Below are 72,089 nucleotides of genomic sequence, written 5' to 3' on the forward strand. Positions count from 1 at the left end.
ATTCTATTGCTATCCCTAATTTGAATTGCACCAAAAGATGATTTTATTTTTTAACATCTCTCACTATATCATTTTTAAGTATTTTTCATCAAAACTATATTATTTGATTCTTTTCCTCCAACAAGATTTTCCACCATTCTAGTTCTTTATTTTTTCTTGATGGAAAGGTGGTTTAGAGGGATGTTCAATGGGGCGAGTTATTCATTGGCTTTTTGATTCGTCTTGCAAATAAGTCAAGCTAGCATTTTTCTATGTGATTTGCTTGCCAACTCGTATGGGTTGGCGACGTCTTAAGCTAGCATTTTTTCGTATGAGTCGCTCACCAACTCGCATGTGTTGGCTCGTGAGATGAAATTATAAAATTTCATTTGAATTTTCAAAAATAAAAGTAATGTGATGGGACGAGCTGCTAGGGCAGTCAAGTTACAAAATTTTGAAAATGAGTTAACTCGTCCTCTGCTCACATCAAAGTGAGCACATGCCAATTCGTGCACGTCAGCCCAAATAGCACTCCTATGGTGTGGGTGTTAGTTTGATGCCCTTTGTTCGAGTAGTATTTTGTAAAACGATATCATGAATTGACGTGAGATTATTCGTGCGTTACAATTTGAAACAACTTTCTAAGGTTCCATGATCATATAAAATGTCACAAATAGTATACTCGATGATTCGGGTATAGTAAGACACAATTCGTGACATGATAAAAAATATGTCATTCACAATCAGTACATAAAGTTGGATGCTTTATGTTGATAAAATTTCATTGTTCTTATTAAGATTTGTCTAAATTTTGGAATAAGAATAATAAAGTGCTTTGATGCACGTTAAATGGCACCACGTAGATGACTTATTTGTGACCGCTTGAAATGATATTCTACTCGATTATCAAATAAATCACCTAAATCTTGAGCGAATAATGTACCTTTGATTGCTAGTTCAAGTTCTTTGAAGTACCAATGAGTAAAGTCTTAATTAAAAGATTGATCTCGATACTTTCGAAATCAGGTCGAAACAATTAAAGGTCATATACTTGCGATAGTAGAATCCATTAATCATTGAGATGAGACGATTGTCACTCTAAGGTATTTTCTATAGGCAAATTGAACCTGAGCTCAGCAGTATGATGATGAGATCGTTGGACTTTATATTGTGATTTGATCACTATGAATCCACCTTTTGAAAATAAAACTTAGAGGGTAATACATGTTGAAGGACAAAATGGTCATTTTGCCAATTTCAACATATTGACGGTTAAATGGGGGTTAACTTGTAGAATGATAATCGGATGATTTTGTTATTGGATTATAATTTTCTTCTATAACTATCACTCGACTCAAGAGTGCAATCTTGATTTTTTGGTAAAATGAGTCGGGATTAATAAATGCATCTCAATTGATCAAGAGTTGACCCAATTAGAAATATTTATTGGAGCTTGAGTTATGTGAGTCCAGTTAGGTCCTTCTCTTGGCTCCAATAAATGTGTGTGACTTAATTAGTCTACTACAAGTCTAAGGAAAGGTCCCTCTACTGGCTCCAATAAAGGTGTGTGACTTAATTGGTCTCCTACAAGTCTAAGGAAATTTGTATAATTTACAAACCCTAAATGAGTACTATAAATATGCCCTTTATGGATACATTTTCATATGCTTTTAGGGTTAATCACATTTCACTTCCCGAAAGAGAAAGGCACCTAAAAGAGAATAAGGAAGAAGATCTAGGGGAGAAAGAATTTGGCTAGGCCATTAAAAGCTCCTTCAAGGTTATTATCTTTCCTTTATGTGTGAGGATTAAAAAACATCCAATGATCTCAAGGTGATCAAACATCCTCATTCATATGGTTTTAATTTTCAAAGGAAAATTAATTTCCTATTGTAATGATTAAATTCAATAACTAACAAATGGTATCAAAGCCAATGTTATTGAGAGCCTTGAGTAAGATAGTTATTTAAATCCTAGTATAAAATGCATTTTTAGTATGGTTGGTGTTAGGTTATTTTATTTGACATGTTTATTGCTATATATGTTTAAAGTACTAGTTTATATATAAATATATAATCACTTTTGGCCCTAGAATTTTATTTTGCTTCCCAATGTAGTTCATTTGTCGTTGTTCTTTTCTCTAGAAAAATTGTAAGACATAAGGCACAAGAATTTTTTTTGTGTATATCTCTTTCATTTTTTATTTTATTATTATTATTTTTTTTTTATTATTTTTTTTGCACTTATGTATTAAGAAGAAGAGATGGATTCGTTGCTGGTTATTGTTGGAGAAAATGAAGGAAATGTAGATGAACAAGCTGCAAAAACCATACAGGGGGTGCTGGACGGCGGCGATGGACCGCGGCCAAATGCAACAGCTGGTGGACATGGTAGCCATGGCCACTGCAGTTGTAGCAGCTGTTGGTGGTGGTGCAACAACATTCACAACTACTGTGGTCGCCGTCCAACGATGACGATGATGGCAGCCTCTTTTGGGGACACCAGTGCCGGAGAAGGATGGTGAAGTTTGGCACGTGGTGGTTTTTGCTAGAGTTTGGAAATTAGGTTAATTTTGAGTTTTTGGGCTTTCATTTCAAACTTGGGCCAATCTTGTTGGAAGAGGACTTTTTTGTTTTAAGGATTAAGACTAAAAATTAAATTGACCCAATTTTAAACGTTACATGGGATGGACTGCAAGGAGATTGAAGAATTGGGGCTGAATGTGACTCAATATAATGCTTTTATCCATGTTGTAATTTGAGTTTATATTTGCATACTCATATATATACATCATACAAAGATTATTGTTCATTTTATTAATAGGCGAATAGTTAATTTTACAGAAAATATCACGTAATCCATTATCAGTGATACTTAACAAAAATCAACTTGTGGGAAAAACTATGTTGACTAGAAAATGAATCTTAACATTGTTCTTATCCATGAAAAACACAAAACTGTACTGACTGAAGATTATCCCGAAACCCCTAAAGATGATTTCACGGAATCTTAAAAAGCTGCATATGAAAAGTGGTGTCATTTTGATGACATGACCCGTTGCTACATTCTGGCATCCATGTCAAATGTATTGCAACAGAAACATCAGAACATAAACATAATGAAAAGTTTTCAAGAGATGTTTGGATATCAAAGTCGACAAGCTAGGCAAGCCACCATTAGGGCAATTATGAACACGCACATGAAATCGGGTACATCTGTGAGGGTCTATATGTTAGCCATGATCGATTACTTCAATGCTAAGGAGATTTTAGGAGCTGACATTGGTTTGGAGATGCAGATTGACATGGTTCTTGAGACTTTTCTTAAGATATTCTCAAAATTTTTGATTATAATCTACACAAGATAGACATGTCTCTGGAGAAATTAATGAAATAACTACAAAATGCCGAAACTATTCTAAAGGCAGAAGTGGAAGTGCTTTGATTGTAATAGCTAGATCATCTCATCCTAAGCCTTCTGGTAGCAAAGGAGGAAAAAAAAGGAAGAAGACAAACATAAAGTCAGATAGCAAGTCAAAAGAGAAGAAAGCCAATGCTGATGGAAAACCAAAGCGAATGTGTTTTTCTTGTGGAGAAAATGGTCATTGGAAGAAGAATTGTCCAGATCACCTAGCTAAGGGAAAGTAAGGTAAATGTAGTGTCTATTCATTTAATCATGCTTAGTGGTTGATTCTACTAATGTCTGAATCATAGATTCTGAACTCACTAATTATGTTTTCAACAGGGGTTCCAAGAAACTAAGCACCCCAATGAATTGGAATACACTCTTAGAGTTGGCACAAGAGCAATAGTGTCTGTCAAAGCTGTTGGCACTTTTACTTTATGTTTTGAAAAGCATAGACATTTGATCTTGAATGACTATTATTATGTTTCTGAACTTACACAAAACTTGGTTTTCATTGCATATAACGTGTTGGTTATTCGGTGCTTTTTACCCGTTCTACGATAGTTATTAAGTTGAATAATTTTGTTATATGCTCAGGTCATATGGTTATAAGTTTCCATGCCTTACGTCCTATGATTGGTTCTATAACACTACTATTGCTAGAAAAAGAAAGAGGTCGTCTAATACTAATGAAACTCTCTTATGGCATCTTAGATTATGTCATATTAATTTTAATTGGATTCAAAGATTGGTACAGGATTGTCTTTTAAATGAGTTAGAGGTGGAATCCATACCAACTTGTGAATCTTGTATAGAAGGAAAGATGACCAAGATGCCCTATAAGGCTAAGGGACTAAAAGTTAAAGAAGTTTTAGAATTATTATATTCCTATGTTTGTGGACCCATTAGTACTCGGGCCAGGGAAGGATATGAGTACTTCATCACCTTCACATATGATTACTCTAGATTTTGATAAATATACCTTATTTCTATAGGCAAATTGAACCTAAGCTCAGTAGTACAACGATGAGATCGTTGGACTTTATATTGTGATTTGATCACAACAAATTCGCCTTATAAAAATGAAACTTAGAAAGTAATACGTATTGAAGGGTAAAACGATTATTTTGCCAATTTCAACATATTGACGGTCAAATGAGGGTTAACTTGTGGAACGATAATCGGATGATTTTGTTATTGAATCATAATTTGCTTCTATAACTATCACTCAACTCGAGAGAGCAATCTCGATTTTTTGGTAGAATGAGCAGAGATTAATAGTTGTATCTCAATTTGTCAAGAGTTTACCTAATTAGAAACATCTATTGGAGATTGAGTCATGTGAATCCAGTTAGGTCCCTCGCTTGGCTCCAATAAAGATGTGTGACTTAATTGATCTACTACAATAAAGTCCAAGAAAATTTGTGCAATTTACAAACCCTAATCGAGTATTATAAATATATCCTTTAGGGGTACATTTTCATATGCTTTTAGGGTTAGCCACATTTGATTTCCCAAAAAATGGAGGCACCTAAAGGAGAACAAGTGAGAAGATCTAAGGGAGGAAGCATTTGGCTAAGCCATTAAAAGCTTCTTCAAGCTTATCATCTTCCCTTTATGTGTGAGGATTTAAAAACATCCAATGATGTCAAGGTGATCTAGCATCCTCATTCATATGGGCTTAATCTTCAAAGAAAAATTAATTTCCTATTATGATGATTAAATCCAATATCCAATAACTAACAGTGAAGACAAATGGACTAAGTCAGTTGGAAATCGTATGTTCTTTGTGTCAAAAGTGTTAATAATGTTTCGAAGAAAAGTATTCGAAACCTAAAAGTTCACATAAAAAAACTGTAAACTTATTAATTGATTAAGTTTCTTAGCATTGTTTTTGTATAAATTTCTCATTTTAGATCATGTCTAGAGAAATTTTTTGAAAATGTGGGATTTGCTAAATTATTTATAAATCGCTTGATTAACTTGTAATTAATTTATAAACTGTTAAACGTTAATTTAAAATAACATGTTTCAATGGATCTATAAGTACTATTTAATTATTTATTTCTACCTACTTATAAATTAAACCATTTATAAATTCTTCTCTCATTGGGATCTCGATAAAGTTTTACCACATGGATCCAAGTGAAAACCTCATTATATAAAGTGATAATTACTGTGAGATTTGCAAACTGCACTTTAAAAGATGGCAACTAAAATTAACTAAGAAATATTTTAAACAATAAAAATTTTATTTTGTCAAATATATTTCAATAATTTAACTTTTAAACATTAATTAATTAATTAAAAATTTTAATAATTATATTATTGTCTCACTTTAGTAAATGGGGATAATAATAATAATAATAATAATAATAATAATAATAATAATAACAACAACAACGGGTACTAAACAAGGCAAGAGCCCGCCCTGCCTCGCCCTACTTTAAACATCTAATGAAGCGAGTACAGCACGGGAAATTACCCGCGAGGCGGGAGTAAAGGATGATTACCTCGTCCCAAACCCGTCCCATTACCATCTCTAGTAGAGCCTCTCAATTTCAAGACATATTAACATATTGATGGTCTGAAAATATTCGTTATGAACCATGTTGCAAGTCAGCTTGTTTTTAGAAGTTGATCGTGCCACACCAAATGGTCAAGCTCTATAGGCTTTCTTTTATTTTTTTATTTTCGTACAAAATCAATAAGAAAGGCCGGAAAATAGGGAAAATGGAATAATTAGGTCTTACACTATAGTCTCAATCACAAAAATGAAAAATACTTGTATCGAAAACAACAACCATCTCTTTCGTTCAACGTCTCGAGTCCACCTAAACCAGAAAAACAACAAATTCAACATATTAAAAGTATTACTCCCCCGTTACTAATATTCGTCTCATTATTCATTTATCAGCTCGAAATGGTGATTACTCGGTCATTTTGTTGAAAGCCCATCACTTTGCAAAATTATGGCCATGTCACTAGGGTTTTGCAAGCGTTTGGATTGCAGATTTTGGATTTGATATGGATACTTAATCTAGTGGGCCCCTTCTTCACTAATCATTGGAACCTGCTACCTATACAGACCCTGATATCACAGGGCCTATACAAGACACCCACAATACATGGGGGTGGAGTAATTTTTATTTATTTTTTAAATAATCACCCTTCCACCCAGCATGTGGGGGGCTGTACAGCTAGCAAAATCCTTAATCATTTTAAGTTTGAGGCTCCTTAAAGTCTAGGAGTTTGTTGTATAATCACTTATGATCAGTGTTTTAGAAAGTGAAAAAGTGCAGCGTTGAGACAGGTCCAAACATGAGGATAAACCTTATATTTGGGGAAAACGCAAAAAAAAGAAAAAAAAAAGAAAAAAAAAAGTAATCTATTCAATTTTTTAAATATTTAATGGAGGCCTAAACATAAGGCACACATGCACCTTTTTTATCAAAAATAAAAAATAAAAATAAAAATAAAAAATCTTTTCTATACGTTAAATAAATTATTTAAATATAATAATCATCAATGGTTATTAAATAGTAAAAATAATGATATTATTAAAATGTATTAATGACGTTAGAATAATTAAAATAATTTAGAAATAAGAAAACAAGTCATTAGGCCAAGCTTGTAAAGCTTAATCTTATCATTTTGCCACGTCTTGCACCTTTTAGAACGATTTATACCATTGAATATCAAGGCTGCTACACTTAATCATATATCACTACGAAAACAATAAATAAAAAGTTTCCAGCTACCCAAAAAATTGGTAGCCTAAAGCTATTTTGCCGATCGTATTTACCGACCACAAAATCGTGGTCGCAGGTTGGTCGCTAATTCACCAGTAGTGAAGGATATTAGCGACCAACTCACTATTGTCGCTAACAGCGTCGACAATTAGCGACCATATATTTATCTTGGATTGGTCGCTATAAACATAACATTAAGATACCATATTTGGCCTTTAAAAGTTCATCTACCAAAATTGAAAAGACAGTTTGAGCAACCAATTTTAAATTGATCGCTAAAGCACAACCTTTATCGACCGACGTTTGGCCGGTAAAGGTATACCAATAAAAACCAAATTTTGGGCATTGAATGCATATATCTAGCTACCAATTCGTGGTTGCAAAAGGTGCACCTACAACGACCAGGTTGCTAAATGTATCCCTTCATGTTGATGTAGTCATCAGTGACTATGAAAGCAACCAAATATTGGTTGCAAAGAGATATTTACCGACCAAAATCTTGTTGCTGGATGTTGAATAATTCGATAAAGACTTTTAACAATCAATTTTTTGTTCCCTATTAATATTTTGTCCAACCTTAATGTTATACCAATTAAAGTTTATTGTATCCTAAACATCTATTTTACAGGTAATGATAATTATAGGAAATTTTTAATTATTCTAGGGAAAAGGACATAAGTTCAGAGATTAATTAAAATGTAGCAACTTGTTAAGTATGACTAAAAACGTTTACAATTACGAAGTTGATGATGATGCTAGAAAGCAAAAGTATCAATCGCGAATAAATTTGAAAATGATCACACCAAGTAATTTTTAATAGTGTTATCACTAAAATTTGTAATACATTAATAGTCACTCGATTTTAATCTCCACCATGGATCAAAGGGTATTATTTTCTATGATAAACGACAGTAGATCGAGTTTCTTTTAGCCCTTGTTTGAATCCCATTATTCTAAAAATTCATTTTTTTCAAAACTCATTTTCAACCATACATTCTTCAATAAAATAATATTACATGCAAATTCAAAATTTTTCCTTAATTTTTAACCATTCATTCTCTATCAATCTACTATTCAAAATGCATTCTTACCCCCTCAAAAGGAAACTCAAACAAGGCCTTAATTTAATCGGTTTTGACTCAATTATGACTTAGCGCAACAAAACTTGTTATAACATTTAGTCTTGGGAATTGCTGTTTGCTTAAATTGTTTTGTTGGGTTCGACAAAGACAACTTTAATTGAAAGAATGCGAACTATGTTGGGCAATTTCACTTATTGCAAGAATAAATTTATTAGTCCAAGAAATCAATTATGATAATTAAATATGCAAGTAATTGATCCAAGAAAAACAAGAGAACGCAACATCAAATTTTTATGTGAAAAAAATCCTCCAATGTAGAGAGAGAGAAATCACGGGGCAACTCCGACCAAATCCACTATAATAAATATAGATTATAATATTCAATTTTATTTCTCAAAACTTGAATTCTCAACAAATTGAGAATACCACAATAATAAATCTCCAAGACAACAAATACTCTCACCGCAAATCAACAATTTGATAAAACTTGTGAAACACTTATTTTGAATACTACACCTCTAAAGTACCCAAAATATACCTTAGAAATTCCAAATGTGTACTATGGAGAGAGAGGGGGGAGAGAGAGAGACGCCTTTTGTGAACCCACACCTAAAGATTGAAAAAAAAAAAAAAAAAACACTTCCCTTCCAATTATTTTTCTTTTTTTAGCAGCCTGGTTTTCTTCGTCTTTTATCTTTTTCCCAGTCAACATTTTTCCATATGAATATAGCAACCACAGTTTTTAATTGCTTCACAGCAGTCCTTATTTTTGTCTCTTTCTCGCACAACCAGCCACAATTTTTAATGTGCGTGTGGCCACTTTTGTTGACCTAAATTAAAATAAAGAAGATTGGGCTTTTTTTCATCATGGGCTAGACAAGCCCGTATAACAATCTCCTCCTCCAATCCATTGAAGAAGGATATTATCATCTAACAAATTAGTTAGAATCTATGCCGAACAGTGCGGCACAAAGTTCAAACTTTTCTCTAGTCACAACCTTTGTCATCATATCAACTGAATTTTTCTCAGTATGAATCTTCCCCAACAATATCAATTGTTTTGCCACTACTTGTCGTAGACAATAATATCTCACATTAATATGCTTCATTTGAGAATGATAAGTAGCATTCTTGATCAAGTCTAATGCACTTTGATTATTGCAATTAACTACATACACATCTTACTTCAAACCCAAATCTTGGATAAATTGTTTAATCCAAAGCATTTCTTTCGCCCCTTCAGTTGCTGTAATATGCTCGGCCTCAATTGTAGATAGGGTAACACACTATTGTAATTTTGACCGCCATAAGATAGCTCCCCCTGCAAAATTGATCAAATATCCTAAAGTTGATTTTCTACCATCGAGATCACTAGCTATATCTGTATCTGTAAAGCCCTCCAAAATTGGTTTTGAACCTTTATAGGTCAAGCACATCATTGAGATGCCTTTCAAGTATCTAAAGATCCATTTCACTGACTCCCAATGATCTTTACTGGGATTAACAAGAAACCTGTTGACTACCCCAATTACATGAGCAATGTCTAGCCATGTACGAACCATAACATACATCAAACTCTCAACCGTAGAGGAGTAAGGAATTTTTGCCATTCTTTCTTTATCTTCATTCTTAGAAGGCCAAGTTACCTTACTCAATTTGAAGTGACTAACAAGTGGTGTCCCTGCTGATTTAGCACTCTTCATGTTATACTTTTCTAGAACTCTTTCTACAAATTTCTCCTGTGATAACCATAATATTCTAGTCCAAGATCCTTCATGTCAAATGATGTGAACAAATCTACCTTCATACTTAGAATCAACTGCACATATGGACCCAATATCAACATGTCATTTACATATAACAAAAGGATAATAAAGTTACCACTTTGAAATTCTCTAACATAAATACAATGATTTGCATCTGTTGACAATAAATACAATAATTTGCATCTGTCGTGGTATAACCATGACTCACCATAAATGAATCAAACTTCTTATACCACTGTCTTGGAGCCTGTTTCAACCCATACAAACTCTTTTTCAACCTTCAAACCATATGTTCTTTTCCTCATACTTCAAATTCCTCTGGCTGAAGCATGTAGATTTCTTCCTCCAAATCCCCGTGCAGAAAAGCAATCTTCACATCCAATTGCTTAAGCTCAAGATGAAAACTAGCAACTAAACCCAAAATCGCTCGAATGGAAGTCATTTTGACAACAAGAGAGAATATTTCATTGAAGACAATCTTTCTTCTGATCGAAGTCCTTTACCACCAATCGAGCTTTTTACTTCACTAGCTTTTCACCATCTTTCTTCAGAAAAGTCCATGTATTTTTCAATGCTTTTTTACCTTTAGGAAGCTCTACTAACTCATAAGTGTCATTTTTCTGCAAAGAATTCATATCTTCTTCCATAGCTTTCACCCAATTATGTCTGTCCTTCTGAGATTGTACCTCCTAAAAGCATTCTGGCTCCCTTCATCAGTTACCAACACATGATGTGATAGAGGATACCTGGTTGATAGGTGATGCTATCTGGTTGATCTTCTAATTTGATGTTCTGGTGTAGTAGGTTGTTCCCCCGCTCAACATCCTCTAGATCTCCTCATCAACCCTTGATGGCTCATAAGCATGACTGTCAACGTGTGTCTCTACCCCCTGAATGGCACTATTTGGAGGCAAAGAAATAGGTGTAAGGTTATAATACTCTCATCAACACGTCTTTGAATCCCAGATTTCTCGAAATCTGCCAACTTTTGATTTTCATGAAATATCACATCTCTGCTTCTAATTATTTTCTTCTTTTCTAGATTCCGTAATCGATAACCAAATTTTGCATCTCCGTAGCCAACAGAACTGCAAGGACTAGCTTTATCATCTAGTTTTAACTGTTGTTCCTTAGACACTTGTGCAAATGCTTTGCACCCAAAAATCATCAAGTAAGATAGAAACGTCTTTTCCTGTCCACAATTTTTTCTAGAATCTTAAAATCCAAAGGAGCTGATGGTGATCGATTAATTAGGTAGCATGTTGCTGGAATTGCTTCATCCCAAAATGACTTAGGTCAGCCATCCTTAACATGCTTCTAACCTTTTCTACAATGGTACGATTCATTCTCTCTGTCACACTGTTATGCTGTAGAGTACTAGGAACTGTCTTCTCATGTCTAATACCGTCTTCTGAGCAATAATTTTCAAACACTTTAGACGTGTATTCTCCTTTGTTATCAGTTCGGAGACACTTCAAAACCTTTCCACTTTCCCGTTCCACCATGGCATGAAACTTCTTTAAGTATTAGCAAATCTGGTCTTTTGATCTCAAAAAAAACACTCACAACTTTCGTGAAGTATCATCAATAAAAGTAAGGAATTACTTATTACCACCTAAGAACTCCATCTCAATGGGACCACAAACATCAGAATAAATCAAATCCAAAATATTAGACTTTTTACTAGAGGATTTCTGAAATGAAACTCTATGCTGTTTACCAAGTGAACAATAATCAGATGAATTTAATGATGTACCTTTGGTAAAAGGAATGAGGGACTTCCTTGCCAAAATCTATAATCATTTCTCGCTCATGTGAGCCAACCATTTTGTGCCACAAGTCTTGTGAAGAAACACTTTCAGTTGTATTTATTGTTTCACTACACACCTTTTCTTATATCTTGTAAAGTGTGCAACAAACCCCTCCTCTAGCAAATATCAATGACCATTTCATTAGTTACATCTTCGTGAAGAATCACTTTCAGTTGTATTTATCACTTCACTGCACACTTTTTCTCGTATCTTGTAAAGTGTGCAACAAGCCCCTTCTCTACCAAATATCGTCGACCATTTCATTAGTTCCATCTTCCGCTGCCAAAATAATTGTCATACCCTGCTTCATCAAAGGCATGTATAGATAGCAAATTCAGGTGCATGTCAGGAACATGTCGCACATTTTTCAATGTCAAGCTGCATCCAATATTTGACTGAAGGCAGATATCATCAATTCCTACAATGCTGGTAAAACTATCATTACCCATCTTTACCATGCCAAGGTTACCTGTTTTGTATGAAGTGGAGAACTCCCAGCCTTGAGTAATGTAGTTAGAAACCGTTGAATCAATAACCCATTTAACAAATGAATCTACAACATGATAACACTGCTTATCTTCAATAGAAAAAACTGCTACCACTACTTCTTCATCTGAAGTGCTAGCTGACATATTTTGATCAATCTTCTTCTAATTTTTCTTCTCTTTCAATTTATTTTTTCAAGCCATGCAATAGTTCTTTATATATCTCACACACTCTCTTCATACACATTAACTGACTTAACTGTTGAAGTGTAAACGATTGCTCCCCCACTTCGAAGAATACCGCTTGCAACTCATTGTTAGTCCAAGTTTGCAGGACAAAAAGCTTAACTAGACATGAGAAAACCTAAAATTTGTTAGCCACATTAGCCCTCCGAAAAATGAGGTCTACTGTTAGGTCATAGACTGACCAACCAAGGAAAATATAAAATGCTCCAAGCCAACGCATCACTTTGGGAAGATAATGGTTCACTCACACCTACAATTCCATGCACTACATGAATGTCCATACATGAATTTTGAATCTAGTGTTACACCTACTATGAAAAAGGCCTCGTGTCATATGCCACGTGGCAATGAAAGAATAGTCACCACAAGCCCACGCTCTACGTCATTTCCAATCAGGGCGAACTCAAGTGATGTCTATCTGGACCGAGGTGATTAGCGCCTTGGTTGAGGCACCACATTGAAGTTGAGCTCCATAGCCGAAGTGAGTCAATTCGATTGTTGCAGCAAGTAACATCAAACTCACGCCTCCCTAGAGAATCTTCTATACAGATCTTGCAAAATGGCTCCTTGATGTGACAATTCGCTGCAACTCTTTTAGGATCAATTTGTTAGTCTATACATAAAGAGTCAAGCCAAAGTTATAGGATAGAAGCTTTTCAGAAATCATTAAATGCCCATAAATGTTCTATGATGGAACAAGTGATAGTCCAGCGTCATGATGAGGCCACGTGCCCCATAATCCAAGGGTTAGTATTGCTTCACCTATTTTCCTATGGAAACTCACAGCCACTCATAGGTAATAATACAATTTTATAGTTTCAAACTACGAGTATTGCTCTCTACATTAGCTCCCAGGTCCGACCCTTTGTTACTAAGTGGCTTACATTTCTAGCACGTCCCACTCCCCCTCTTCTTACGCATTGACTAACTTGACCATCAGAGTCTGCGTGACCGCTTACATTTCTAGCACGTCCCACTTCCCCTCTTCATACGCATTGACTAGCTTGACCATCAGAGTCTGCGTGACCACCTTCCCCCACTTCGAAGAAGGCCACGAGCAACTTGCGGTTTGTTCAAGTGTGCAAAACAAGAAGCTTATATGGATGTGAGAGGATCTGGAATATGTTTATCACGTTATCCCTACGAAAAACGAGGTCAACAATTATCTTAAGTAATGAAATATTGCACGATTATATAATAGTAATTACTACGTGACATGTTGTGTAAAGTCATCACCCACCTAAATTATTATGATTACATTGTTAATAAAAATGTTCACACCAAAACCTTTTTTCAAAAAAATAATTGTATTCAGTTGTCAAATCAAAATTATTATGGTTAAAACTAGGGCTGGGCAAATTTCCAAACCGAACCGATCGACCCGAACTCGACAATTCTTGTCAAATTAAATACCCGAACGGGTATCTGAATTGATAACCGATGGGTACAGTTCGGTTCTCGATTCTAGACCAAAAATCGAATAAGAATCGAATCTTTCTAATTCTTTTTTATATTGAGTAAATCAAATTATTTTAATTTTAATTTTTTATAAAAAAATTAACAAATTAACAATTTCTAACTCCAATTTTTTGGCCCAATAATTTGTTTCATTTCTAATCTTTTTAATTTTTGGCCCCATTACCCATTTTATTATTTCATTTCTTAGCCCAACAAGATCCAATCCACTAAATAACTCTAAATACCTACACTAAAGTGCATTACGTTGTTTTGACTCTTGCACTCACTCTCACAACCTCGCTGACATTCCAAAACCTATACAATCGTCGGTCGATACTGTGACCTCCGATCGAAGCTCTAACCTTCGTCGATCGAAGCTTTGACCGTAGCGATCATTGGAACAAGGTAGTCTACTAGTCTATGGCATTCCAAAACCATTGAATGTATCATTAGTTGTATTTATATAATGTTGTTATAAATGTTAAAATATTTAATTATAGTACAGAACCGAACGGAACTGAACCCGTACGGTTCCATAATTATATTTGGACCCAACAGTTCTATTTACTAGATACCCGAAAATTTTGGTTCGATTCGATTCTCTTTAGAACCGAACCGACCCGCGCCCACCCCTAATTAAAACAAGGCCATTCTCATATCATCACATGCAATAGTCCTCGTAATTAACCCCCTTTTTGACTCCCTTTAAATTAACATAATTTATTTCTCATACTTGTCTTTAATCAAACATTCACAAAATAAAATATTTTGAATGTAAATAAAAAAAGAATTCATACTTTTTATCACACATTCTCTAAAAAATCAAAATTTAAAACATCTTTTTAAAACCATAATGACCATCAAACAAGGGTTAAATAGTAAATTTCGTCGACCACAATTTGTGGACGATGAACCTGATTATCTTTAATCACGTATGTACTTTGATCTAGTTGATTGATTTTTTAAGCCAAGAAATGAAGATGTAATTTTTTTATCTAGTTGACTAATTTTTTTGAGTTAAAAAATTGACTAATTAGAAGGATGGCATGTGACACGAATGATTAGTTTGCTAATGCTTTGACAATACCTTAATACGTCTACAAAACAATTAGTATGTCAAATAATAATAGATGTGATGCCCCTAGGACACATTCCAACTGGCAAAGATAAGGGCGTTTCAAGGCTGGCAGATCAGAGATCGTAAGTTCGATTCCTGGAAGGCTCTTGGAAGGCAAATATTCTCCTGAAAGGCAGGATTTATCTTGGAAAGCAGGAGCTCTACTGAAAGGCAAGGTGCAAAGATGGGAAAACGACTTGCTTGGCACTTTGGCAGATCAGTTGGGGGGACTCTTGAGCACTGGTCAATTTAGGGCACAACCTGCGGTTTAACCTATCTGCAGTTTGAGGGGTCAAGATGTAGACTCCAAGATTTAATCACTGTAAGGTGGATACCTGAATATAAAAATAAAAATAATAATAATAATAATAATAATAATAATAATAGATGTGACAATTATTTTTCGATTTAATTGAGATTAATCTTCCTTCATGATTTTTCCTTCTGTCTATTGAATTCCTTGTGTCATTTTTTTGACTGACTAATACACGTGTAAACATAATTTTGTTGTGCAGTTTAGTTTTCTATATAATTATTGGAAGTCAAATATAGGATCCAATTAAACTTAATTATATGGTCCTGTTAAATCCCATTCTTCCCTTGAGAAAAATAAGTTAAGCCCCCGTTTGATTCCCATTAAATTAAATTACATTACATTCTATTTTTCTCTCTCCTATTTTCAACCACACAATCTTTCATAAAATAATATTACACATAAATCAAAAAAATTTCTTTCTTTTTCAACCATTCATTTTTCAAAAAAATAAGGGGGTGTTCTCTTTGTGTTTCAATTTTGTGCTTTGAGTTTTGAATTCATTTTGAGTTTTGTGTTTTGAGTGTTTGTTTTGAAATTGTTGAAAATGCGTTCTTTTTGTTAGTTTCTCAAAACAAAAAACAAAAAATTTTTTTTTTTTAAATTTTGAGAATCACCACCTCAAAACACCCAAAAAAAAAAAAAAAAAAAAAAAAAATTTTTTTTTTTTAAATTTTGAAAATCCCCCCACTATCCCCTCAAAAAAAAAAATTTTAATTTTTAATTTTTTTTTTTTAATTTTATTTTTTAATTTTTTTTAAAATTTTGAAAACCCCCCCCCCCCCCCCCCAAAAAAAAAAAAAAAGAAAAAAGAAAAAAAAGTGTTTCCCGCGTTTTCAATTTTTTCAAGTTTTACACTGAAAACGCCCAAAACGACAAAAAAGTCGTTTTGTGTTTTCTTCACAAATTTTTTTTCATTTTCGAAAATTCGTTTTCGAAAACGGAAAAGAGAACGCGTTTTCACCGTTTTGAAAAATCGAAAACAGAAAACGACCCGAAAATAGTAAAGAGAACAGGGCCTAATATTTCCCCCATTTTTATTTTCAGGTAATGGGGTCAAACGGGTTGTATTTGTTGTGTAGCATGCTGTGCCAAACACTGACAAATTGCCTGATTGTATGGCGCCGCATGAATTAACGTAACTTGTAATTTAAGCAACAAATAATTCTTTCTACCGCCGGTTAGAAACATGGGAAAATGGAATAATTAAGCCTTACACTCAAGTTCTATCACAAAAAATGAAAAATATAAAAGTTTCATGCATTATTGAAAACAGCATTATCCTTCCTTCAACGTCTCGAGTCCACTTAAACCTCTAAAACAACAGATTCCAACATATTCAAAAATTTCCAGTCCCGTGCTAATATTCCCAATGGTTATTACTCGGCCATCCCGTTGAAAGCCAGTACTTCGCAAAATTATGGTCATGGCGCTAGGGTTTTACAAGGGTTTGGATTACATATTTGGAGTTTGTATGTGGATCGAATTGTTATTTTATGGAGCGAATAAAGGTAAAAGAATTGGTGTTGATTGGATTTTGGGATTATTGTGGTTTTTGAGGCTGATACTGTAGGCAACGTTGTGGTGGTGATGTTGGAGAGATGGTTGCGATAGTGGCGGACTTCATTATCAATGTGTAATTTTTAGAATGGCGGTTTGTAGTAGTTCTTGATTTGGATTTTCTTTGAAAGTTGGTGCGTGAATTTCGTGCATGAGGGTCATGGTGATAGTGGTCGTGATCCATATATGTCTCCTAAGTCCACTTTACTGTTTAAATAGCATGAATGTAATATGTCAATTACATTGGATGCATAGCATACACAAAGACATCAATAAAATTCCATTGAAATTTAACAATTTATCATAAATTACAACTAATGATTTCTAATGTAATGTTACAAATTCTGTTATATAAGACCATGTCGAAAGTTACAATGAATGTGTTCCACATAATCTCATCATAACAAGGAATGTTAATTAAAAAAAAAAAAAAAACTCACCTTAGGAGAGAGATGTGGAATATTATGTTAAATAATGAAATATTGCATGATTATATAATACTAACTACTCTGTGACATGTTGCGTAAAGTCATCACTTACCTAAATTATTATGATTCCATTGTTAATAAAAATGCTCATGCCAGAAAGCTTTTTGAAAATAATAATTGTGATTAATTGTCAAATCGAAATTATTATTGGGAAAACAAGATTATTCTTATATCATCCCATATAATAGTGGACGTAATTAAATAATAAATTTCGTCAACCACATAGTTTGTGGAGGATGAACCTGATTTTCATTAATCACCTCGCATGTGCACTTTGAGTCTAGTTGATTAATTTTTTAATCCAAGAAATGAAAATGTACTTTATTTTATGTAGTTGACTAATATTTTTTAGTTAAAAAATTGACTAATAAAAGGATCGCATGTGACATGAGTGATTAGTTTATTAGATACTTTGACAGCACCTTAACTCGTCTATGACACGATTAATAAGTTGAATCGAATAAGAATAGACGTGACAAGTGTTTTTTCGATTTGATTGAAATTTTTCTTCCTTCATAATTTTTTTCTTCTTTAGTTTGAATTGCTTTTATCATTTTCTTATAATGATATTTTTTTATACTAGTACACATTTGTGAATGTAGTTTAGTTGAACAGTTATCTATATAATGGAAGTCAAGTATGTGATCCAATTAAACTAAATTATATGGTCCTGTTAAATCCCATTGTTCCATCAACTAATTCGAGAAAAATAAGTAAAAATGATGGTATTTAGCCCCCGTTTGAACTCCATTTCCCGCAAAACTTATTTTTTACTCACACATTCTCCCATCAAATAATTTCATACATAAATTCAAAAAAAATTCCTATTTTTTAACCACACATTCTTCAAAAAAGCACTATACAAAATCACATTTTTCCCAAAAAAGATGAGACTCAAATGGGGGCTTATTGTGTAATGTGTTGTGCCAAACATCAACAAATATCCTGATTGTATGGAGCAAGCATGAATTAATGTATCTTGTAACATAATTTAGCAAGATTTATGCAATTTACCTTTTTATTTTTTTTAGACACCAAGGTGAGATTAATTGTGAAAAGGACTGAACAATTTGCACCACTGTCAAACTATACAATATTATAGAGTAATGATATTTATAGTCACTCACTGTGATAATCACCCTACGTGACATCATACATGACGATTTATGATTTAATATATTAATATGGTAGTTTTTTCTTGCCTCAAATATCAAATCACTAACCGTCACATGTATGTCACATACGGCGTGACTGTAAATAGCATTATTAAATATTATAACGCTAGCCAACTGAATTTATAATTTAATCATTATTTTCTATGTAGATAATTATTTAATATTTGCATTATTTGTTCTACATTTAACGCTTTACTCATTCTCAAGCTTAAATCATTTTCAGAAAATTTGAAAAAATTGAAGTAAATGTTAAACTTGGAAAATACTAATCAATTAAATTGTCCTTGTAATACATAATGATGTTGGTGATTACAGTCGTATGATGGGATAAGATCCGTGCATAGACCAGTTTATGGAGGCAAATTTTGACTTTGCTTACTTAAAAGTTAAAATTAACTTAACTTAATTACTTCCTAAAGTATGCTTCTTTTTGTGATAAAGAAACTGCTAGTGTGGTTGGCATATGCCTCTTTTATATTATGAATTATCGTCAAGAAAGATAGAAGTATTGGCATAAAACGCCTTTCTTTGCCCAATAAGACTTTCATCACAAAATATTTAAAGTCGCAATCATAATTCTTTTCTTGAGATTGAGAATAATAAATGCAGATGACTTCATTTAAAGGAAAAGTCACGATCAATATACAAACCACATGTACATATAAACATAACATTTGACAAATTCTGAACGTGCATGGAAGTATTGGTATATTTAAAGTAGTATAAAATGATTCATCTTAAAAATAATATTAATAAGGCATTTTATTGACGATATTAGTAGTTTTTAAGATGAATAGTTTTATTTTTACTATATATATATATATATCAAATGACCTAAAAGAAGTATGATCTTTTGATATAATAAAGTGATAGAATTTTTCTCTATACAAATTTTCTTGAATTTCTTATGCACATTATACAGTTGCAAATTATTATTTATGAACAGAATTACGAGTATTGCTTATTGAAAATAAGAGTGTCAATTACTTGATTTTATTCCCTTGTTAGCGAAAATTATTGAGGAGTCTATTAATATTTAACTCATTAATTATGTTAGCAATATATTCAGTTAGTGGAGGATGAACCTGTTTTCTTTAATGAACTAGAATTTAGACTATGATCTGGTTGATAACTTTTTAATTAAGGAATGATTAAGAAAACAGATCACATTGACACAAGGAATTATTACTGTATAAAAGTTCTTATATTCTTTTACCTACTTTTGGATAAGGTAAATTATACAATACTCATCACAATTCTCAAAAAAAGGTTGGGGGTGGGGGGGGGGGGGGTTTAAGGGTTTAAAAAGCTTATTACATTCTGATTTGTCTAGTTGTACTTTGTTGTAGATATTTTTTTTCCTCCCGAACATCTCTGGGTAATGAACAGAGTAGGAACCCACTCGTAGGCCTGGGCGTGATTTGGTTTAGGTCAATTTCGACTCTAACCCCAAATCAAAACCAAAAGAGTCGGTTTGGGCAAATTTCAAATCAAACCAACTTATTCTAACTCTTATACCGAATCGAACCAAACCAAATCGGTTTGGTTTGGTTTGGTTCGGTTCGGTTTGGTTAATCGGTTTGGACTTTTAGTCCAAATTAAATTTTTTTAAAAGAAATTGTTTGAATTTTAGTCACACTTAAATTACAAGAACTAAAATAACCAAATAATTTTATATTATAAGAACTATTGATTAACAAATAAAATTAAGTTAACAGAAATGGATCAGTAGAAAACTTAAAAATTTTATTGCTTTTTTATGTATTATGTAATCTAATCACCTAAATATGGAAAGAAAATATTAAGTATAAAATAATAAGCTCGTGAAAGAAAATTGTAAGTGCTATTACTTATCGGCAACATCATAAATTTGAGGGAATCAAGATATAGTTTTGATATTAGAATTTATCTTTTGATTTTTATTTTTCTTAAATTAAAAAAAATTAAATATATAAGTGGATTGAGTTGGTTCGATTAACCAATGGTTTGAGACTTCAAACCATGATGGAACCGACCCACCATAGTTTTGTTTAAAGAAAGTCAAATCAAACCAATTACCTACGTCGAACCAACCCAAACCGATCCGAGTCGGTTCGATTTTATTGATTTGGTCGATTTTTCGATTTTTTTGCCCAGATCTACCCACTCGAGTGAAATGTTGATGATTGTTTTTTACGATCAAATAAACATGTCCACATATAAGCTCTATTTTTCTTTTTCTAACACTCATGGGTCAACACAGATTCTATTACTGAAATTTAATAATACTTAAATTCCTAAAAGACCGTTTGGTTTGTGTTTCGATTTTTTTGTTTTGAATTTATTTTCAATTTTTGTTTTAATGTGCTTTAAAATTGTTAAAAATACGTTTGATTTGGCATTTTGAAAACTGTTTCTTATAACAAAAAAACTAGAAATTACGTTTTGTTTAAAATTCAAAAAATTGTTTTATCATATTTTATTCCAATAAAATAGAACAATTTTATGTTAATATATTATCAAGTAATATATACATTTTATAGTTGATAAATCTTACAATTTTTTAACGCTACAAAAGTAAAATAAAAATAAATAATAAATTGAGCTGACAAACATAGAAAATAAAAATTAACGTGGACCGAGAATATTTTTTTTTGTGTTAACTTAAATATACTTTTTTTAATTTTTATGTAAATAACCGTTAAAAGCTCCAACTATTTTTATTTTTTATTTTTTTTAGAATTTTTTATAAATTTTTTATTTTTAAACTTTTAATTTTTCAGAATTTAATTTAGATATTACTTTTTTAGTTTTTTTCATTTTTTTATTTTTAAAAATTATCACTTTTTTATTTTTTATTTTTAATTAAAAATTCTTACATTCTGACTTGAATAATTATGTGTTAAGCAAAGGGGTAGGCATTTTTTTTCTCGAAATCGGTTAAATTGGATGGAAACCAGATAGAATAGACTATTTCAGCTCCAGTTCGTTTACTAAATTGATTGATTTTGGAACCATAAATAGAGAATTGATCAACCCAATCCAATTCTCGATATTATCTTGAGAATCAACAGTAAACTCGATTATTCTGAATTTCACTTTTTGCTTGTGTATTGTACCAAAATGAATTGGATCTTTAAACACTAGATTCTAAAATTATCTCATATCAAAATTTCATTTTTCATACATTTCTTCTCCATTCCTTTGCAACAAAACCTAATGAGTGATCAAAATCCATATCTACATGATATATAAATATTTTACATACAATCGTGCTACGTATACATAATATATTTATATAATGATTTACAACCACGTGATATAGTGAAATATAGTTGGGTCAGAATTTTTTCAACCAAAAAATAAAAATAAAAAACTTTGCCACTCTCTTTTTGACACATCATCTGTATGTAAATCATTATATAATTGTTTATGTACAAGTAACATTATTCTTTTATAAATGGTGATGCTACATAATGATTTACATAATGATTTACACACACATGATGTGGTAAGGTATAATTGAGTAGGCATTTTTTCAACCAAAACAATAATAAAAAAAAAAAAAACTTTCTCACTCTTTTTGACACATCATCTGTATGTAAATCATTATATAATTATTTGTATACAAGTAGCATTATTCTTTACAAACGATCGTGCTACGTGTACATGATAGATTTACATAATAATTTACATAATTCATGATTTTAGTTCAATATTTTATAAGATTTCAAATTTCTAGTAGTTTTCAAAATAGTCGTCCGTCTAAATTTAAGAACCTCTAGGATTACTAAAAATAATCATGTTATAAATTCTACGTGAATTTTTAAATATGTATTGTTGTATGAATTTTTTAAGAATTAATTTTCGATCCAAATTTACCGTTCATTCTGTGTTAATAGTTTAACATTTTTTCGCCTTTATTAGTCGATCTTGAGCTTTTAAGTGATCTTTGTTTGTTCCTTGTTTAATTAATTTTTTATATTGTTAAATCATAAAAATTGATAAGTAATTTCATACTTCATTTTTCACATTGTTAAATTATAAAAATGATCAGTGATTTCAGGTAAATTCATACATTACTTCTATAGTTTTCAATATAATTAAAGAAACTGATCTCATCGAATCAAAATCAATTAATTTGATTCTGGTTCGGATCTATTGATGGATACGAAACCGATTGTTCCATTTCTAAAATTCCCACCAATGCTCAATTTTGTTCAGTTCCTTTTAGAATCGAACCGAATTATACCATACCACACCATACCACACACACTCCTAATTTAAGAGCTAAATTGGCTAAAAGGTATGGGTCATAAGACTCAATTTTCAATAGCCCCATGAAGACATTCATTGTGAAAGGTTCTCGAGATTTTCATTTGCTATGTTAGACTTATTTTGAGGAATACTATTTATTTGACTTTATCTTCTCTATTTTTGTTCATTTTTTTAGCCAAATTAAAGTGATGTGCTTATATTACTATTGCCAGATTTCAATGTCATAATACTTCTTAGGATTTTTAATTTTTAGAATTTTATTAAATAAAATTTTACGTAAATGCTCGTTTTTCATATATTTTGAGTGTTTTCAAAATTATCATTGAAAACACATAATACGTCAAAAATGTGTTCTGAGTTTTATGTTATGAGCTTAACTTTTTTTTTTTTTTTTGAAAATGTATTTTCAGAAATATCAGATCAAACAAGATGTGCAAAATTGAAAATTAAAATTAGTTTGAAAACAGTTAACTGAATGCAACCTAGATTTTGGATATTTAGGATAAGAACTGACCAAGAATAAAGGGAAACATGTAATATTAAAAGGCCATAAAATGGTGAAACAAGAATTGAAATATTCTTATTGAATTACCATTTTTTACGTTTACTTATTATATATATATATATATATATATATGGCGTGGAACCATGTTCTACGTGCCCACTTCCGATTCCTCGAAGGGGATGAGAAATACGTGTACAATTTCGGCAGAAGTGGATTATTTTATCTTCCATACTGCCCAAAGAAATAAAACACAAATTTGTTTTTCAATTTGATTTAAGATTTTCTTGCTTTTTGTCACGTCTTGTCTATAGAGTAGCAAATCTTGCCTTTAAATTTTTTTTTTCCTGCTCAATCCCTTGTGTCATTCTCTTGTAATAATATTTTCGAGACCAAACAACTGCACACGTACATGTATTTCTGTTGGCTAGTTAACTCTACGATTATTGGTTGTCAATTATATGATCCTGTTTTAATTTCGAATAATGCAATTTATAGTGAAAACTACCGATAGTCGTCCTACGTAGTATACACGTGGCAATTTGTTATTTGATACATGATTCAATAAAAAATTACCATATTAATGCATCGAAAGACGATTACAGATAGTTTTCACTATGAATAACATTATTCTTTAATTACAGTGTTTTCAATTATAAAGAGGAATGAGAAAATCAAATGTTCTGTTCTGGCATAATGTTTTCTTTAATACCATGAGCTTCAACGGAAGGATGACAATAGGGTGAAGCGAGAATTGAAATATTTTTATTTAATTACCATTTTTAATATTTACTTATTTTATTTTTAAGCGACGATGTGCATCGAAGCAGATCGTTGCTATGGATGAAGCAACGATGGGCCTGTGTCGTCAACCGTGGATGACGCAGATTAATGCTGGAACAAAGCAGAGGCACTACTGCACCTGTTGCCGACGGAGGTTGAAGGAGTGGATAAAGAGATTAACAATGATACAAAAGAATTACAATGACCATAATTACAAATAAATGTGTTTTACAAAGATGATTATAATTACAAGAAACGCGATATAATCCCTTGTAGCTTAGAAATTAGAGTGTGTTTGATTGGCATGGAAAATATTATCTAGAAAAGAAAATATTTTACATCTTTTATGGAAAATAAAAACCACATCTACCCAAGAAAAATATTTTCCTTAAAAACAAGGAAAATTAGGCATATTTTCAAAAGTTGGAAAATGTTTTCTATAGAAAAAATTAGCAATTAAACACTCCAAGTAAAAATTTGGGTGGAAAATTGATATTTTCCATGGAAAATAAATGTAATCAAATACACCCTTAATGTTATTTATGCAACGCTAGAGATTGACAATGACACATAAGAATTATACGTTATTGTTTCCTACTGAGTTACTATTGGTGTTACCGTTACATACTTCATTAAGGCAAGAAAATTTCTTGAATGATCATTTTAACTATAAAACTTTAGTAACAGTTGCTGAAATTAACTCAAATAATTTAGGCTGCAGTTGGTTTGACGTTTTCAGGCCATTTTCCGTTTTTTGTTTTCGAAAATGCGGAAAACGCATTTGGTCTGTCGTTTTCGAAAATCTGAAAATGTAAAACGACTTTTTATCGTTTTGAGCGTTTCAGTTATAAATTCCCAAAACGCGGAAAATGTCCGAAACATGCCGTTTTCAGGGAAAACTAAAAATCGTTTTGAAACCGAAAATGGAAAACGGAAAACTAAACCAACCGCACCCTTAGTTTTTGCATCACAAGAATCAAACCGTGAACTTTTAAAGTGTATAATGAAAACCTAGAAATGAGAACCAACTAAGCTTGAAATTCAAGAAGCAACAACAGGCTCATATTTTCATTATAATTCTATATTTACCTCTTAACATAGTATGAATTATGAAATGAATGAGAGTATTGCTTCTTACAAGTACATTTCAAAAATATATGAGTACATAATTCGAAATTATTAAAAGGGATCGACAAAGACAAAGTTCCTAATATATATAAGGGAGAATATTATGTCATGAAATTACTACTTCATATAATAGACAAAGTTGGTAAACAAACACTTAATTAATATACTTAGACATGAATATCTAGTATTTTTAAACATAAAATTAAGCCTTGTATATGATTTAGATAATTCAAGAAAACGATACAATAACAACATCATGATCTACCCAATCCTTGAAAAAACCAATATACGTGCACTAAGGATGAGTTCAATGTTCTCCCTTACATATGCCGTTTATTGATATTTAGATTGAATCATTTTATATAAAATTTTAAATTATAGAAGATGTGAAGAATTACTTATCTGAATTTACGAAAAAATTGAATCGACTAATTTATTTAATGTTTTTTTTTAATTATGTTCAATCTAGTATGTAAAATAAGAAAAATGCTTGTTTTACATCATCATTTACATAACATTTTACAAATTTATGAGGCACCAAAAAAAAAAAATGGCGAATTTTTCTTTTATTTGATTGATAAGATTTTGACTTGATCAAACAGATATGTAAACTGTCATCAACATATATCACGACTGTTAAAATAATCCTCGTTCCATAGTATGCTATAAATTATTGATTCTTCCATTACATATTAAGATGCAAAACAATAGTAGAACAGGATAAACGTGTACTCCACTTCTTTTTTTCTTGGGGATCGAGACTTCATTAAATTGAAAAGTCATTATCAATATTATTGTTATACCATATAAATATAACTTCTGCATATTCGTAACGATTTTAAGAATTTTGAAGGTTTAAAGTAGGCTGTTGCCCTTTTACAGAATGGAGGCTACACAAGTCCATCAGATTACTCACGTGGTCGCCCCGTTGCGGGGGGCGAGGACGAACCAACCTGAACCCGCCTCGTAAAAAAAAATATTAATAATTATTATTTCTAGACATTTCATCCGTTAAAAACTCATTTTAAATTTGTATTTTATTCTCTAATAATAACATAATTCGAAACTTTGAAAATGTAAAAAAAAAAAAAAAAAAAAAAAAAAAAAAAATTAAACGGAGCAAAAAGTTGCTCGTGCCCGGCCCTGCCCCGTCTAAGGTGGGTTGGGGCACGGGATGGGGGTGCCCCGGCCAGTTGCCATCACTACGTGGTAGGCTCCATGTGGGTTATAAAATAATGTCCATTCACCCGCTCCATATTGTATGTTGTTTGGCTAAACTCTGTGCAAAAGAACTTCTGCAAGAGTAGCATCTCTCTTTAAAGTATGTCAAGTCTTTCAAGTACCATGATCAATAGCCGCATAACATATGACGATTTTCTTTCGCTTTTGTGAAATTGAAGATTGTTCGAAAAATTATCATGTCAAATCTTTACTATCAATTTTTGAAAGGAAATAAAATAGGCATGGCAAAATGCCCCACACCAGATCATCCTGCCTTGATGGTGAATCCGAACAGTGCCCACATACATGGTCCTTGTCATACACCTTTCAGACTTTTATTTTTTATTTTTTTTATTATTGTCTTGTTATTTAAATTTAAATTGTATGTAAAAAGAATAAATAAATAAACAAGACGAAAAATAAAATATTAGAGTTAAGCTGCTTGTACAAATTTCATTTACAAAAACTTACCAAATGCTGAGTTGGCTAGCGCTTTCAAATTAAACTAGGAAGTTAAATTCTCGCCATGTATATCCGTAAAACTTTTTGTAAATGAAATCTATACAAGCAGCTATATCCAAAATACTGTATTATAATTCCTCGAAAAACCATTGTAGGATGGGGGACAGGAGGACCTCCTTACCCCGTTGCCGTGCCTAAAATGAAATATATGGCGAATCGAATTCCAATGCAAATATTTTCATTACTTGTAATTCGATGAAAAAGTTGCCATAAATTGGGAACAAATAAACCTAATAACTTCCATTCCAACTAGTTCCTAATTTATTGCTACTTTTCTTTGATAACAACGTTGAATTAAGTACGTCTACATGTTAATTAACAAAATGACAATTAAAAGAAAATAAAACGTACGAGGCAGAAGTAGAATACTACCTTAAATGATAAAATATGCAAGATAATATAATACAATTAAATACCATGTGACATGTTGTGTAAAGTCATCATCCACCTAAACAATTACGAATCAATTGTTAATAACATGTTCATGCAACAAACCTTTTTGAAAAAGATAAAAATAAAATAAAAATCGTTGTGAATGAATTGTCAAACTGAAATCATGATCGCAAAAACAAGGTTATTCCTATGATCTTCTCACCAAGAAAATCATAACATGCAGTAGTCGATGTATTTAAAAATAATAATAATGTTACTTGTACAGGCTGTTTTAACAAATAGGGTTATAGAATGCTGAGTTTGCAAGATTTCACATCATTTTGGAAAAATGATTTTGCTACTTATACATAAAAACGGTATATAAACGGTAACCGAAAATGACTTGGAAGGGGAAGATTGGATAAAAAATTTGACTATGTTTTAAACTATCAAATGGTAGAGTGTCGTGTGGACATTACGTAATCCTTTATGTAAACATTGATGTATATATAACAAGATCCTTCGAAAAAAAGTTAAACCAACCAATAAAAAGCCATCAACTCAACACCTATAAACCCATCAATTAAAAAAAATCTGTACAAGCATTTTTGTTTAAAAAATAAATTTCCCAACCATATAGTTTGTGGAGGATGAACCTGATTTTCATTAATCACCTCGCAGATGATAATTAGGAACCTTAATTTCGATTTTTAAACGTGGGGAAGCTTACTCTAAATTCCTCTATTTTATTACTAAGGCACGTAGTTTTGTTGGGAAGTTATCTATAAACTTATTGGCAGTCAAATATATGATCCAGTTAAAATGAAATTATATGGTCCTCTTAAGTCTCATTGTTCATATACATAGAGACAACTGTCCTCTATTAGAGTATGAAGAAGAAAATTGGTTTGGTACTTGGTAGGGGAATCTTCTGGTGTAGTCTCTGTGTTGTGAATGTAAAGACAGTCTGTTCCACTTTGCACTTTATATAGTTAGCCCTCCAGATCAACTGAGGAGAAGATTCAGATAGAGTTTTAGCGAGAGACAATGGAGAAGAATGAGAGAAAAACTAAGGAGATTGATGCAAAAACATCTGAGGATCAACCTGAACTCAACTACAGGGGTATCAAGGCCATGCCATTTATCATAGGTTAGTACAAAGACTCTTCTTTTCTTTCATTTCATCTTATTTCTTGGTAATTGGAGTCGAACACTCTTGAAAAAGTTCCTTGTATGAGATCCTTTTGCAAGTTAAGAAATCATGAATAGATCATAGAACCCTGAATTCTTTTTCTGTTATTTCCTCTTATTTATTCGAAGTTGGAGTCGCTCACCTTTGGGGCACTCAGAGTCACAAACCGATCATATAATCCTATTTTTCTTTTCTTTTCTTTTTGTTTCAGAATTTTTTTAACATTTTTGTACTGTTTGAATGAAGGGAATGAAACATTCGAGAAGCTCGGGGCCATTGGCACGCTAACCAATCTTCAGGTGTACTTAACTGCGATTTTCAACATGTCACGCATCAATGCCACAACTCTCCTTAATATCTTCAATGGCACCACCAACTTTGCTACCTTGTTGGGGGCTTTTCTCTCCGACACTTATCTTGGCCGATACAATACATTGGGATACGCTTCAATCTCTTCATTTCTGGTACAACCCTCAAGGAAATTCAATCATAACGGTCGATAAAAAGATGAAATTTTAAATATGAATTAAGAGTTATCTTTTATTGTGAAGGGATTGCTGGTTATAACTCTAACAGCAGCATTTAAGAAGCTACATCCACCACATTGCGGAGCAGACGACAGTAAATGCATTGGTCCAGATGCGGGACAAATGGCATTTCTATGGCTCGGTTTTGGCCTAATGATAGTCGGAGCCGGTGGGATCAGGCCATGTAACTTTGCATTCGGAGCCGATCAATTCAATCCCAACACGGATTCCGGGAAGAAGGGAGTCAATAGTTTCTTCAACTGGTATTTTTTCACAATAACATTTGCGCAAATGGTATCAGTAACACTGGTGGTCTACGTGCAAACTGATGTGAGCTGGTCTATAGGACTAGCAATTCCTAGTATTTTTATGTTTTTATCATGTCTTCTGTTCTTCATGGGGACTAAAATTTACGTGAAAGTGAAGCCAGAGGGCAGTCCTTTTACTAGTATACTTCAAGTTCTGGTGGTTGCTTTCAAGAAAAGGAGGCTGAAATTACCACAACAGCCTCGGCTCAGCCTATTCAATTATACACCTGTGAATTCCATCAATTCCAAGCTTCCTCACACTGATCAATTAAGGTAAATTTTCAGTTTTTCATTATAATTTGATTCAAAACTCTAGTTAAAGCATGTTTAGTTGAATCTTGATTGATAATAATGAGCAAAACGTCACGTTTGGTACAAATATCTAAGCTCAACAGGTATAATGGACAAATCTATAACTTCTTTTTATTCTATAACTTCTTTTTATTCTTTAGTACTATCCCGCTCTGAATTGTCTGGCTTACCCTACAAGTCTGGAGCGTCCTTAGGTTATTTAGGACAAATTGCCGTAATTAGGGAGATTTTTCCCAAAAAATGAATTTTTTTTAATGTCCATTATGATGAAGGGAATCTTGAACCAACTTCAACTCAAGTTCAACCACTGGTCCACTAGAGAAAAAAACAGAAGGGAAAAGAGACAAAAATGTCGGTATCAGTTAGTTTTCTGTGTAAGGCTAGTTTAAAATTTTCAATATCAATAACAATGACACACCCAAAAAAAAAAAAAAACACTGTGTAATTATGTACCTATCAACTTATGAAATACTTGGAGATAGAATTTATTAGGAATAATGAGTTATTGAATAGTATTTTTTTAAAAATGTGTATTTAAAAAGTAAGAAAATTTTACTGATTTGTACATAGAATATTTTATTGTATAAATGTGTGATGGAAAATGATTCCGTAGCAAACAACTTAAAGTTCTAAAGGATGACAAACATGGGCTTATTTTCATAAAGTAATTTCAATAATCGTGTCATGGTTTCAGTTTCCTCGACAAAGCAGCAGTTTTAACTGAAGTTGACGAAATCAATCCAGATGGATCGGCAGCCAATCCGTGGAGGCTATGCAGCATGCAGCAAGTCGAAGAAACAAAATGTGTGCTTCGTGTTATTCCGGTATCACTAACAGCTATTTTGTACCATATTGGAGCCCAACAACAATACATAGTTTTCCAAGCACTTCAATCCAACAGGCATCTAGGCAAAACCAGCTTCCAAATACCAGCAGCAACCTATATAATTTTCGCCATGTTAAGCCTATCTATCTTTATACCTATATACGACAGGATTCTAGTCCCGTTAATGCAGAGAATAACAGGGAAAGAAGGGGGCATAACGGTCCTTCAAAGAATGGGAATCGGTATATTCATCACTATAATCGAGTCATTTCTGGGAGCCTTTGTGGAAGTACGAAGAAGAGATTTGGCACTTAAGAATCCAATCCCGGGAGTAAGAGGCGCGATTTCACCTATGTCTGCTTTATGGTTGGTTCCTCAGCTAGCATTAGGTGGACTTGCTGAGGCATTTAACTCCATTGGCCAAGTAGAATTTTACTATAAACAGTTCCCGGAAAATATGAGAAGCGTTGCAGGGGCATTCTTCTTTGTTGGAAGTGCTGTATCGAATTATTTGTATGGATTCATTATTTCAGTAGTTCATCATTCTACTGAGGGCACATCGAGTGGAAATTGGCTGCCAGAAGATCTCAACAAGGGTAGGTTGGACTATTTCTATTATCTGACTGGAGCATTGTGTTTCTTCAACTTTTGCTACTTTTTGGCTTGTGCTACGTGGTACAGGTACAAGGGAAGTGAAGATAGCAACATTGCGCTTGAAATGCAGGAGAAAAAACTCGCCCAACATTCTGCCTAATTGTTAGATTTTAAGCCCTATTTGTAGTGAGAAAAACCAGCAGATCTCGATCTCGAGAATTGAACTTGTTGCATCCTTGTATCATGACATGTATAACTTGCTATTCAATTATCNTGACCCAACCTGAACCCGCCCCGTAAAAAAAAAAAAAAAAATTATTTCTTGACATTTCATCCGTTAAAAACTCATTTTAAATTTGTATTTTATTCTCTAATAATAACATAATTCGAAACTTTGAAAATATAAAAAAAAAAATTGGGGCAAAAAATTGCCGGTCCCCGCCCCGGCCCCATCTAAGGTGGGTTGGGGCACGGGATGGGAGTGCCCCACCGCGTTGCCATCACTACGTGGTAGGCTCCATGTGGGTTATAAAATAATGTCAAAAAATCATCCACCCACCCCATGTTGTAAGTTGTCTGGCTAAATTCTATGAAAAGAGGCTTCTACAAGTGTAGCATCTCTCTTTAAAGTATGTCAAGTCTTTCAAGTATCATGATCAATAGCCGCATAACATATGACGATTTTCTTTCGCTTTTGTGAAATTGAAGATTGTTCGAAAAATTATCATGTCAAATCTTTACTATCAATTTTTGAAAGGAAATAAAATAGGCATGGCAAAATGCCCCACACCAGATCATCCTGCCTTGATGGTGAATCCGAACAGTGCCCACATACATGGTCCTTGTCATACACCTTTCAGACTTTTATTTTTTATTTTTTTTATTATTGTCTTGTTATTTAAATTTAAATTGTATGTAAAAAGAATAAATAAATAAACAAGGCGAAAAATAAAATATTAGAGTTAAGCTGCTTGTACAAATTTTATTTACAAAAACTTACCAAATGCTGAGTCGGCTAGCTCTTTCACATTAAACTAGGAAGTTAAATTCTCGCCATGCATATCCGTAAAACTTTTTGTAAATGAAATCTATATAAGCATCTATATCCAAAATACTGTATTATAATTCCTCGAAAAACCATTGTAGGATGGGGGACAGGAGGACCTCCTTACCCCGTTACCGTGCTTAAAATGAAATATATGGCGAATCGAATTTCAATCCAAATATTTTCATTACTTGTAATTCGATGGAAAAGTTTCCATAAATTGGGAACAAATAAACCTAATAACTTCCATTCCAACTAGTTCCTAATTTATTGCTACTTTTCTTTGATAACAACGTTGAATTAAGTACTTCTACATGTTAATTAACAAAATGACAATTAAAAGAAAATAAAACGAACGAGGCAGAAGTAGAATACTACCTTAAATGATAAAATATGCAAGATAATATAATACAATTAAATACCATGTGACATGTTGTGTAAAGTCATCATCCACCTAAACAATTACGAATCAATTGTTAATAACATGTTCATGCAACAAACCTTTTTGAAAAAGATAAAAATAAAATAAAAATCGTTGTGAATGAATTGTCAAACTGAAATCATGATCGCAAAAACAAGGTTATTCCTATGATCTTCTCACCAAGAAAATCATAACATGCAGTAGTCGATGTATTTAAAAATAATAATAATGTTACTTGTACAGGCTGTTTTAACAAATAGGGTTATAGAATGCTGAGTTTGCAAGATTTCACATCATTTTGGAAAAATGATTTTGCTACTTATACATAAAAACGGTATATAAACGGTAACCGAAAATGACTTGGAAGGGGAAGATTGGATAAAAAATTTGACTATGTTTTAAACTATCAAATGGTAGAGTGTCGTGTGGACATTACGTAATCCTTTATGTAAACATTAATGTATATATAACAAGGTCCTTCGAAAAAAAAGTTAAACCGACCAATAAAAAGCCGTCAACTCAACACCTATAAACCCATCAATTAAAAAAAAAATTGTACAAGCATTTTGTTTCAAAAATAAATTTCCCAACCATATAGTTTGTGGAGGATGAACCTGATTTTCATTAATCACCTCGCAGATGATAATTCGGAACCTTACTTTCGATTTTTAAACGTGGGGAAGCTAACCCTATGTGGCAAAATTATTTCTTACCTATAAATAGACTTATCCTCACTCTTGCATTATGATATCGATACAACATAAAAGGGGGAAAAAAAACCTTTGTTAGGAATCTCAGAAAAGAGAGAGAGAGAAGAAAAAAAAAACCAGTGTTCTTTAGGTATAATCATGGAGAAAAATGAGGTTGCAGTTACCAAAAAAGAGCCCAATTATAGAGGAGTCAAAGCCATGCCTTTTGTTATTGGTAAATTTCAACAAAAAAGTGATGAAATCTTAGCTTCATGTTTTGTAGTTGCATACTAAATCTTAATCATAAAATCTTTTCTTGGAGTTGCGTTTTGTGAGAGCTCCCTTCCCGGTTTATAGAAATTTTTCTCGTGATCTCTCGACAAAGATTGCATCTAGTTATTTTTGTAAAATTTGTGAAAATATTTACTGGTTTTGACAATTCTTGGAAAACTTGCAGGTAATGAGACATTTGAGAAGCTGGGAACAATTGGAACTTCATCTAACATGTTGGTGTACCTCAGTACAGTGTTCAACATGAGCTCCATTTCTGCCACTAATTTCATCAATATCTTGAATGGAACTTGCAATTTTGGAACAATGTTTGGAGCCTTTCTCTCTGATACTTATCTAGGCCGATATAAGACCCTCGGAATTGCATCAATTTCCTCTAACCTTGTATGATTTCTGCTCATAACCTTTCATTCCTTCAAGTAGATTTAGAATCAATGTAAAATTGTTTGAACTGAAGTAATTTTCGAGTCAAATTTGGCAGGGGATGCTTGTGCTAACACTAACAGCAGCATTTCCGTCCCTACATCCTCCTAAATGTGGAGCAGAAGAGAGTAACAGATGTGTCAGTGCAACACCATGGCAACTCGCATTCTTGTTTAGTGCATTCGGGCTGCTGGTAGTCGGAGCTAGTGGCATAAGACCGTGTAACTTGGCATTCGGAGCCGATCAATTCAATCCCAACACGGATTCCGGGAAGAAGGGAGTCAATAGTTTCTTCAACTGGTATTTTTTCACAATAACATTTGCGCAAATGGTATCAGTAACACTGGTGGTCTACGTGCAAACTGATGTGAGCTGGTCTATAGGACTAGCAATTCCTAGTATTTTTATGTTTTTATCATGTCTTCTGTTCTTCATGGGTACTAAAATTTACGTGAAAGTGAAGCCAGAGGGCAGTCCTTTTACTAGTATACTTCAAGTTCTGGTGGTTGCTTTCAAGAAAAGGAGGCTGAAATTACCACAACAGCCTCGGCTCAGCCTATTCAATTATACACCTATGAATTCCATCAATTCCAAGCTTCCTCACACTGATCAATTAAGGTAAATTTTCAGTTTTTCATTATAATTTGATTCAAAACTCCAGTCAAAGCATGTTTAGTTGAATCTTGATTGATAATAATGAGCAAAACGTCACGTTTGGTACAAATATCTAAACTCAACAGGTAAGCTCTGAACTGTCTGGGTTACCCTACAAGTCTGGAGCGTCCTTAGGTTATTTAGGACAAATTGCCGTAATTAGGGAGATTTTTCCCTAAAAATAGCATTTTTTTTTTTTTTTAATTCCAATTATGATGAAGGGAATCTTGAACCAACTGCAACTCAAGTTCAACCACTAGAGAAAAAAAAAAAAAAAAAAAGAAGGGAAAAGAGACAAAAATGTCAGTATCAGTTAGTTTTCTGTGCAAGGCTAGTTTGAAATTTTCAAAATCAATAACAGTAACAAAAAAAAAAAAAGGTACAAGATAACTGTGTAATTATGTACCTATCAACTTATGAAATACTTGGAGATAGAATTTATTAGGAATAATGAATTATTGAATAGCGTTTTTTGGAAAATGTGTGTTTAAAAAGTAAGAAAAATTTATTGGTTTGTATGTAAAATATTTTATTGTGTAAATTTGTGATGAAGAATTATTCTGTAGCAAACAACTTAAATTTTTAAAGGATGACAAACATGAGCATGGGCGGACCCATGGGGGGTCACTTGACCCCCCAACTTTTGAGATTTTCCCTTTTCTTTTTCTTTTGTGATAAAGTCATGTTTGTTGTCAAAATTGAAATTTTGATCTAAATCTAAGTTAATAATTAATTTTAATAACATATTTTTTGGATTCCTTAACTTCTAAAATTTTATCAAAATTTACTAAAAATCGGACTTTAATCCCCACCAATAATTTTGAATTTTCTCTCTTTTTTATTGCTCTATCGTATTCTCTTCCTCAAACCTTTTACCAAAATCTTAACTCTTCTAATTTTTTAAAATTTATTTATGATTTCTCTACAATTATCACATTTACAAATTTTCAACTAATGAGAACCTAAATTTGCATTTTCTCCTATCCTATTTGTGCATATATTATATAGCACGTGTCTAAACTGATTATATAAAATTTAATTTATATCTAACGAATTGTGTTTATTTGACTAATTATTAGTATTTAATATTGGTTATTTTTTTTTCTTTCGATTACTTGAATTGATTGTTTGTATCAAATACACAATTTTTTAAAATATAAATATGCAATTATTGTTCAAAATCAAATAGATTAAAATGATTAGCAAAGTATTAATGAAGAAATATTTTTGAAACGTAAATCTACATTTTTTTGGCTCAAATATGAATCATTCAAAAATAAAAAACAAAGTATTCGATCTGTACAAAATTTTATTGTGCCCCCCTAACTGAATTTCTCTGCGTCCACCCCCGAACATGGGCTTATTTTCATGAAGTAATTTCAATAATCGTGTCATGTTTTCAGTTTCCTCGACAAAGCAGCAGTTTTAACGGAAGTCGACGAAATCAATCCAGATGGATCGGCAGCCAATCCGTGGAGGCTATGCAGCATGCAGCAAGTCGAAGAAACAAAATGTGTGCTTCGTGTTATTCCGGTATCACTAACAGCTATTTTGTACCATATTGGAGCCCAACAACAATACATAGTTTTCCAAGCACTTCAATCCAACAGGCATCTAGGCAAAACCAGCTTCCAAATACCAGCAGCAACCTACATAATTTTCGCCATGTTAAGCCTATCTATCTTTATACCGATATACGACAGGATTCTAGTCCCGTTAATGCAGAGAATAACAGGGAAAGAAGGGGGCATAACGGTCCTTCAAAGAATGGGAATCGGTATATTCATCACTATAATCGAGTCATTTCTGGGAGCCTTTGTGGAAGTACGAAGAAGAGATTTGGCACTTAAGAATCCAATCCCGGGAGTAAGAGGCGCGATTTCACCTATGTCTGCTTTATGGTTGGTTCCTCAGCTAGCATTAGGTGGACTTGCTGAGGCATTTAACTCCATTGGCCAAGTAGAATTTTACTATAAACAGTTCCCGGAAAATATGAGAAGCGTTGCAGGGGCATTCTTCTTTGTTGGAAGTGCTGTATCGAATTATTTGTATGGATTCATTATTTCAGTAGTTCATCATTCTACTGAGGGTACATCGGGTGGAAATTGGCTGCCAGAAGATCTCAACAAGGGTAGGTTAGACTATTTCTATTATCTGACTGGAGCATTGTGTTTCTTCAACTTTTGCTACTTTTTGGCTTGTGCTACGTGGTACAGGTACAAGGGAAGTGAAGATAGCAACATTGCACTTGAAATGCAGGAGAAAAAACTCGCCCAACATTCTGCCTAATTGTTAGATTTTAAGCCCTATTTGTAGTGTGAAAAACCAGCAGATCTCGATCTCGAGAATTGAACTTGTTGCATCCTTGTATCATGACATGTATAACTTGCTATTCAATTATCTTATCACGCTTTTAGACAAGCAACAATCATGGTAGACAACACTAAGGGACTTTTGGCAGAACTTTAAAAAGGCAAAAATTGCTTCTAAAACTTAAAAGCAGCTTTTGAACTGTCTTGTGATGAGATTTTAGCGAAAGCCGACTTTCTTGATAAACTCTTCTACAATAAGCAAAAGCAAAACTGTGTCAAGTGACCCTAAATATTAAGTTCTATTTCTAATCGATTATCCCCTCGAATTGACAGACCATTCAAAGACTAACTTGAGCGACGAAGTGTAGTCCCAACATTTTACGACGTAAACAAAGCTCATTCACATTGCATTGCATAAAGGCCAAAAGAAAATTAAATCAACAAATGAACAACCAAGAGACCATAAGCTTTATGATTATAGACATTAAATTCTAACATAACAATTGTTTGTGTTTTCCCAACAAGGGACTTAAGAGTCTCAAAGTCAAGGATTGAAGTCGAAATGGCACAAATGGATAAATCTAAAAATATACTTACAGTAGACCGATAGGAACAGCCCGACAGTGTATACTCATAGCTAATCAATACATTGACAATAGCTTCAGTCTAAGCACAAGTTAAACCGCCAACCATCCAATTTAGGTCGTCTCCTCATACTGTGTATGATTGCTGAATTGTGTCTATATCGAGACCCTTAAGTCGCACCACTGATTCAACATGACCTTTAAGTGTGCGCAACTCTCGTAACCTGTGACAATGAAAACCAAAAAACCAAAATCCATCAGGGAGATAAAATTTCAAACACTAATGTTGCTTTTATTTTATTTTTACTTGGTAAATTAGGTACATTTAAAACTATTTCCTTGTGTTGAGTATAAAGCAACCAGTAAAAATGGAAGACAAATGTATAAGATTGCAATATCATATGCAGAGTTATTGCCTATCATCTGCCATTATTTAAAAATAGTGTTACTATTGAGCGTGTTTGGGAAGTATTTATAAACAGCTTATAAATAGATAGAAATGAGTGGTTGATAAATATGTAGTATTTGTGGGTCTCTCGAAATGTATGGATAAAAAGTTGATTCAGTGTTTATAAATAGTTTATAAACATGAGCCAAACATACCGGAATTTCAAATCAACTTAAGAAGCTAATAACTAATTATAATTATGCTAAACATCTATACCTTGCAATCTCAGCTCTCCTTTTGGCTTCTTCAGCCAATTGATTGAGCTCGGAGAAATTGTTGGTTTCGTTGAACAATTTGGTATCAGGTACTTGCAGCCCGTGAAGGGTTCTTTGCGCGTGTGCCCACATAAGTTCACGCTGTTCTTTTCCAAAATCTTTCTTCCTGGTGAAAGCTATCTGCAACGGGAAAAAAACCATGAAAGAGGATAAGGGCACGTGGCATTGACAAGCAAAGATTTCATATCTCAAATTAGTCGAGTATGATATGTACCCTTTGCTCCAGAACAAGATCCCAGGCCCTTCCACTAAGAGCATAACGGGTGAAAAACTTTATAAAGTCAAGCGGAATATAGAAAATAATATTATAAAGCCAGATCACTCCAGCCCATCCCCAACCAATTCCTTCAATTGCCGCAAAGCTCCAATTCGCATAAACCGCAATCAAAGTTGCAACCTGTTTGCAATTAAGTACCAAATATTAAATTCAAATAACTCGAGTCCAAAAGATGGTGTGAAAATAACGGGATAAGATTCTGTACCAGTTGAGCAATCACAAATGCCGCTACAAGCAACAAACCAGGTCGCTCGACAAATGACCAACTTCTACATCTAGTAACAAATATCAGTGCCTGACTGATGGTGCTCACTTGAAGATATATTGCTGAAGCAAGCTTTCGGAAGTCGTCATGAGCAGTTTTCTCAAGAGTGGACACTCCAAATACTCGCTGGAAATTCATCAGAGAAGTCATGAAAAAATAAGATACATCTTCCATCAAAACATCAATATACAGTTTAATAGACAAAATTGGCTTACTGGAAAGAAATTTGTTTTATACGCTGCCCAAAAAAATATGACAGTCATCATTGCCAAGTATCCACCAAGAATAATTCCTGTTGCGAAAATCTCAGCAAGCTTCCAGCTGTCTGGCAGAGGAGATGGTTTCACTCTATCCTTTGATATGGTCATAATGGTACCTAAAAGCACGGGAGTTGATAGTTAAATGCAAAGGAAAGCAACAAGTTCAACCACGTGCAAGATTTCTTGCATGGTTAGTTTAATCCCAAAAGATAATCCATGGAAATGCAAGATATAGGCTCCTGGACATGCAAACAAGAAGGAAAAAATGAATTGTCCCATAGGCATACTGATGTTACGGTGTACAATCCATATTGGCATTTTGAACTTTTCCAGGTAAAATCAATGCTGTTTGGCCTTGCTTTCTCTCAATACATAATCAACTATCTTAGCAATTAAAGATCTCGGGAAGATACCATCGTTGAGGATTGCAATGATAAGCACCATAAAAGGTGGAAAGTCAAATTGCCATATCAATGCCAACAGCATGAAACCGAGCTGATACATCAGAAATAAAAGGAAATACATAAAAAACTCTGTATGAAATTCATACTATCTGAAAGAGAACATAAACCCAATCAAAGAAAATAACATACCACAATACGAATTGTGATAGAAACGGCATAAATCTGCAAAAATCAATGGAAAGTGAATGGAAGGGAAGATACCATCGTTGAGGATTGCAATGATAAGCACCATAAAAGGTGGAAAGTCAAATTGCCATATCAATGCCAACAGCATGAAACCGAGCTGATACATCAGAAATAAAAGGAAATACATAAAAAACTCTGTATGAAATTCATACTATCTGAAAGAGAACATAAACCCAATCAAAGAAAATAACATACCACAATACGAATTGTGATAGAAACGGCATAAATCTGCAAAAATCAATGGAAAGTGAATGGAACATTATTGTTGAATGCAGGCCAGCTGGACACTAAATATGAACATGAATAATGAAAGACAGGTTGTACCGTATAATTTTTCATCCTCTGGAAGATTGCCCGACTGGTTAAAACAGCACTAATTATAACACTGAGACCAGGTTCCGTAAGGACTATGTCAGAAGCACTACGAGCTGCATCAGTTGCATCAGCAACAGCAATCCCAATATCAGCCTTCTTCAGAGCAGGAGCATCATTTACTCCATCGCCAGTCATTCCACAGATATGTTTCCTGGCTTGCAAACGCTTTACTATTTCATACTTGTGCTCTGAAGCATATAGAAAACAAGCCAATAAACAAGACATGAACATGGAGCAGGAATAATTAAGCAAGCAAGGACGAACCATGAATTATGCATAAATCTGTATTACCAGAATCAGCAATCAGACACTGGAACAGGAAAGAACAGAAAAATTACCAGGGAAAACACCGGCAAAACCATCAGCTTTCTCTATTAGCTCATCAACTGGTAAAGCAGCAATTGATTCATCTTTGTTCTGTCCCAGCAAAGCAGATGAAGGGTACATGTTTATTCCCATCCCTAATCTTCGTCCAGTTTCTTTTCCTATTGCAAGTTGATCTCCTGTTGAAAATCACCTAATTCAGTATTTAATATTGGAGTTCACTAAGCTCATTAAAACTTTTGAATGACATGGAAAGCTAAACAAATAAATAAGCATAATTTAATGAACACGGATATCATAAATGGCCCGATGAGTGATTTACTAATTGTGGTGGTTCTCTATAGCAGAATACTAACTGTTGTGGCCAAAATTCTGTTTCTACCCATTGTCAAAAGTCATGAAAACATGTTAATAAAAACCATCATTGTTTTTATTCTCTCTTCCAACAAAATGGTGAAACTCTCCAGGAAAAGGAAGTGCTGGGGCTGATTAGATACATAAACAATCCCACCAAAAAACTAAACATGCTTCTTTATGCTTAATGAATGCATAAACAGACCAAAACAAAATTTTGCCAAGGAATATGACAAATTAATAAAATCCGTAATTCAGAGACATAGCCACCAGCACAGAACCTTTAAGGAAAACATATTCAGCTGTGTGGTCGACATTTTAGAGAAATTGCAAATACGGAAATGTGTGTGTATAACTAGATACTGTTGGGTAGGTTAAGTATTTAAACCAAGAATTGTGAAAAAGTGACTTTCGTGTCAACTTCGGCCAAATATTCGGACTTGATCTGTTAGTCAAATTATGAATTTAAATAGACTAACTTATTCTACTCGTCGAGTAGATAATTAGGATATATTTGGAATCTCAAGACCAATTTCAAATGAATGAAAAATTACGGTCTAGAAATTGGAAGAAAAGAGGAAAAACTGGCCGAAAAACTGCCTAACTCCATCGCTTGCCTAGCACTCAAGCGATGGGACTATCGCTCGAGCAACAGGTAAGCGAGAAATATTCTATCAAAAAATTGACACTGGTGCTCGGGCAAGAGGCTAGCAACAGCAAGAGATGCTTCCCTTCACAAGGTTGCGGAGTTTGAGACATGTTACTTCACTCACAGCCTCTCATCCTTTATAAGTAGGACCCTTCAGACGTCCATCATGCATCTCATATCACTTTTGCATTAAGCATTACATCAAAACTCTAGCAAAACGTCTCTATAATCATTCAAAACCACATTTTCTTGTAGAAAGGAGATATTCTGTCGCTGTTACTTATGATTTGAAGTGCTTTTACCACAATTTGTATCCATTGTATCTTGAGAAACATGTGTCGTAAACCGTGAGCCCACAAGTTGTATACATTGTATCTTGGGAAACAAGTACCATAAACCGTGAGCACCGTTACTTGGCAATATTGTCTTAAGGAAAGAGTGATTATCACTTGCCTCGAAATTCTTTCTTCTTCACTTTTGTTTTCTTTTGTGGTTTGTATACCAAATCAATTTTTCTTTCCTCCAAATTTTGTTGTGTTCAATTACGCTCCTACGAATTAAACCTTGCTATTTCGTTTGTTCACTACAAAACAATCCTTTCACTACCAAATACTCAACAGATACACAGTCATTAAAACAGATTTCAATTGGCTAAAAATATTATTGCTTAAAGTTGCAACACAAAATGTACCAGTAATCATTTTGACATTCACTCCAAGATTTAAAGCTCTTCTTATAGTCTCTGCACTGTCATGTCTGGGTGGGTCAAAAAGAGGCATGAGACCAATAAATTGCCACGGCCCTCCAGGACTCTCTTTTCTTCCCTCTGGAACTTCCTACAAGAAAATGTAATGCATGCCCATGAAAAAATTCAATTTCTTTTTCCTGGGCAACAAACAATTCAATACATACACTTCATTATAAGAAGATCCCTATGGTAAAAAAACACTATTAGGTTTACCTGGTATGCCACGGCAAGTGACCTTAACCCTCTGTCTGCAAATTTATCAATCACAGCATGTACCCTTCGCTCTATTTCCGATTTATTATGCGCAAGATTTAAAATCTACAATATATGTGGGAGGCAGAAATTAGAATCACAAAATAATAGCAAAACCGTAACAAAAGGGCACTATTTACCTGCTCGGGTGCACCTTTACTGACCCTGTGCATTTTTCCATCTTTATCTAAATAGGTCAATGCTGTTCGCTTGTCAGTAGGATTAAAAGGAAGGAAGTGGAGTTCTTGAATGCCAGCACGTGCCTGATTGTAGTGATTTTAGAAGTCAAAAGTCACAACAAAGTGGAAACATAAGTTATATAAAGACGTCTACAATATCTGGTACACATCACTACATAGTACAATAATAAAAATTTAAACTTCATTTCATTTTTTAGTACTTTCCAATAAAGTCAAATCCCGTATTTTCACTATGATAGAATGCTACCTCCTTCGGATCAGCCAGCATCCCAACTATAGCAGCGTCTATTGCATCCTGGTTTTCTGTTCGCGATGCTCGGGCTGCCATCAGAACAACAGTATCTGCATCAACACCTTTAGCAAAAACCTGTTGACAAGCACATAAAGCACAAAATAGATTTTACATTCAGTTTGTCATTGTAAACGCATAGAAAATCAGCGGAAAAGCACCCATTATTTAACCTCTATAAGATTCTTATCAACAGTGAGCTTATTCAGAGTCAAAGTTCCCGTCTTATCACTGCAAAGCACGTCCATGCCCGCCATCTCTTCTATAGCTGTCATTCTCTTTGTAATAGCTCCCTGTACATATATAAATATTCCATCACATACTAGAATCCCTGAGCAATTGTAGATCATCATAACCCAGGGAGCCAAACAAAAACCTGTTGGGCCAAACGATGAGCGCCAATGGCCATTGTAACAGAAAGAACAGTTGGCATGGCAATTGGTATTCCTCCAATAAGGAGCACAAGTAGATTGTCAATACCAGGGCGATACTTCCGATGTTGGATGGGGTACATCACAATAATCTCTATAATCATTCCCACCGCAATAGAGCAAATACAAAAGTTTCCAATCGCAGTCAAGACCTAACCAATACAACAACAAAATAATACTTAAAAGATTTCAAAGGGAAATTATAAGAATTCCAGAATAATATTGGCATATTTCTAGTTAGTTGCCTTTTGAAAGTGCCCGACTTGGTTAGTACTATCAACAAGATGAGCAGCCTTCCCAAAAAATGTGTGAACCCCGGTGGCAATGACAACAGCTTCAATCTCTCCCTGTTTGCAGGTAGAACCTGAGTAAACACCGTCCCCTGGTCCCTTTGTAACAGGTAGGGACTCCCCCGTCAAAGCAGACTGCAAATTCCATCATGTATAATTTCAACAAGTTCCAATAAGCTGAAACTGTATATAATATGCCAGAAAATCAAGAAAAGATACACACCTGATCAATTTTCAAAGGATCACCCTCAAGCAAGCGAGCATCAGCAGGAATTATATCTCCAAGTTTAATACTGATTACATCACCAGGGACTAAAATTGCAGCATCTTCCTCACTCCACCTTCCATCTCTAAGAACCTACATCATAATAGCTATCTATCAGATAAAAACAAACCGCGACAAACCATTGATCGGCAATTCCAACATAAGATAATTTCAAATTTAACCTTAGCTTTTGGAGCAAGACGAGCCATGAGAGCTGCTGCTGCGTTGCCTGCATTGTTCTCCTCAATAAAACTAATTGTTGAATTTATCACGAGCAAAGTAATAATACCCACAAAGTCTTGCCAGTCCGGAGGCTTTCCCTGTAGAGCTTGAAATTAAACCCCCGTAAACCCACCATAAAATGCATAAATTTAAGCAATACAAGTTTAAAAAGTATGTCCTTACTCCTCCATTTGCAAGGGCAATTGCCATGATAGCAGCAGCTTCCATGACCCATGAGAGAGGGTTCCACATAAACCCCAAAAACTTCAAGAATTTGCTCTCCTGTAAACACGCCCAAGGTACGTAAAGACACGAGCTTTTATCATTAAATCCAATTCCAAACCAGTAAATCACCAGATTCAATAGGACAGAATCACCAGCCATTACTATCCTAATAATCCTTCTGTTAAAATTATAACTCATTTATAGCTTGAACTTCAAATACCCAAGCACCCATAAAAACATGGAAAAGGAAGCAATGAAATAAAAGTATTGAGACACAAATGATCTCTATGTCAGCATCAGAAGTATTTAAGCATTAAATACACGAATACATAAAGAGCAAGGAAAAATGAAGACTATATAACATAAGAATCGAAGTTGAAAAGGGCCAGATAATGTAAAATAAACCTTCTTTTCCTCAAGTTTGTTGTGCCCAAAAATGGTTAATCTTTCTTGAGCAGCCTCAGTTGAAAGACCCTCTCTGGTACATCTCAGATTCTCACACACTTCCTCAATGGGAATGTTCTCCTGCACACAAACAAAGAAGAGAAACCCATACAAAACCCGTAAAAAAAGACCCATAAAGCACAAACAAGAAAAGCATTCAGATCCATTACCAAATCAACAGTTTCCTTCAGTACAGCCTCCAAAACTTCAGGTTTATCCCCCATCTTGAAACCCTTTAAACTCTTCTAAAAAACAAAGTTTTCAGATCAAAGTTCATTCAAGAACCACCATAAACGCAGGTTCTTAAAAGAGCCCGGTTAAAAGAACTGGATTTTTGAGTAAGAGAAACGGAGGCCTACCCACCTACACCAAATCTACAATAAGTGAAACCGCAGAATCAGAGATAAGAGTGGCAACTGTTGCAGTAGTTCATAGGCTTTTGCATTTCCCATTAATTAATGTATTTATATAAATAAAAATAATTATTAATATTAGTATTTTCAACTTTAAAGAATATTTTTTATAAAGCTGCAAGATCAAACTTTCACTATATTGCTCTTTTTTCTTTGCTTTTAGGTACTTGAACCATCACGCCTCAACAATTCTACCTTTTATAGTTCGTGCAGCATGTATTTGGCGTAATTTAGCAGCATTTTAGGTCATTTTCATGTTCTTTTTACCTTTTTAGTTTAAGGAAAAACCCAAATGTATGCAGGTTTGTAGATAGAGATCAGATCAAGATGAGAATAGCAGAAAAACCAAGAGCCATAAATTGCACATGGGCTCTCATGCCCTTTCTGCCCTACTCTTTAGTTTCCTGCCCACATATGGTTTTCTTTTTTGATATTTTAGCAGCATGAATGTTGCATTATAGACTGCGAAACGATACTAGTCAAAAGCATCAATGTTTTGCATGACAGACTGCGAAACGATACTAGTAACATAAGACACGAGAAATTTTGTATGAATTAACCACAGGTTAAATTTTTTTGTGATTCAATGATAGTGAAATAATATTGAGATTCTAACGAGAACCATATAGTCAAAACTATTTATTATTAATGTTGCTAATGTTAATTTAGACATTAATCGAAAGCATCGCTAACTTACTCGTCTACTTGAAAAATATGGAACATATGAAATTCCGTGTGAATTAACAAGAACCATTTTCAAGACTAAAAACTCATGAGTGATCAACAGAAAAATATTATTTTGATTTTCACCACACCCTTAAATCTGTTTTTTTTTTTTTTCTTTGGTTTATTGATAATGAAAAAGATTTTCATAATCAGTCAAGCTTATATGTATAAATAATAAGATTTGATTTTTATCACATTTACATAGTTGTAAATATCAATATTTTTTTATCTTTTCAATATGAGAATAAAATATTCTTTTTTGAACAAATTAGTCAACCTGGTGGTGTTATTTTCTTCACAGGCTCCGATAGGTTTGACTACAAGAGTATCAGACATTACCCAATTATTGGTTTGATCAAAGAATATAATATGATTAATTGAATGCATGAAGAAAGTATTTTACTTCATTTTTTAATAATCTATTAATAAATAAGGAAAAAAAAATTGCATGATTGTATTTGTAGGCCCATATTTGGGTTAAAGATAATCTCTCAAAACGTGCTCATTAATCAGTGTTGTGCAATAAATCACCAAACAATAACATGCTAAATTTTTAAGAGTATTCATAGTATATAATATTAGATAGTACTAGACAGGAGGTTTTAGTACGATTCCTTTTCTATATTTGAAAAATGATGTGGCGAGTCTAGGCTTATTTCCGAAATGAGCTTATATATATATCTGTCCGACAAAGATAGTTTTGCTTTTCTTTCTTCTTTGTCTCAAATTATAGGTCACTTGTTCTGTTAAGATTATAATTAATGTCATAATTTTCTATTATACCCTTATTCAATGTGTATTGTCCTCAACAAATATGAATTATTGTTATTCAATGTGGGGGTATATTAGAAAAATATATGTAAAATTTATAGTTTCAACATATCTTAATTAAGTTTTATTAATCTGTACAAAAATGAAAGCAAGATTATCTTTATGGAATGAAAGGAGTAAAATTTTCTCAAAACACAAAATAATGTAAAATTACATCCCAAAAATTCATTTTTTATGACAGCAAAGAGTCATACAAAACGTTTAGCCCCCTGTTTGAGCCCCTTTTTTCAAATATCATTTTTAACCACACATTTTTTCATAAAATAATTACATATTTCAAAAAAAAAATTATTACTTTTTAACCATACATTCTTCAAAAAATCCTTATTCCATAATACATTCTACCCAAAAACGGGGATCGAACAGGGGCTTACTCTAAAATCAAGAATATAACATGGAAATTAGCAAAAGCAACACACAAGTTAAATTTTATTATATATATAAGATAAGTCTTCGTTACTAACATGAACAAAAAACGTTACCATAATACTCAACATAAAGCGTGCATGATTTTAATTTGTTGTATAGTTTCTTCCCAAAAAAAAGTATCAATAGCAATTATAACGACAAAATTATCAGTTTATCCCTACTATATAAAAAGGAGAATGTGAAGTTATTGTAGAAATCAACAGTGGCTTATGTCACTTTGTCTCACTGTAGCAGTTTTTTCTTTTCTTTTCTTCTTTTAAGTGGGGAACAAAAACGACGTCGTTTGTCTTTACTTGATATATATATTTTATTATATTATACAGTAAAAGAGGCAATTTAAATTTACTCCAACACACAACTTTCCATAACTCCCATAAGTTGGAATTATTAAAAAAATAAAAATACCAATAATAAGATACAAAATTTTCTAAAAAGTAAAAAGTTACAAGTATAATTTTGAAGAGAGGAATTTTAAATTTAAAAAAAAAATTATTTGTACTTTAAAAAAAAAACACAAAAACCTCCGTACACAGAAACTTTTGCCTCCGTGCACGTAAGCTTTTCTCCATGTACAGAGACCTGTGCATGGAGGCCTCCATGCACAGAGGAAAAAAAAAATTTTTTATACAACATTATAGATAATTTTTTTTCAATTTAAAATTGCTTTTAATATAACCTTAAATCAAAAGGGCAATGAAGGGTTACTGTAGATGCAATAGTAACCAAATCACATTTTACTATAGATGCAATGTCTGAACAGAGCCGTGCTTTATTGCTACATCAATCTCACACGCAACTATCATTTCTTTCTTCTCTCTCCCGTTTCTTCTCACTCTTCCTCAATTGTCACACACAAACTACCGTTCTTCTTTGCACTTCTCCCACACAATTACTTGACTCTCTATTTTCTATTCTTCGTATATACTGCTTAATTTAGCTAAAGGTTTCATCCAAAAAATTTTAATCTTTTGTTTTTATTTTCTTTTGTAGAGGTTTGAAGTTTTCATCGTCGAGAAAGAGAACGACCGAGAGAATGATTAAAAAAAGAGTTTTTGGTAAGTAAATGATAATTTGCTACTATAAAAATATTTTATCCCCTCCTATTCGTTGCCGCACGTCGTGACCTCCTACAAAATTATTTTAAAACCCTTTGTGTAGTTGAGTCCATGTTCCCCATTTTGCCCGACAATAAATCTTTGTGATTAGTAGTTGATTTTGATTAACTTGAGTATTTTGTTAGGAATTTTATGTTTCCCCTTGTGAATTCTAGCAATTGGGTTTGTTGTGGATGTGGATGCTTTTTTCCATATTTGACTCCGATTAACTTGAGTATTTTGTCTGCAATTTTCTCTTTCCTTTTATGTACGGTAGCTATTGGGTTTTGCATGGATACATTTTTTCTATTCATATTTGATTCTGATTAATTATACAACAATTTCTATTTGCATCATGAATTCTTGCAATTGGATTTTGTGGTGACATTTTTGTGATTAGTATTTCGTTCTCATAATATGATTGATTAGAATATTTCATCTGCAATTATTTCTCCCCTTAAGGAATTCTAGCAATTGTTTTTGTATGGATACATCTCTGCTATTCGTAGTAGATTTTGACGAATTGGAATAATTTATTTGCAATTAAAATAAATGAATTGTGTTGTTAACTCCCTGAACTTCACAAAATTATTCAAATCCACAATGTAAAAAATAAAATTGAGCTGTTTGAGAAGTGTTTGTAAACCTTTTAATAAATTATAATAGATAGGAACCAACAATAGATAAGTGGGTAGTATTTGTGGTTCCGTAAAATGTGTGGATATAAATGGTTCAATCAATAATAAATGGTTTAATCAATAATAAATGGTTTGTTATAGTTACGTCAAAATATAAAAGTTTTCACAATAGCTAGCACTCAAAAGGACATTCTGAGCAAACGCTATAATTAAAATGGTTTTAAAGATGTCATTGATTCCTTTATAATGCGCATGGTAGAAATGTAAGCTTTACTTTGTATTTTTTTCTCTTGCTGCAATTTGTTAATTCTGTCCAATTGCCAACTTAAAGGACGTGTTTGGCATACACTTAAATTAGAGTTGTACACAAAAATCAATTCATAATTTAGCGGATCTTGTCACCATCCTCTTATTAGACCAATTACAATGCAGAAAAAGTGATTAAATTGTTTGTTTTCCTGTTAAACAAATGTATATTAAATGCCCTTGTTTCATCACTTAATTTTTTTCTTTGTGTGGATAATGATTTAGATAGTAAAATGTCATACGGTTCTTAAATTGATTGGTAGACATGGTTCTTCAATCTATATAAAGGTTCTTGCAAATCAAAGGTTCTTTATTTCTTTATATAGATATTGAAATGAGAATATCATGTTACGATTGTTTTTTTTTCAATGTTACTTTACATTACTAATAGGATTGACTGTATTCATAATGATAGTTGGAGACTCTTTTACTAGAAAGAACTACAATAAACATACTTCTGTGCAGTCATTTGTTTAAATAATATATCAAAATTAAGCTATGTTTTTTTTTATTTCCTCTTGTTTTCTTTAGTCACCATTTAAACACTAAATCTAAAAGCTTATATTGTTAGATAATACCACGTGTACATCATTTAAATAGTCTTCAACACACTCCATCATTTAAATAGGTTGAAGGGTTATTACTTGCACGTGAAAAGCATAAGATTAGATTCTATTATTCTTCAAAGGATAGTTGCACACTTTTCGTCATAAATAAAGCAAGAGATGTACTCGTCTACATAATTTAGTTAAATCTTTGATATTTTTACCTAATGTTAAGATATGGCCTATGTTCTAAAGTTCTGTTGCTGCACATGATCTTAAAGTGGCACGATCAGATCCAGTAGTTAAAAAGACACATGGACTGAAGAGGAATTATTAGTCCTAACTTCTTATCATCAATTATATGGGAATAAATGGGCAGAACCGCAAGTTTGCTGTGTATATTTTCTAATAACTCTGATCGTACGTGATTTTAACGTAACATTTTGAATTTTATCATCTTCTTCCAATATGCTCTTTGCTGGAAGTTCACCATCATGGTCAAGTTTTTTCTAGATTGTAATATATCCTCTTTTTTTGTTGCTCTGTTCTCTTTTGTAGCTTTGATAACCTTGTGCAAATATATGTATGAGAAAAAAGGTTTGCCTAGCTCTCTCTCATATTTATAATCTTACTTACAAGCCACCCCAAACATGCTCTAATTCGGTCTCTAAATCATGATAATCGAAAATCAACATCTATGTTAGTCATATTTTGTGTTTTTATCAAGCTTTAGGATCACTTTAATGTATAGAGTAAAGCTAATAATAGAAGGTTCCCTTTTTTAATCTTATCGAAGAGTCATTTGGGAGACTTTTGTACCCATGTGAAATTTTGTTATTGTTTTGGTGAACATGACTACTCCAATTGGAGAATTCGGAAAAGAAAAAATCTGGTATTTATCGTGTTAAAGAACTGAAATTACCGCATTAGCATACTACCATCAATTACATCAATGGCCCAATGGTAGTTCCATAATCATTTCATTTCATCTACTTCTTTGTCATATTTTCTTGCTCTGAGAAATCACTTTCACCAACTATTTTGCACCTAATTCATCTCACATGTTAGCAAAATTCAAAGCATATATTGTGAAGGATGGGAAAGGGCTTTGCCACAAGCGTTATTCCAGTTACTTTAGGTTTGACACGTTTTGTACTGAAAATGATCAATGAGAAGTTTGAGATATATATATATCTTTTTTGATATTTTGAACACAATATAGCAATGTGACGATATCTTGTTCACATGGTTTGAAGGGTCACAGTGAATTTCTTTTCTATCTAATAATTCTCTCGATAGACTTAGTGGTGGATTGAATGAACCAAATCCACATCTATTAAAATACAACTTAGTTGCATTCCATTTCATAGATGTTATGACATGTGTGAGCCGCTAAAGGAATATTTATTTTCTCAACATTTCAACAAAGCAGTTTAGTATTTGTTTCTAGTCACCTTCCCACTTTTCCATGATGTCAATCTTTCTACTTCAATATATTTAACCTAATAAAAAATTTTCTTTTAATTGTACAAGGAAGTTCATGGCAATGCTAATATTCCGGAATCAAATATAATTCAAACATGCAGAAGAGATGGTGCTTTAATGCCATCTTTCCATTCTTTAATTCTTTTTTGTGAAATTGTAATTCTCGAAGCTTAACTTGTGTCTAAATTACTTTCATTTGTTTATGCTTTCTTCATTTGCTAGATGAGAGGGAAAGCATAAATGCACTGCAGTTTCTCTAAATATTAGATAGGTAAAAGAAGAAATCTTACCTTTACTTAGAATTTCATTTGTTGTTAAAAATTCAATCTTGAATCTTCATATTGCCAAGGAGTGGGAGACCTGACATCGATGAAGAGTTTGTAGTGCAGCCATAATGGAAGAGTGATTCGAAATTCATTTGCAAAGTTTTGTTTTTTCAAAACAGATGTTTGTAAGTTCTCTCTATATATGGCTGGAACTTTTAGATGAACCACGCATACATTGTGCTGGAACCATTAAATGATTAAGCATTTAGTTGTTTGGTTCATTCACTTCTAGAGAATTGAATTTGTCCATTTGTTAACATTTAATTTGCTTCATTCTTCAGTGGCACTGTCCAGTACCTAAGAATTGGGAGTTGACAGTTTTTTTTGGATGATAGTACAAAATACATGAGAATACTTTATTTTTGGATGTGTTTTTTGCCAGCTAGAAAGAACTATCTGGATATGTTTTACATTTTTTGGTGGGTTAGGTAGGTTCTTTACTTATATTTCCTCTCTTAAATCTTTGTTCTAATAACTGATTTGATTTAATGCAATTGTTCCAATATTTATTGTATATTCAGATCTCGATGTATATAAACAACCAAGAGAAGAAGCAGAAATGACAGTGCAAGAATTATACATTCCATCTCAGCATACTTGCTCATTGGTGTGTGTGTGTGTGGTTTTTTTTCTGTAAATACTACATTATATCCTTTTACAACTTATTTGCAATCCATTTTCATTTTTCGATGCATGCTTTATTATTTAATAGATCAAATATTTTTTTACTCCTATAAACTTGCAATCTTTATGTATATCAAATGTTTCTATTATCATGTACTGTCATGTTCTACATACACACGATGTCTTTAATTTTTTTTTTTTTTTTGTGATTTTCTTTGTACAGTAATATCAGCTTTTGAAATGATCAACTTGTTGGATAGAGCATTAGTGAGGCAATAATATGCTCTTAAGACTTTTGAACAATGCAATAAATCTTCAACAACTGTTTTTTTTTTTTAACATCTACAATTTTTACACTAATAAAAACACAGTAAATACAAATTTCGTGCAGCGCACGTGTCAACGACTAGTAATAGTAAAAAGCTTAAAGAGAAAGAGAAAGCCAATCTAGAATCAAAAAATTATTATTTAAAGATGTTTTTAGCTCAAAAAAGAAGTGAGAAAATGTAAGGGCATCATTTCAAAAAGTGTTGTTTGAATTGATTCAACATTGGACGTGAAAAAGTTATGAAATTGAGTGATAAATTGGTCTTACTTAAGATTAATATCTACTAAGTTCTTTGCCTGAAAGTTTTTGTTAGTACGTTTCGTATATTTTCTGCCACACAAAAATATAATTTCCATCAAATCGTGCATCAACAAAATTTAAAAGTAACACGTCTATGACTTTTTTTCTTTATTTAATTTAAGTACATATTTAAAGAAAAGCCATTTTATATTCGTGAAATAGACATCTTTGTAAACATTTTTTTTTTATAGGGGAAAAAATTTTGAGACTATTATCGAATCAATTATGTCAAGACAAATAATATAATGAAACAATTGTATTGTATTTGTTATTCTTACAATATAGATTCACTTATGTAGGCATGTCATAATCAGTTGAATTATTCATTTGTTGAGTAAAACAAGATTTATTGATTTGTTTATAATAACTCACATATCATTATATATTTTGGCGAATAGTTTCACAAACTACGGAATCAAATTCATAATCTAGGAATACAAGCTACCCAATTTATTTATTTATTTTTTATTTAAAAAAAGGAAGAAGAAGAAGAAGAAATCTTATATTTTTTAAAGAGAAAATTGCACCCCATGTTACTTTTTGGCTTGACAATCACAAAAAGGGAAAATTGCATCCGAGGTACCAAACCTTTCGTTTATTAGCAGACTTTGCCCAAACATTTAGTTTGTGCCACCCACGATACCAAACCTTTCAAAAACTCGCAGTGGAAGTCCAAATGGATGAAAACTGTTAATTTGACCGTTAGTTGAACAAAGATTTAACATTGACCATTATTTTGACTAATTTAAAAGGATAAAATGGTAACTTTACATTTTTCAACAAAAAAAAATAATTACAATATATTAATAATTAAATCAAAACACAAAAATACTATTCATTATCGATTATGAAAATTGTAGACTGGTTCATGATTGAAGCACGCAACATCCACTTGCAACTATCATCTGCACATATGACGGTTAGCATTTTCATACTTGACCTGCTTACCTCGAAATTTGAAATTTTCTTGCAAAGTAAGTACGCGAATTTTTAAGTACAACTTTTTCTTGCTCAAGAATATTTGCCTTTCGACAAGATCGAATTATTCGCAATTGTAATCCAATCATATCTATTCGAGTCTTGGAATGTGCTGACATTTGCTAATCAACGTCAACAATATTAGCAGCCTCTGTACCATGTAGCGAGTTATTCAAGTTTTCATCTAATGGTGCAGCCTGAATATCAAAAATTAATATTTCGGGAGCATTATCGTTTGAGATACTATGCATTTAATTGAGCACATCATGTTGTACGTTTGGGTGAACATTTGCCATGCCAAACGAATGATTTTGAAAATTCATATCCCTCCCCATGTCACCAATTGGAAGCTCAGTTTCCAAAACAATAACGCGGATAACAATTTTTTTTATGAATTTATATATACCAATTTAAGTCTTCATTTTCGCGTATTTCGGTCAGAGGTATATTCATGTTCCAGATTTTGAACTTTAATTCAATTTGAATGTGTGAATCAAGAATATCAAGTTTGTCATTCAACCATAACACAAGTCCTGCTAGGGTAATACTTGTCGGAACTAAGTGGTTTTGTCCACTCTTCACTTCTATTCGTCATCCACTTGAATAAATTTTCTTTCATGCGACATGATAAATCTCAATTAATTACTGACACCTGAAAAGTTAGTATTGAAACAGTAAGAATTCTACAGAATGAATATGTAGGCATTTAATAGCATGAAAGTTGCACTTTTGAATATTTAAATCCACACAATAGCAAAAGGTAAAATCTTTGATTGAATTGTCTATTCCGATAGTTTTCGAGTGTCGAATTCGGCGGTTAAAATGCATATCCAAACAGTTTCTAAACGTCAAGTTTGACAGTTGAAATGTCTAACTTGACGGTTTCTAAATGTCAAATTCAACAATTGAGCTGTCAGGAAGCAAATATGTGGATGATCAAAACAAATTCTTCATCACATTAGTGTAGTTATTAATATTCTACTACCGAATGTCAAAATGTTTTTTCCAAATAATTTCCACGGTAAATCATTAAAGAGACAATCCTTAAAAACATGTATTTGGTTTGATTGGAAGAAATTATTCAAAACATTAATAGTGATAATCGATTCTCAACTATAATATGGCAACATCTTCCCAAATAAATAACTCGATGTTTCATTAAATATTGAATCATTTATATTTTGTAAAGTATATTGCTATCTTTATTTAAAAATATTTGAAAAACCAAACAAATCAATGAATAATAATTTTGAAAATTCGAATAAATATGACCATGTTGTATTTCAAAATTAGCAAATTATAAAATAAAACTATAAACAATTTGTAATATGTTAACCTCTCAAAATGGATGATAAATGCAATTGTAATGACTTCTTGGTGAAGGAATGAAGAAGATGGTTAAGAAGTTAGAGTTTGTTAATGGTAGAAGAAATTTGTTTATATGTTCACTTTTCAAAATCTTTTATCTTTTTTTATTAACAAAATTTATATTACCTAATATAATATACATATATCCAATATTTAAATCATCACCTCATTACATTAATGACATTCAAATCAAGCATTAATGAGTATTAAATTCTTCTAAAAAGATATCACTAAGGGTAGTTTTGGATCTTTCACTCTAAAAAAGTAACATTTTTTAGCATCATTAGTAGACGTGACAAATTTTGGTGGATTTTCAAATTTAATGACGTCTATGAAAAATCCACTTTTTTAAATTGTGATGCAAAAGTACATTGACAACTTTTCAATGCCAAGCAAACTTTCTAATTATCAAACATTGAGAGATTCTTTGAATAATGTAATGAGTAGGAGGTGGGGACAGAGTCAAACATTTTTATTTATAATTGTAGCAGAAGTCTCAATTTTTTCAAACATTTGAAGACTTTTTCCTAACCTTTTAATCATTGAAGTAGAAAACCCTAACTTTTCAAAGTGTAGCACCAAAGGCCCCAATGGATGTAAAACATCCAATTTACTGTTAGTTGACCAAATAATTTGAGTTTTACCACATTTTAAATATATTTATAGAGGGTAAAGCAGTAACTTTCTACTTACCAAAAATAAATAATTAAAATTAAAACCAATAATAATAATAATAAGAAATATGTATCCCACCATCCGCACCCCCACCCCAAAACCGAAAATCATAAAACTGGCACGCCTTCGACCAACGATCACTGTCGCACTACAATCTCCACCCAATTCTTCCACCACCCATCCTCAAAACCAGAGTCAAATAATCCACTTTTCCCTTAGTTTGTGTGCAGAGAGAAACATATATCAAAGAAAATCATGCAAATGTATAATCTGAATAAAAAAAAATTTGCCACTTCTAGTTCATCGAACTAGGGCGTGTGACGAACAAGATGCAAGTGGTGTTGATGAACTCTTACTGTTGACATGCTAAAAGTGCAGCCCAATTCAAATAGCCTAAAGAATAAAGTCCAACTGGGCAATTCAGGATAAAGGCCCAAATAGGGTTATTAATGAATGCAGTGGAAGCCCACGAACGCGGTAACACCATCGCCCAAACTTACAAGACGCACAGGATCTGAGCGAATGAAGTGCCTTGCAGTCGCCCAGAGTTATTACCCTGTTCTCACCCAAACTTTTGAATCGTTCAAGATTTTAGCAAACGTGAAATGTTATGGTTATCCAAAAGTGCAATTATCGAAACAGTTATCAGGTAATCTTATTACGTTCCACGATTAAAGGATGTTCAGTTGAGGACGATTGAATGACAAAGACTAATGACAGCAGTTAGAGACGGCAGTTCCACGATAAGTTAGCCACCATGAAGAAAGTGGACAGTTATAAAGCAATTAAGCGGTTTCTAAGCGGTTGATCACAAAGAGAGTATCAAAAGAATATAAAGGGAAGAAAAGACATAGAGCAAAAGACCCCGAATCAAACACTCTCAAACAGAGAATATGTAATTTCAATTTTTTAGTTTAGACTTAAAACATTTCTTTTCAGTACTCGTGTGTTTGTGCCCCTTTGAGACATTTCTGTTTAAATTCCAATTGTAAAATCATTGCCAATAAAACACCCATTTTTGAGACTTTGTCTCAAGAGGTTTGTCCCTTACACAATCGTCTGATCCCTTTTAGATTGTTAGCGACTATCCGCGCAAAACACTTACAATTTTAGGTTCCAAGGTAAAGTCATTTAATATGGCTGACTGAATCCAAATCGGATTCATTAAAGTGATCTCCCATGCCCCAAATGCTCTCTCAAGCAAAACAAAGTTGGATGGGGGTAAAAGGGTTACACATCAGTCCCAATTGTCAAAATCTCGGGCTTTGTCAAGACTTGGGACTGATTGAGGAGCTAAATCAGACATTTTCCAAGTAAGATATTATGCAAAAATTCGACTCAACCACGGCTATCATACATACAAACGACTAAATATGGCCACCGCACAGAATTTTCGACAAATAAGTAGCGGTTTGCTACTCTTGAACAAATTTTGTTGAATATAGCTATGATTTTTTATTTATTTTTTTGGTTCGGAATACTTGCAATATAGCTATTACAGGACGAGATCAACTATGAGAAGAAAGTAGGGTTTAATTTCTACAGTAATGATAGATGTGGAATCAATGTATGTATGCATTGACTAAAAGGGGGTTTATTTGTGCACTGGTTCAGGAGGCAAGGGTGGGTGCCAGTTGTCGATGGATTTTATGGACAAAAACATTGGATAATGTGATTAACACCTACAAATTTGATTTTGTGGGATGGGTGTCAGTTAGTGGCCGATGGCCGGCGACGATGGTTGATTTTTTAGGATTGGGAGTGTGAGGAAGAAGATACTTTTTATTTTAATTTAAATATATTAGTTGTTTATTTTGATAAGTAGGAAGTTACCATTCTACTTTTTATAAAAATATTTAAAATGTGATCAAACTCAATTTTTTGATCAACTAACGGTGAACTGAATGTTATTCATCCATTGAGGCCTTTGGTGCTAAGGTTTGAAAGATTACGGGAAACGACTGCAACAATTAAAATGTTAGAAAAAAGTTTGCAAATATTTAAAAGGTTTGGGACTTTTGTTACAATTATCCCACATTATATTATGCAAAAAGCTATTTTTAAGTACAATAATGGTTTTATACCATATTTATGCGAATATTTGTCAAATAAAATGTTACTAAAAGACAAACTTGTAGATGTAGCAAAAACAACTAAAATATGGATATATACTAATTCGTTTAAAAACTATTAGGTTCTAACATCGTAATGGATTATAGTAATTGCATGATGAGACTAACCAGATCTTAAATCGGGAGCCACCCTACTAGGCTCAGTCTAGACTGCTCGAGCCACTCTTACTAGACTCGGCCCTAAATGTTTGTGAGCAACTTTTAATTTCTTTTATTTTCTAAGAAATTTTAAAAACATGTACGGCTCAATCTAAACTTAGGCGATGCATATAGAGCACATTTAAAATGACACAAGTGGCTGCTGCCACGTCAAGCCTCGTAATTTTTAGACTCACATGGTGTTTGGTACTGATTTAAATCAAATTTTAATTTAAGTTAAAGTTAAACAATCAATTTTAAACACATATTTTGTAAGTTTCACAACTTTTCAATTACACATCTCAAAACTTTTATCAAAATCTTCTAAAAATCTAATTTTAATCCATACGACCATACCAAACATAGGCCCAAGAAGGGAATTTTTTTAGAAAAATGGGTTGTCCAAATTAGCTCGACTCGTTTGACACGTGGACCGACAATGACACAACAAAGGTGGCACATCATGCGGCACATGCACCTAGTGGATGGGCTAATGTTTTTGGTCGATTGATTTGCCACACAGGAATAAATAAATAAATTGGTTTCACATGAAAATGTCCCAATCCCATTCCCAAAACGAGTGAAACCGTACTCGGCCGTAACACCTCACGCTTGCACATGTACAATGTTTGTATTATCACTACGTCTGCCAAATAAATTCATTTTTCATTTCGAAAGTAACTTCTTCAACGACACGTTTATTAGATATAAACTACAAATATTGTACAAGGTAATACAGCATCAAACATTAATTATCATAGAGATTGTACTTCTAATAAATGAACAAATATTTGTCCTTCATTGTGATGTAATATGTGAACGATCGCCTATTATTTTCCACTACTATTGCTACTCTCTTATCTTCGGTGGCCCATGGCAACTAATTGTTGATGGTTCACTGCAACACTTATCATGATTGAGATAGATGTTTAGCATCGATTACCAACAATCGACTGTTGACACCACAATATAATGTTGCGTATATATAAAAACGCGTATATGTGTATAAATTTGTTTGAAACATTTTATGAATTTTTCACTACTTAAATCCAGCTTTGCCAAACACTACCAAACAAACCTAACACTAGGTCATACTAAATTTTTTAAGGTTAGTTCACCTGTTTTCAACCCTTTTCTTCTCTACTCCAGAAATTGTTTTAGGTCAATCTCGGAAGTTCCAAGCAGTATGTTTGATATGTGCATAAAGAACTTGCAGCCATTTATTGTGGTTGTTTAAGAGCATGTTTGGTACACTGAAGCCAATAGTAATAAAACACGGACGAAATTAAAGAAGAGATGCACGTAACAAAGTTCATTTGTTGTGCAGTTATGTTTAGTCACTTCCAATCGACCCCGCCGACCAAACCTGCCACTAGGGTTTTGTAACAAAGAAAAAGAAAAAGCTACTTATAATTTTGAATAGTGATTCTTAGGAGAATGCATGGTTGAAAAGTAGGGAAAAATTTTAGGTTTACGTGCAAAATATTTTATTGTGTGAATGTTTAGTTGAAAATGAGTCTGTAGAAAAAAGAGCTCTCAAATAATCGTTGTAGGGACTAAATTAAATTTCTTGCACTTTCTACTGTCTCTACATTCTTTTCTGAATTTCTCTTCTACCCAACCCAACTCCTAACAAATGAAAAGAAAGTGCATTCGAGATTACTCCAAGACGAAAGAAGTCTCAAAATCCATCTCATCCACAGTAAAAATAAATTAAAACTACTTTTCAAGTATACCTTGTAAATGAGAACAATTTCTAGCAATAACAAGAAACAGGTTCATACCAATATGAATGATGTACGTAGTCCTGAGAAACTCGTATCAGTCCAAGAATCGAAATATCCACCTACTTTTAGCAAGAGGCATTTCACATTTGTCTACAGAGTCGCCCGAGCTGCCAAAACAAGAGTCAACCATCCAGCTAATATCAGCACTCTTCCATTATTCACATTCTTCAATTGAATACATGTACCGTATTTACACCCAACTGTTGACTTAAATGCCTGCACCAATATTCTCACGCCTAGTGCCTGTGAGGCGATATCACGAGCTTCCTCCCAAAACTCTCCTCAATTCATGTTTCTGCACTTCGGTGAGTTTTTTTGGGTACCTCACATCAATTTGGATCCTTAGATTTCCCTTCTTCCTAGGATCCTTCGAAATTGGCATTCCTTCATTAGGAACAACTAGCTCGTGTCCTGGTCTGACGATCTCTGTTATAGGGATTGTGATACTCCTGTCATCTAGTGTTGTCAGCTCAATAGTCTTCCCCGTGAGGGATTCAAGAAGTGTTATCTCGTGCTTCACAATCAAATCGTTACCGTCCCTTGTATAAATAGGATGAGGTTTTTCATCTATCACAAAAATAAGATCTGCTGGGATGATGCCAGGCTCTTCATTGCCCTTCTCGGGGAAAGTTATTTTTGTGCCCTTCTTCCAGCCTTGTTTTATATCAATAGATAAGATCTCCTCGAACACTTGAGGTTTACTGCAAGATAAAGTTCATACCAAGCCAAAGTCGAAGTACATCAAACATTCACTCAAAAGAACTATGAAAAGAAACATATGAATCAAAATTTTCAACTGTAATACCGAACATGGGAATTTATATGACAATACACAAGCACAGCTCCAATTTTATCTTAACATTTGATTAATACATAAGCACAATTCCAATTATATCTTAATATTGGATTAAATTGATTAAATATATACATTATTATCATAAAAGTTCGTATAAAATTTGATCAACAAAACACATAGAAAGAGCTTCACAATGTATCCTACTTTCACGCAATTCACAGGGGTCAACAAGCAATCGATATTTCACGATCAAGGGTGTAATACTCTTTGTAGTAGCGGTCCTTATATATCGTATTAACAATCGAAATATGGTCGAATAGAAAGAGCTTCACAATGTAGGTGTGGATCACTGGATTACAATCATCATGATTTCAAATTAAACTAATGTTGCCCCTGAAGAGGACAAAGCCTCTGCTACTCGGACATCCATTTCAAGTGCATATCTCAATTCAAGACAATGTTGTTTGTCGAACATATTGTGGCACCATCCAGGGGTTTCACTTGGAAGAGAAAATGTCCCACATTTACGGATTTGGGGTCATAACCAGGTGAATCAAAAAAACTTTTAGCCTATGTTTGGCACCCATTTTTTCAAAACTCATTTTCAATCACACATTTTTCCATAAAATAAGAATACACGCAAACTCAAAACTTTTCCTTATTTTTTAACCACACATTATCCAACAAAACACTATTTCCAAATGCATTTTGGCCAAAAATGGGGCTCAAATAGGGGCTTAGTGTGTTGCTTAAGTCATATAAAAATTCCTAGAAGCAGTTGGAAAACCCAATCTTAATGGAATTTAATAATTCAGCTCTTCGTCAGCTTAAGCAATACAAAATTTGCAACAGAACAGCCCATCACATTATCTTGGAACATGTCATTTTTAGTAACCCCATTTTACCTAAGCAATGGTCATCATCGCTATATGCAGACCACAATGACAACTGCATAAGTATCCAAATTCAAAGGATACATCGTATCTTTAGGGAAAATCATAGTATTCCAGAAACGATCAACTAAATGCTCAAAAATTATAAGAATTTCAACACATTGTAGCATCAGGAAAATAAAGAGTAAAAGAGAAACTGGAAAGAACAGTGTCAACAAATGACCATGATGGCACAACCACCTGCATGCACGTTCACAAAATTAATGCTTTCAGAGAGCCAACCAATATAGTAAATATGTATACTGTAAGTCACAGATTTGGCACTTCGTAATCCTGTAATACTGGAAGCGATAGGTAGAAAGAACCTTGATGAAGGATAGCTAAGAAAATCTGGGTGATTTCTCTACCATATATAGCAGGAAATAAACTTTTTTAGCAGCAGAAGATAAAAGGTTTGTGGGCTAGCTTCTAAAATTTGAAGTTATATAAAGTTTGAAAAAAAAAGGAACAAAAATAAAAATTAATAGTACCTGTTAAGTTATTGACTATGATTCGCTTGCAATTGCTAACACAGGTGTAAGGGTCAAAATAGGAGAGTTCAGGGGTGCTACAAAATAGTCCAGAAGCATTACAGAATCATTCATATCAGTGCTTGATCTCTGGAGAGAAAGGTGAGCAAGAAATTTAGGATTCAACACGTTTATGAGCAATCTCTTTCAAGCTTGGCCATCTCATGAGGTATGAGCTTGAACATGTCATGAGGCACAAGCTCAGCTACTCCTTGAGGTATAAGCTCCACCATCTCCAACGACATGAGCTCGACCATGTCGCCATCTATGCCTCTGGTCATCTAGAGGAGTTTGGCCATTTTTGAGTTCATACCATCTTTGCAGAGCTTGCCTGCAGGCATGAGCATGTGGTTTTTGGCATAATTGCCAGTGACATTGGAAATAATCTTTGTTGCTATCTTCATGGTCACTTAGGCCTCCTCAATGACCTACAAAGAGGTGCCAGCATTGAAGTAAGTATCATTTTTTTATCAACAGTGGTGGACGAGCTAATTGGAGTTGGTCCAAGCAACCAATTGTGGCAGCTGAGTCTTGAACAATTGAACGCAAGTCTCTAAGTTGAGCAATTCCTCGTTCACTCACCGTTAGGGGAGGAATCCTAGTAAGTTTCTTTTTCTTAGTATCATTGAAGGAGCGTACACTTCATTGCATCCTTCTCCATGGGCATCAAATGCAGTGATCCTATCATTCTATAACATTTGTCAGATCAAGAACAGTCTCGTTGGTAGTGATCAATTGGTTTTCCAAAATAAAACTTCCTATGGGGGTGGCCTAGGACGCAATCTCCCAGATGGAATCAACTCCTTTACTTCTCTCACTTGCTTTCGTCATCTGTATTCACGTGACTCATTTTCATAAGCAGGCATAAGGTTAAGGAACATCGGATGAACTAATGCAAATAAGTGTAAGCTTTGCTGTTGACAAACACCCAGTTGTGACCACAGCGAGAGACATGAAAGTGCAGATAAACATCCTTAGCCGTGAAAAGAGAGACTGTAATATATCATCTATGTTTGTACTATCCCTCATTGAATAGATTTTCTGTCCAACTAAGAATTTGACAGGGAATGTGAGAATCCCATGAGCGCTAGCAAGCCAATTTTAGCCATGAGCAGAAAATCTATCCAAAGATCAATTTTTAGGGCTAACTAGATGCCAGAAAGTGAAGTGTCGAGCAGAATATGTACTCGTGAGTAACCCAAATTACAAGATTAATGCCCTTTCCCAAGCTCAAAATCTTCACAAAAGGAAGGAAAAAGAAAAGAAAGAAGCAAATTCTTGAGCACTAGGAGATCATAAAGAGGACAGTTCTTAAGCACTTACGCATCTTTTACTAGTCCCAGATGATAAGATAAAGAAAGAGATCAGCAAGGAAACAGTATGAAGTCGTATATTGACTAGTCATAGCTTGATGTTAGCTCCATCGCAGATAGGTATAAAAGGCCTAATTGTGTCATGAGTTCAGCCATTGCTCAAGGCACAAGGAGCTAGACCGCTTCCTGGCTCGGTTAACTTGCAGTGCGGAGACATTTACTTCTATTCCCAAGTAATGTGACTCAATCCCAAAACCCCACTTCATTCTTGAGTACAACAACTAATTACAAATATAACTATGCAAGAATTCAATGACATACGACCACAATACATCAAACGCAGCATTTCAAGAACAAAATTCCAATCATTTTCCTTGTTAAAAATTCAAATATTCAATCAATCAGTCGTTATTCTATAAACAAATACACGAAAACAGATACAATGAAACGTACCCATGGACATCAAGAACATTTCTTGATATCTTCATCTTCCTGGTAGCACCCATGTACAGCTCCTCAAAGCTACACATCAACCCATTCTCCACCGGTGGCGCCTTTCTCAATCCCCCCGCACCATCACCTGAGTTTTCCCCACCTCCATACCTCGTCCCACCATTCATGGTTGTACTCCTAAAATACCCATCTCTCTTTACCCCACTTCCGCCAACATTATTCCCATTACCTCTATTATAACCACCATTACTGCTTTCGCCAAAAATTTCCGCAAAAATATCATCAGGGGTCCTGGGATTGAATCGGAAATTCGGGTCAGGACGATGCTGATTAGCCCCATAATGTCGGGAGCTTCGTTTGGGCGGTGGAGTTTGGCCGGACTTGAGGCCCTCCTCTCCATACAGATCGTAGATCCGGCGCTTTTCTGGGTCGCTCAAGACGTCATAGGCTTCGGAAATTTGCTTGAATTTGGCCTCGGCTTCTAGCTTGTTGGCATTTTTGTCTGGGTGCCAAATCATGGCCAAACGGCGATAGGCTTTCTTCAAGTCCTCGTCACTCGCATTTCGGTTAACTTTAAGAATATTGTAATAATCCACGCCCATTTTTTCAGGGTTTTTTGAACTGTGCGATTATATATATGTAATTATATGGATGTATGTATGTAGAATGAAATGGGAGGGAAAATGGAGAATCTTGGTGGAATTTGCAGGGGACCGGAAAGTTTGATGATCCAAGGAAGATATCACAAGATGAGATTGTGAAGTTGCGGTCAAAGATGAGTTTTTTTTTGGAATTTTTTAAAAAGTGATCATTCTTTGAGATGTTAATTACTGAAAGAGCAAATTTAACGAAATGTTCATTTTTACTTAGTCATTTACAAAAATGTCTATAATTTTGTCAATGTCTAGACGAAAATATCCCTATTAGCAAATTCTATTTCCACACTAGAATTCAAATTTTTCCATATCATTACAAATTTCAATCAACATAAAAATGTTAATCAACATTAAATGCCTAGGTCGGATAGGTGCGGGTCGAGTTGAGTCGGGTTATGGATCAAAATGGAAACCTGATAGAACTCGACCCGAATACTTAAAAACAAAAGGGGGAAAATGAAAAAATAAAAGACGCCCTAAACTAAGTCGTCTCAACTCTCACACTCAGTCTCTCACAAATCTTCACAGAATTCTTCACTTCAACCCAACCCGTCGACAATGAGCCTGTCCGTTTCTCTTTTCGTTTCTCAGTTGCTGACCACAGTCCAGAGTCCAGTGATATAGAGTAAGTTTATTTCCTTATTTTTTCACTTCCCCAAGTCTCCCCTCTTCCTAAACCCCAAGACTTGTATTATTACATAAATTGATGTCAAGATCACTGAGTGTCTCGATTCTATTGGACGAGCAAATACTAACTATTGATACAATTTGAGATAAAAAGTTGTACATGTGAGCTACTCAAGAAAAGGTTGAAGAGGTAAAGTCTTATATTTATCGCAACGTGTTTAAAGAAATCAGGAAAATGATTGTACTTTCTGCTTTCCGTGTTATTATATCTTTTGATTTGAGCTATAATCTATATTTCAACTAAATTTGATGCTGCTAGATGATAAATAATACTAGTAGAAACTGAAGAACACTCCATTTGAGGCATATTTCGCATCTAAGTTAGGCAATAAACAAGATGAAATGACACGGGTTGTTTTGCTATTATACACTCTTGAACTGTTTGAATGCTCATCAGCAACAAGGTGGCTAAATGGCTTCATAATCGCATCAAATTTGTTCTACGTCTTCTTGAGGGTTGCATTTTTATATCGATGGTTCCTTATGGAGGAAGACTGTGATAGGTTGATAGCAAATGAAAAACTTTTTCAAATCTTATGACATGTACACATTTCATTGAGGCATAACCGAGCAACAATGCTGTCAATCAGATTCTGTGTATGGTCTGTTGTAGCTGGCTCTAAATTTATTTAAAACAAGGCTCTGTTGTTGTTGTTATTTATTTTGTTAAAGAATATTGCATTTTGGGTTTATTTGCATAGCTAAATTAGGCAATTAACTTAATGAAATGTACAAGATTGTGTGTATATTCTTGAATTATTTGAACTTCACTTCAAAGAGTTTGTTCTGCCTTGTTTAGGCTTGCATTTTCATATGGATGTGTCGTTTTGTTGAAGTACTATTATTCGGATTATTAAAGGAAAGTCCTCCATAGTTTTTTCAATCGAGTGTGTGATAGTTTGGGACATTTTGCCCAAGTGCATGGAGTTGCTAAACTTTACTTATAATAATGGACAAGATGAAGGAGGAAGAAAAAATAAAAAATGATAAAATTGTTGCTTTCAAAGTAGAATGACCATTTTTTTGGTGTTATACTCCTCATATCTTGGTAGCAACCCACCTGACCTTCTCCTTCCTTTTCAGAGGATGAATTATATTTTATTGTTGGGTTAACTTTCAGCTTTCTTGTTGACTGGATCTATATTTTGTGGTACGCATTTTTCGTAAGTTCAATTGAAATTAAAGATAAGATTAGCTGTCTCTAACAAGAAGCCTTTGTAACTGGTCTAATTCCACCCTTCTTTATCATAATAACAAGAATTTTCTACTTTTTTATTTAGGAACATTGAACATGCTTAGTTTCATGTCAACCTTGCATATAGAATAATGTTACAAAATCAGTTCAATTATGTTGATTGTTCCATACTTCTATTTTCATTAGCGATGATATATTTTATTTTGGTTCTAATAATAAAGCATTAGATGTCGAGAATTTGGCATCTACAATCTGTGTAGAAGGTACCATTCTCAATTTATTTTTTCTTTTCATGTCTTGAAACTTCAACTTTATTACATTTGAGTATTCAATGTGCATTATCGGCGGTCATTGATGTGAGTCACTCTTGTTCGATCGTTGTTCGATCGTTGGTTCAAGATTCAACACATTTTTCATAATAGTAGAAAACTTATTGCTTATGTTAACCTTTTACTCATGATCTCCATTGAAAAGTCACTTTGGAAATAATAAATTGCATATGTAAACTCACTTCATCTCATATTGCTGAAAGCCTCTATTAATTACTTGATTTTTCATAAATATATTTTTGAGCTTTAATTGCCAGTAAACATATTTTACAAAGAATTTTTTCTTTGAATATGCTATTAATTGATTTGAAAAGTTGGGTCTATTTTGTTATATAATCAGTTGAAAAATGTTTGCTACTTTTAATCATTGCTTTGTATTAGCTTCTTGTTCCCTGAACTCTTAATGATTTGTTTTTTGGTACTCAATTGCTGAAGCAAGTGAGCTATGAAGGCCTAAATGTTATCGTAATAGTATCTACTTTCTGTTATAAAGATCTTTTTCTTTTTTTTTTTTGTAAACTTGTGATGAAGTTTATGATAAACTATACAATGTTGTTTGATATGATAATTATTGTTGTTTTAGTGTACCTTTTTTAATGAGCATGGCAGTGTCAATAACTTTTTTACAGCTTTAATTATCACTAAATTTGCCCCAAAAATTTAAGAATCTTAGCACTGCCCCTGACTATACTCATGTATCTTGTGTTGAAAATGAGGAAATTATTCATGGTTGTTCGCGAGGAAACATTTTTCGGTGTTGGTCTTATGGTTTTGAGTATGGATTGAAGATTGGACATAGTGGTGGTATGTTTTCTGAATCTCTTGTTTTCAATAACCATTAATTTATTTTATTATATTTGTATGGGCTGTAAATATCTTGGATGTCTGGATATGAAATTTTTTTCACTGAATGGCTAGTTTTAGAATTTGGCACCTACAATCTGTGTAGATATTAATTAATTTTGGTGTGCCAAGCACAAGTACATTCTCAACCAAAATGATGTGAAATAACAATAAACACATAATAACATGGTTGAAATAAACAAATGGGTTGGTGAGACATCTTCTTATGCATTCAACAGACAAGTCAACCTCCACTATAAAAGACACAACTTTGCTTCAATATGCACACACGGCTATTTCAAAAAATTCATAGCACTACCTAGTTCTTCCATCAATTATGTCTTCATCAACTGAGCGTACTCCTTATATCGATGTTACTATCACCTTCGACCTCCCCGGCTTGTCCGTAGACAACCCGATCATCATAAATTCGGACTCGGATGACGAAAGCAATGCTTTCGTTCCATATGTTCGTCAACCTTCAAAAAATCATAGTAGGGTTTGCCTTGAACCCATTCCTTTTTTGAATCTAATAGACGAAATTGAGTCAATTCAAGTTCATCATGAGATCTAATCGAAAACACATCATGTATTGTTGGATGACAATGTCAGAGCTGTTCTCGTCGAAAATGAAGATGTGATCATCATAAGCTCCGACGAGGAGTATGATAGTGATATGTTCTCTTTGTCGGTGGTGGAAGATATGTAGAAGATGCGATCTTGGTAAGTGAAATATTTAAGTACATATACTAATGCTGTAAAATCTATATAGGTAATGGATATTTTTTGGGGTGATTACCATTTTGTATAATAGTCGTCTACGACATGCATTAGAGTTATGACTTCCTTTTGTTGTGATTACCATTTCGTTTGCTCCAGTGACTTAGGAGAACGAGCCATTCATGGCTTACTTTTGTATCTATTATCACATTTTGTTTACAATGATTAAGAAGATCTCAATGACGAATTAGATATAAGATTGTTCACTTATATGATGGACGAAAAGGTATGGTAATGAAATGCTCCTTTGTTCCATATGTGATCACCATTTTCCTTGTTTTTAGCTATTTACATTACCTGGGTTTTCTTGTTTGTACTTGGTGAAATGCCCATACAAATTTTTCTATTCGTGCGCTATAAAATTTTGAATGACAAGGGTAATATAAGATAAAAATCACCAAAAATAGGATGAATTTGTATAGAGGATTGAGAATATATTACGAGCCTAAATTTAGAATAAGCAATTGCAAATAAATGCTATGAAGAGAGAACGAAAAAAGAAACAGAAAGAAGTAAAAGTAAAAAATATATTCAAAACATGTCTTCATCAACTAAGATAGAAAATAAGTAATGCACAAAAGTATATTCAAAACATTGGTAATCCATTTTATCAGAGCATTTAACGATCGGAATATACAATTCATTCGATTGTACATTTCACTTAAAGGTGTCGAATTCCTACTTGTTTGTCTGTTATGTCCAGAATCCCCACATCGGCCACATTTTCGTGTCAAACTCAAACTTTCAATTCTCGACCGTTGACGTTGGGTAGGATGTCGACTTGGTGCTCTACGTATCTTTGAGGGCAAAACTTCGACGGAACGAATGGATTGAGGAACAACTCAATCTGACTCTCGACCAACGGGGTGAAGAACTTCGCTTTACGTAGCTCGCCAACATTCTTGGTGTAGTGAGGGAAGCACATATTATACAGTGATTTTCCTTTTGTGCACGCAGCTCGGGATGCATGTGAACAGGAACTTGTCGCATCTGAAACTTTCGACAAGAACATGTGTTACCTATAAGGTCGACAGTACAGAGTTCGGTAGCTACATCTACCTCAAAAACGAGTTCGTCCAAATTTCGTACTTGTAAGGTTGCACTAGTGTCTAACGATTTTCTCAATTTATCATCAATTTTTGGTGTCACGATCGTACTACATTTGGTGGATGCGCTTCTTCTCTCGTAGAACCATCGTTGCATCAATGACGTAATATTTTCGACCAAAGAGGTTATAGGGAAACTTCGTTGTCGCCTTAGAACTGAATTTAGTGATTCCGCAATGTTATTCATCATAATATTGTACCGATTACCAACAAAATTTGCTCATGATCAGGTGGATATACTAACACGTTCCAAGTAAGATGTCATTGACGGTCGAATGGTTCTTATCTATGTCATGAACTGATCAAATTCCGATGGGCAGTATGCTAGCATTGCGCGCTTGAACAAGAATATGACATTGCTACTGTTATACCTAGCAATAAGATTTTTCTTGATATGCCAGATCCAAGCACCGTGGTAAGAAAGTGGGAACAACCTGGTAATTGCCTGCTTAATACTCTTCTTCCTGTTCGAGACAAACACTAGTTGGTTTGAGTCATCAACAACATCTTTCAACTTCGTGAAGAACCAATACCACGATACATTTGTTTCCCCATCAACGATACCCCAAGCAAGAGGATATATTTGCAGGTTAGTATCTTGCGCTACAGCGACTAGTAATGATACTTTATACTAGCCCTTCAAATGACTTTCATCAACACAAATTACCGGCCTCATGTACTCTCGAAAATCACGTACACTCGGTTTGAACGCTAAGAAGAAGTACAAGAACCTATTATTGGAGTCAAGTTCAATGTGTGCAATGGTTCCTGGGTTTTTCTCATCTAACATGTGATAATATGATTGCAATTTCTGAAAACTTTCTTCGGGTGTACCACGAAGAAATCGAAGTCCCTTCTCTTTACCCCTCCACACTTTGTTGTAGGTAATCTGTACACCAAACACACGTTCCATATCGCTGATAATACCAGCAGGAATGTATGGTTGGTTTGCTTCATCCAACCTTCGTATTATGTGATGCCCAATTAGTACACTCGTTGCATGAATTTGTACATTTCGCCGAATGTCTAGTGCTCAGGTATGTATTTTCGAATCATAAAATTTTTTGAACATTTTATCTTCAAAGCTCGCACTAGCCAATGACATGTAGTATCGACACAACACATAGTAAGAGATCTAGGATTCGACTTTTTAACCTTGAAATGAAACTTCTCTTTCAAGACCTTAAGTTGAAGCCTTATGTATAACTGTTTCTTGCTAAAGAATATTTGATTCTCCGTAATGTCCTCTTCATCAATCGACTGAATTACATTTCGAATATACAAATTGCCTTCACCTAAACCTTCATCCGTATTATCAATCATTTGTGGCTATTGTAGTTTGCACATACCGACTTCATCGCATCCACACAATGCATCTTCTATTGATGAGAAAGGCTCAACTTTGACATGCGGTTCATGCTCTTCAGTATCATATTCATCTGCTATTACACACAACGCTGCTTATCTGTGAACAAACATATACCATTGCAAATCTTCATCGTCGACTATATCAGCAGGGGGTATATTCATGTTTGGAATTGTAAATTTCAATTGAATTCGAAACTTCATTCTGTCAATATTTAGCTTCTCGAATAATTTATGTACAAGCTCTTTATATGTAATATCATATCGAACAACAATTGATGTTGTTCAGTTCCCTAACCACTTTCACTCGTCGTCCATGTTGACGAATCTACCACCATACGAGACAACAAATTTCTTAACATCTCCCATATCTGCATGCCATAAACAAAAATAATATCAACCACCAACGAAAACTGAAAACGAAGATGCTACCTGCATATAATACACGAAATTTTCCCAACTTCGTCAAGTTTTTTATGTTATTGTCGACATTTGACAGTGTCAAGAATGATAGTATAAATACCATTCTCGATGTTTATGAATGTCAAGAACGACATTTATACTATCGTTATCAATATTTCTAAAATGTCGAGAATGAAATGACGGGATTCCATGCATTTATCATCTTCTTCAACTTCAACCACCATTTTTGCAAAGAATTTATTCCACCATTAATAATATTCTAAATACAGAAGTTATTATCTAACTAAGTTATTTATGATGAATGGTACAACAAATATCTACTCCTTGTTTGGATAATTTAATCCATTGAAGTGAAAAAAATATCTAATAAAAAAATGAGATTTGAACATATATAACAACAAGTATTAAATACAACTTATCAAAAAAAAAAAAATGAGAGTTCGAAGAAATATACCTTCAATCGAGAAATGATAAGAGCCTAATCAACTTCAAATTTCGACAACAGTAAATTTCTCCAAATCAATTAAAATGATTTCTTTGGAGTTTGAATCATATACTTCTTTGTATGTGTTAATGGAATTTCTATTTCTTCTTCAATTGTTCTAAAATAATTGATTAAAATTTAATTACAAATGTAGGCAAGTGGTGTCACATAGGTAATAGCAACATTAATGTGGCTTCTCATGGAAGCTATTGACTTTTTTTGAAAATTGTG

General features: G+C 33.5%; 4 protein-coding genes across 4 annotated transcripts; 2 read left to right on the plus strand and 2 right to left on the minus strand.

The window, feature by feature from the left end:
* The first annotated feature begins 28,310 nt into the window (after positions 1–28,310).
* On the plus strand, positions 28,311–31,426 carry LOC111401655 (protein NRT1/ PTR FAMILY 2.11-like). The gene is made up of 4 exons (XM_023029498.1): positions 28,311–28,572; positions 28,861–29,078; positions 29,166–29,722; positions 30,456–31,426. Exons 1-4 carry the CDS (start codon positions 28,470–28,472, stop codon positions 31,339–31,341), a joined length of 1,764 nt encoding a protein of 587 aa, XP_022885266.1. The 5' UTR covers positions 28,311–28,469; the 3' UTR covers positions 31,342–31,426.
* A 1,948-nt stretch (positions 31,427–33,374) lies between these two features.
* Positions 33,375–37,109, plus strand: LOC111401656 (protein NRT1/ PTR FAMILY 2.11-like). The gene is made up of 4 exons (XM_023029499.1): positions 33,375–33,571; positions 33,794–34,011; positions 34,109–34,668; positions 36,108–37,109. The coding sequence occupies exons 1-4, from the start codon at positions 33,496–33,498 to the stop codon at positions 36,991–36,993; spliced, it is 1,740 nt and encodes a 579-aa protein (XP_022885267.1). The 5' UTR covers positions 33,375–33,495; the 3' UTR covers positions 36,994–37,109.
* A 352-nt stretch (positions 37,110–37,461) lies between these two features.
* On the minus strand, positions 37,462–45,531 carry LOC111401657 (plasma membrane ATPase 3). Its single transcript, XM_023029501.1, has 21 exons — positions 45,014–45,531; positions 44,805–44,924; positions 44,358–44,456; positions 44,135–44,272; positions 43,911–44,045; positions 43,643–43,822; positions 43,343–43,549; positions 43,140–43,259; positions 42,925–43,044; positions 42,618–42,740; positions 42,439–42,543; positions 42,169–42,313; positions 40,489–40,653; positions 40,100–40,338; positions 39,971–40,003; positions 39,791–39,872; positions 39,081–39,241; positions 38,806–38,991; positions 38,538–38,720; positions 38,265–38,443; positions 37,462–37,824 (listed from the first exon to the last, which is right to left on the minus strand). The coding sequence occupies exons 1-21, from the start codon at positions 45,065–45,067 to the stop codon at positions 37,728–37,730; spliced, it is 2,871 nt and encodes a 956-aa protein (XP_022885269.1). The 5' UTR covers positions 45,068–45,531; the 3' UTR covers positions 37,462–37,727.
* Positions 45,532–59,809: 14,278 nt separating this feature from the next.
* On the minus strand, positions 59,810–64,783 carry LOC111401658 (dnaJ homolog subfamily B member 13-like). The gene is made up of 2 exons (XM_023029502.1): positions 63,991–64,783; positions 59,810–60,667 (listed from the first exon to the last, which is right to left on the minus strand). The coding sequence occupies exons 1-2, from the start codon at positions 64,590–64,592 to the stop codon at positions 60,223–60,225; spliced, it is 1,047 nt and encodes a 348-aa protein (XP_022885270.1). The 5' UTR covers positions 64,593–64,783; the 3' UTR covers positions 59,810–60,222.
* Between the last annotated feature and the right edge of the window lie 7,306 nt (positions 64,784–72,089).

The sequence above is a fragment of the Olea europaea genome, chromosome 10 (assembly GCF_002742605.1).
Source record: "Olea europaea var. sylvestris chromosome 10, O_europaea_v1, whole genome shotgun sequence".
In the NCBI taxonomy this organism is placed as follows: Eukaryota; Viridiplantae; Streptophyta; class Magnoliopsida; order Lamiales; family Oleaceae; genus Olea; species Olea europaea.

Excerpts from the sequence above, each read along its gene's own strand:
- LOC111401655 (XM_023029498.1), top strand. The coding sequence starts at position 28,470 with ATGGAGAAGAATGAGAGAAAAACTAAGGAGATTGATGCAAAAACATCT. Across the intron at positions 29,079-29,165 it reads CTTCAATCTCTTCATTTCTG|GGATTGCTGGTTATAACTCT; the intron begins GTACAACCCTCA and ends TTTATTGTGAAG. Across the intron at positions 29,723-30,455 it reads CCTCACACTGATCAATTAAG|TTTCCTCGACAAAGCAGCAG; the intron begins GTAAATTTTCAG and ends TCATGGTTTCAG.
- LOC111401656 (XM_023029499.1), top strand. The coding sequence starts at position 33,496 with ATGGAGAAAAATGAGGTTGCAGTTACCAAAAAAGAGCCCAATTATAGA. Across the intron at positions 34,012-34,108 it reads CATCAATTTCCTCTAACCTT|GGGATGCTTGTGCTAACACT; the intron begins GTATGATTTCTG and ends CAAATTTGGCAG. Across the intron at positions 34,669-36,107 it reads CCTCACACTGATCAATTAAG|TTTCCTCGACAAAGCAGCAG; the intron begins GTAAATTTTCAG and ends TCATGTTTTCAG.
- LOC111401657 (XM_023029501.1), bottom strand. The coding sequence starts at position 45,067 with ATGGGGGATAAACCTGAAGTTTTGGAGGCTGTACTGAAGGAAACTGTT. Across the intron at positions 42,314-42,438 it reads CACTTGCCGTGGCATACCAG|GAAGTTCCAGAGGGAAGAAA; the intron begins GTAAACCTAATA and ends ATTTTCTTGTAG. Across the intron at positions 40,654-42,168 it reads GAATGTCAAAATGATTACTG|GAGATCAACTTGCAATAGGA; the intron begins GTACATTTTGTG and ends GATTTTCAACAG.
- LOC111401658 (XM_023029502.1), bottom strand. The coding sequence starts at position 64,592 with ATGGGCGTGGATTATTACAATATTCTTAAAGTTAACCGAAATGCGAGT. Across the intron at positions 60,668-63,990 it reads AATGTTCTTGATGTCCATGG|TAAACCTCAAGTGTTCGAGG; the intron begins GTACGTTTCATT and ends TTTATCTTGCAG.